This window comes from Oncorhynchus mykiss, chromosome 16 (assembly GCF_057628025.1).
Source record: "Oncorhynchus mykiss isolate SJ-2025 chromosome 16, ASM5762802v1, whole genome shotgun sequence".
Classification (NCBI taxonomy): Eukaryota; Metazoa; Chordata; class Actinopteri; order Salmoniformes; family Salmonidae; genus Oncorhynchus; species Oncorhynchus mykiss.
This window is the reverse complement of record NC_143037.1, coordinates 41,282,099-41,351,518: the sequence shown is the minus strand read 5'-3', so window position 1 is coordinate 41,351,518 and position 69,420 is coordinate 41,282,099. Positions and strand designations below refer to the sequence as shown.

General features: G+C 43.5%; 3 protein-coding genes across 7 annotated transcripts; 1 reads left to right on the top strand and 2 right to left on the bottom strand.

Annotated features, from left to right (window-relative positions):
- Positions 1-11,172: 11,172 nt before the first annotated feature.
- LOC110491922 (ATP-dependent 6-phosphofructokinase, muscle type) lies at positions 11,173-33,157 on the bottom strand. 2 transcript variants are annotated; one of them, XM_036946802.2, is made up of 22 exons: positions 32,983-33,157; positions 31,174-31,247; positions 30,820-30,897; positions 30,094-30,283; positions 28,044-28,209; positions 24,989-25,142; positions 24,721-24,816; positions 19,536-19,628; positions 19,202-19,327; positions 18,934-18,998; positions 18,744-18,807; positions 18,466-18,612; positions 17,935-18,005; positions 17,666-17,753; positions 17,241-17,393; positions 15,269-15,433; positions 14,884-14,945; positions 14,610-14,721; positions 14,370-14,469; positions 13,745-13,850; positions 13,173-13,326; positions 11,173-11,245 (listed from the first exon to the last, which is right to left on the bottom strand). In XM_036946802.2, the coding sequence occupies exons 1-22, from the start codon at positions 33,062-33,064 to the stop codon at positions 11,243-11,245; spliced, it is 2,349 nt and encodes a 782-aa protein (XP_036802697.1). In that variant the 5' UTR covers positions 33,065-33,157; the 3' UTR covers positions 11,173-11,242. The 2 variants fall into 2 exon arrangements, with proteins under 2 accessions (XP_036802697.1, XP_036802696.1); XM_036946801.2 differs by lacking the exon at positions 11,173-11,245 and having other exon boundaries at positions 13,028-13,326.
- A 4,448-nt stretch (positions 33,158-37,605) lies between these two features.
- Positions 37,606-51,380, bottom strand: troap (trophinin associated protein). Of its 4 annotated transcripts, none has more exons than XM_021565771.3 (14): positions 51,136-51,380; positions 50,691-50,800; positions 50,229-50,511; positions 49,302-49,950; positions 49,024-49,145; positions 44,889-44,940; positions 43,451-43,588; positions 43,093-43,241; positions 42,773-42,827; positions 39,401-39,453; positions 39,118-39,213; positions 38,520-38,997; positions 38,110-38,327; positions 37,606-37,851 (listed from the first exon to the last, which is right to left on the bottom strand). In XM_021565771.3, exons 2-14 carry the CDS (start codon positions 50,753-50,755, stop codon positions 37,777-37,779), a joined length of 2,433 nt encoding a protein of 810 aa, XP_021421446.3. In that variant the 5' UTR covers positions 50,756-50,800; positions 51,136-51,380; the 3' UTR covers positions 37,606-37,776. The 4 variants fall into 4 exon arrangements, with proteins under 4 accessions (XP_021421446.3, XP_036802694.2, XP_036802695.2 ...); XM_036946799.2 differs by having other exon boundaries at positions 39,401-39,462; positions 51,136-51,376; XM_036946800.2 differs by having other exon boundaries at positions 39,401-39,462; positions 50,229-50,502; positions 51,136-51,294.
- Positions 51,381-53,382: 2,002 nt separating this feature from the next.
- LOC110491920 (differentially expressed in FDCP 6 homolog) lies at positions 53,383-68,406 on the top strand. The gene is made up of 11 exons (XM_021565773.3): positions 53,383-53,599; positions 61,778-61,918; positions 62,094-62,279; positions 63,566-63,793; positions 63,927-64,073; positions 64,331-64,439; positions 64,669-64,967; positions 65,198-65,364; positions 66,276-66,474; positions 66,944-67,034; positions 67,793-68,406. Exons 1-11 carry the CDS (start codon positions 53,504-53,506, stop codon positions 68,002-68,004), a joined length of 1,875 nt encoding a protein of 624 aa, XP_021421448.1. The 5' UTR covers positions 53,383-53,503; the 3' UTR covers positions 68,005-68,406.
- Positions 68,407-69,420: the final 1,014 nt, after the last annotated feature.

Below are 69,420 nucleotides of genomic sequence, written 5' to 3'. Positions count from 1 at the left end.
AACATCACATCTGCGGGACAGGTACAGGATGGCAACAACAACTGCCTGAGTTAAACCAGGAAAGCACAATCCCTCCATCAGTGCTCAGACTGTGCGCAATTGGCTGAGAGAGGCTGGAATGAGGGCTTGTAGGCCTGTTGTAAGGCAGGTCCCCCCCAGACGTCGCCGGCAACAACGTCACCTATGGGCACAAACCCACCGTTGTTGGACCAGACAGGACAGGCAAAAAGTGCTCTTCACTGATGAGTCGCGGTTTTGTCTCATCAGGGGTGATGGTCAGATTTGCGTTTATCGTCGAAGGAATGAGCTTTACACCAAGGCCTGTACTCTAGAGCGGGATCGAGGTGGAGGGTCCGTCATGGTCTGGGGCAGTGTGTCACAGCATCATTGGACTGAGATTGTCGTCATTACAGGCAATCTAAACTCTGTGCTTTACAGGAAAGACATCCTCCTCCCTCATGTGGCATCCTTCCTGCAGGCTCATCCTGACATGACCCTCCAGCATGACAATGCCACCAGCCATACTGACCTGTTGGATCGGAGGGTGAGGGCTAGGGCCATTCCCCCCAGAAATGTCTGGGAACTTGCAGGTGCCTTGGTGGAAAAGTGGTGTAACATCTCACAGCAAGAACTGGCAAATCTGGTGCAGTCCATGAGGAGGAGATGCACTGCAGTACTTAATGCAGCTGGTGGCCACACCAGATACTGACTGTTAATTTTGCCCCCCCCACCCCCCCCCTTTGTTCAGGGACACATTATTCCATTTATGTTAGTCACATGTCTGTGGAACTTGTTCCGTTTATGTCTCAAGTTGTTGAATCTTGTTATGTTCATACAAATATTTACCCATGTTAAGTTTAATGAAAATAAACGCAGTTGACAGTGAGAGGACGTTTCTTTTTTTGCTGAGTTTAGGTAGGGGTAAAATGACTAATAGCAGTGTATGTAGTGTGTGGCATTAGTATGCATGTGTGTGCATGTTATGTGGGTGTGTGTGTGCTGGGGTGTTAGTGCAGGTATGCATGAGTGTATGGTTATAGTCCAGTATGTGTGTACAGAGTCAGTGCAAGAGAGTTCGTATAAATAAAATAAAGCAAGTTGCAACATTGAAATACATAAATAAACACTTTTCCATAAACAAGGTCTAAATCATGTTTGATGCACTCTGAATGTAATTTGTTTTGCAGTACTGTTTATTTGAGATGATATGAACACTGTGGACAATTTTCTGCAAGTTGCAGCTAGCTAGCTCACAGCTAGCTTGCACTCACCGTGGCACCCAGTACCGAAGCTATCCCTGAGGCCCACCTCCCGGCCTACTCAGCTGTTCACCCGAACCCCAATCATACACGGGTAGAGCCCAATACACCACCGGATCCTTGCTGTAAACTCTGGACCTTGGCACCGGATCACCGCTGCTACCGATTGGCTATAGTGGCTAATGCCACTGCCACGAAGCTAGCACCAGTTAGCCGTGAGCCAGGCGCATCTCCCGGCTAGCAAACTAAATTCTACAATACCTCTTTCGCCATCTGGCTTGGTTTCTCTGTCGACATGGCGCCCCGCCGCACCACCACGACTGGTCTGCCGACGAATACTTCATCCGCTGTGCCTTCAACCGGCCTCCGTCGGAACAGACGCTCCTACTAGCCCCGGGCTACTAACTTTAAACGCTGTGTCGCCCGCGTGCTAGCGTAGTGGCGGCTTCCCTGTTCCATCTACTGCAGCCCCCTGGACACTATGATCACTTGGCTACATAGCTGATGCCTGCTGGACTGTCCATTAATCACGGTACTCCATTCTGTTTATTTATTTTTTATCTGTCGGCCCAGCCGCGAACTCAGGCTCTGTGTGTAGTTAATCCGACCCTCTCTGCCTAGTCTTCACCATTTTACCTGCTGTTGTTGTGTTAGCTGATTAGCTGTTGTTGTCTCACCTGTTGTTTTAGCTAGCTCTTCCAATCAACACCTGCGATTACTTTATGCCTCGCTGTATGTCTCTCTCAAATGTCAATATGCCTTGTATACTGTAATTCAGGTTAGTTATCATTGTTTTAGTTTAATGGAGCCCCTAGTTCCACTCTTCATACCTCTGATAGCTCCTTTGTCCCACCTCCCACACATGCGGGGACCTCACCCATTACAACCAGCATGTCCAGAGATACAACCTCTCTTATCATCACCCAGTGCCTGGGCTTACCTCCACTGTACCCGCACCCCACCATACCCCTGTCTGCGCATTATGCCCGGAATATATTCTACCACGCCCAGAAATCTGCTCCTTTCATTCTTTGTCCCCAACGCTCTAGGCGACCAGTTTTGAAAGCCTTTAGCCGCACCCTCATCCTACTCCTCCTCTGTTCCGCGGGTGATGTAGAGGTAAACCCAGGCCCTGCATGTCCCCAGGCACCCTCATTTGTTGACGTCCGTGATCGAAAAAGCCTTGGTTTCATGCATGTAACATCAGAAGCCTCCTCCCTAAGTTTGTTTTACTCACTGCTTTAGCACACTCTGCCAACCCTGATGTCCTTGCCGTGTCTGAATCCTGGCTTAGGAAGGCCACCAAAAATTCTGAGATTTCCATACCCAACTATAACATTTTCCATCAAGATAGAACTGCCAAAGGGGGAGGAGTTGCAGTCTACTGCAGAGATAGCCGGCAAAGTAATGTCATACTTTCCAGGTCCATACCCAAACAGTTCGAACTTCTAATTTTAAAAATGAATCTCTCCAGAAATAAGTCTCTCACTGTTGCCGCCTGCTACCGACCCCCCTCAGCTCCCAGCTGTGCCCTGGACACCATGTGAATTGATCGCCCCCCCATCTAGCTTCATAGTTTGTTCTGTTAGGTGACCTAAACTGGGATATGCTTAACACCCCGGAAGTCCTACAATCTAAGCTAGATGCCCTCAATCTCACACAAATCATCAAGGAACTCACCAGGTACAACCCTAAATCTGTAAACATGGGCACCCTCATAGACATTATCCTGACCAACTGGCCCTCCAAATACACCTCCGCTGTCTTCAATCAGGATCTCAGTGATCACTGCCTTATTGCCTGTATCCGTGGTCAAACGACCACCTCTCATCACTGTCAAACGCTCCCTGAAACACTTCTGCAAGCAGGCCTTTCTAATCGACCTGGCCCGGGTATCCTGGAAGGATATTGACATCATCCCGTCAGTTGAGGATGCCTGGTCATTCTTTAAAAGTAACTTCCTCACCATCTTAGATAAGCATGCTCCGTTCAAAAAATGCAGAACGAAGAACAGATATAGCCCTTGGTTCACTCCAGACCTGACTGCCCTCGACCAGCACAAAAACATCCTGTGGTGGACCACAATAGCATCGAATAGTCCCCGCGATATGCAACTGTTCAGGGAAGTCAGGAACCAATACACGCAGTCAGTCAAAGCAAAGGCCAGCTTTTTCAAGCAGAAATTTGCATCCTGTAGCCCTAACTCCAAAAAGTTCTGGGACACTGTAAAGTCCATGGAGAACAAGAGCACCTCCTCCCAGCTGCCCACTGCACTGAGGCTAGGTAACACGGTCACCACCGATAAATCCATGATAATCGAAAACTTCAACAAGCATTTCTCAACGGCTGGCCATGCCTTCCTCCTGGCTACTCCAACCTCGGCCAACAGCCCCCCCCGCAGCTACTCGCCCAAGCCTCCCCAGCTTCTCCTTTACCCAAGTCCAGATAGCAGATGTTCTGAAAGAGCTGCAAAACCTGGACCCATACAAATCAGCTGGGCGTGACAATCTGGACCCTCTATTTCTGAAACTATCCGCCGCCATTGTCGCAACCCCTATTACCAGCCTGTTCAACCTCTCTTTCGTATCGTCTGAGATCCCCAAGGATTGGAAAGCTGCCGCAGTCATCCCCCTCTTCAAAGGGGGAGACACCCTGAACCCAAACTGTTACAGACCTATATCCATCCTGCCCTGCCTATCTAAGGTCTTCGAAAGCCAAGCCAGATCACTGACCATCTCGAATCTCACCGTACCTTCTTCGCTGTGCAATTTGGTTTCCGAGCCGGTCACTGGTGCACCTCAGGCACGCTCAAGGTACTAAACGATATCATAACCGCCATCGATAAAAGACAGTACTGTGCAGCTGTCTTCATCGACCTGGCCAAGGCTTTCGACTCTGTCAATCATCATATTCTTATCGGCAGACTCAGTAGCCTCGGCTTTTCTAATGACTGCCTTGCCTGGTTCACCAACTACATTGCAGACAGAGTTCAGTGTGTCAAATCGGAGGGTATGTTGTCCGGTCCTCTGGCAGTCTCTATGGGGGTGCCACAAGGGTTCAATTCTCGGGCCGACTCTTTTCTCTGTATACAGTGCCTTGCGAAAGTATTCGTCCCCCTTGAACTTTGCGACCTTTTGCCACATTTCAGGCTTCAAACATAAAGATATAAAACTGTATTTTTTTGTGAAGAATCAACAACAAGTGGGACACAATCATGAAGTGGAACGACATTTATTGGATATTTCAAACCTTTTTAACAAATCAAAAACTGAAAAATTGGGCGTGCAAAATTATTCAGCCCCTTTACTTTCAGTGCAGCAAACTCTCTCCAGAAGTTCAGTGAGGATCTCTGAATGATCCAATGTTGACCTAAATGACTAATGATGATAAATACAATCCACCTGTGTGTAATCAAGTCTCCGTATAAATGCACCTGCACTGTGATAGTCTCAGAGGTCCGTTAAAAGCGCAGAGAGCATCATGAAGAACAAGGAACACACCAGGCAGGTCCTAGATACTGTTGTGAAGAAGTTTAAAGCCGGATTTGGATACAAAAAGATTTCCCAAGCTTTACACATTCCAAGGAGCACTGTGCAAGCGATAATATTGAAATGGAAGGAGTATCAGACCACTGCAAATCTACCAAGACCTGGCCGTCCCTCTAAACTTTCAGCTCATACAAGGAGAAGACTGATCAGAGATGCAGCCAAGAGGCCCATGATCACTCTGGATGAACTGCAGAGATCTACAGCTGAGGTGGGAGACTCTGTCCATAGGACAACAATCAGTCGTATATTGCACAAATCTGGCCTTTATGGAAGAGTGGCAAGAAGAAAGCCATTTCTTAAAGATATCCATAAAAAGTGTCGTTTAAAGTTTGCCACAAGCCACCTGGGAGACACACCAAACAAGTGGAAGAAGGTGCTCTGGTCAGATGAAACCAAAATTGAACTTTTTGGCAACAATGCAAAACGTTATGTTTGGCGTAAAAGCAACACAGCTCATCACACTGAACACACCATCCCCACTGTCAAACATGGTGGTGGCAGCATCATGGTTTGGGCCTGCTTTTCTTCAGCAGGGACAGGGAAGATGGTTAAAGTTGATGGGAAGATGGATGGAGCCAAATACAGGACCATTCTGGAAGAAAACCTGATGGAGTCTGCAAAAGACCTGAGACTGGGACGGAGATTTGTCTTCCAACAAGACAATGATCCAAAACATAAAGCAAAATCTACAATGGAATGGTTCAAAAATAAACATATCCAGGTGTTAGAATGGCCAAGTCAAAGTTCAGACCTGAATCCAATCGAGAATCTGTAGAAAGAACTGAAAACTGCTGTTCACAAATGCTCTCCATCCAACCTCACTGAGCTCGAGCTGTTTTGCAAGGAGGAATGGGAAAAAATGTCAGTCTCTCGATGTGCAAAACTGATAGAGACATACCCCAAGCGACTTACAGCTGTAATCGCAGCAAAAGGTGGCGCTACAAAGTATTAACTTAGGGGGGCTGAATAATTTTGCACGCCCAATTTTTCCGTTTTTGATTTGTTAAAAAAGTTTGAAATATCCAATAAATGTCGTTCCACTTCATGATTGTGTCCCACTTGATGTTGATTCTTCACAAAAAAATACAGTTTTATATCTTTATGTTTGAAGCCTGAAATGTGGCAAAAGGTCGCAAAGTTCAAGGGGGCCGAATACTTTCGCAAGGCACTGTATATCAATGAATGAGCATTTTCTTGTTGGCTTATGGCCCTATATAGCTTGTTGAGTGTGGTCTTAGTGCCAGCATCGGTTTGTGGTGTTAAATAGACAGCTACGAAAAATATAGATGACAACTATCTTGGTAAATAGTATGGTCTACAACTTATCATGAACCTCCAGACTTCCTTAATATTAGAGATTGTTAACAACAGCTGGTGTGCAGAGACACACTCCCGCCCTTGAGTTTAAGAGACAATGGGGTTCTGTCCTGCTGATGTATAGAAAAAACAGCTTGATTCATATTAAACATGTCCTTTTTCAGTCATGACTCCCTGAAGCATAGGATATTCGTTTTTCAGGTCCTGTTGATAGGATAGTCTGGAATGGAGCTTGTCTAGTTTGTTCTCCAGTGATTGTACATTCGCCAATAGAACAGAGGGTAGAGGTGGTTTATTCACTCTCCGCCATAGTTTCATCAAGATTATCACGAGTCTGTAATAAAACACAGCATGTGTGGGTCAAAATCGAGGAAGAAAACACTGTTCAAGCCATCAACATACTTTTTTGGTTCAGCAAAAGGTTCAGAAAATGTATATTTTTAGACAGGCCTAGACTAGTGCGTATTATAATTCTCGCCTCTCTTTTCTTCGGCTCATATCTTCCCACTGGATATCTTCCTTTTCCTTCAAGAACCTTCTATACTCCCTCTGGTACGACACTTCTACCTTCAGTCGGTAGATTATTATCATGACACCAAGTAAAACGATACCTCCCACTGCAATCACAACATTTATAATCCATGTGTCAATCCCCCCTTTCAGGGATTGAGGAAGATATCAGAAGACCAGAGACAAAAAAATGCAAATCATTACGAAGGAATGTTGGTTAGGATTTCGCTAACCAGGTTTGTCTAACATAATAAACGGAAATTCCCCATAAATTCCAGTAAAACAATATAAAACAGACTTGGATTATCTGTGTAGTCAGTGGCAATCCGTCATTGAGGCCCACATTTTTTCAAAAAAATAATTAACAATTGCCTGTTTAGCATGTTATTTTGGCATTGTTTGATGCAAGAAACCACTTTACAAAATAAAATATATATTCTCATACCATTATTACAGAGAATCAGACAAATTCTATTACGCTCTGACTATTGGCTACTTAGCTTATTTAAGACCGTCTCAAAATACAACACTTGCCCTTTAAGACATAAAAAAAAGCTCTTTAACAGACTAGCTTTTCAAAGATTTATTGGAATTTTGTGCTCTTGTAAGAAGCAACCACCTCCCCATTGTTGACTAGAAAGTAGCTATAACTTGGCTCATAACTCACTAACTAGCAAAGAATAGGAACAAATGTGCACAGGTGGCTCCATGCAGTTCTCGCTTTGATCTCAAAACAAGGACCGCACATACTGTATCCTAAACATGGTCCAGTTCAAAATGAATGGCACAGATCCATATTTGGCAATGGCTATTTGCATATAGACCTACTGCAGCTCTGATTGGTCATGGCGCTGTGTAGAGTATGGGCCTGAGCCTACCTGTCAATGCAATGGCATCCTACTCCAATACACACTGTCTACAAGAAAATCTCTTACACAGTTAATTCTACATACGAAGTCTTGCATAGTTCGTTTTGTTTCAGGTATATTACATTGAAAGTGGCTAATATTGCATTAATTCGATCACATTTCCAACAGTAGAGCAAAACGTTTATAGTGTTAACTGAAGGAGAAAACTCCAGAAAGGTAAGTGAAGTTCAGTCTCCTGCTTCTCTGTGCAGTGGATATTGCTTCTGCATGTCAGTCCGAGGGGAGCTGCGCGCCTGCGCATGTGTGCAGCTTAGAGGGAACATTGGTCACTATGTGAAAGGGTGTGGATAGATCCTTCGAGACGGATTTGAACCAGCGATCTAAGGATTACAGTTCCTTTAGCTCTTCCCCAACAGTCACAGAAAATAAATGATGAAAGATACACAACTGAGTAAGACCCTACAACATCCTTCGCAGACCCACATTCTATACACCGCTTCTTTTAGAAACTCACAACGTGAAGTGTCTTGAAGTGAGATGTTTTTTGGACCTCTCCTTCCCCTGTTGTTGTGAAGGTCATCACACTGGCCCCTGTGTTTGCCCCAGCAGAAGCATCGGAGACACACACAGTTTCCATGGTCGCTGCACAGCTGTGTGCCTGTGTTGTCTGTCTGTGTGGCAAAACACAAGGCCTCTAGTACCAGGCTGATACCCATGTCCTACTCGGTCTCACATTCACATCGCTGGCCTGTGTGACCTGGATCACAACTGCAAAATTAACAAAGATTCAGTAACAATTTACACATTTTTTAAAGGTTAATGAAAAATAAAACCCTAATATACCATGATTGGATAGGTATTCACCCCCCCCCCTCAAGATCTGTCAAGGTGTTGGGGATCAACAAGACTAGACAACAATTTAAGTATTTTGAAGCAGATTGAAGTCAAAACTGTAACTTGGCCACTCATTCACTGTCTTCTTGGTAAGCAACTCCAGTATAGATTTGGCTTTGTGTTGTAGGTTATTGTCCTGCTGAATGGTGAATTCCTCTCCCAGTGTCTAGTGGACAGCAGACTGAAGCAGGTTTTGCCTAGGATTTAACCTCTGCTTAGCTACATCCCGTTTCTTTTCATCCTGAAAAACGTCCCAGTCTTTGCCAATGTCAAGCATACCCATACTCGTCTGGCTCTCTGGGTGCTAGGAAGCCCTGCAGGTCGGTTATAAGACACCTGCTACAACCTCCGACGAGCCATCACAAGCAAAGAGTTAATACAGGACTAAGATCTAATCCTACTACGCCGACTCTGATGCTCGTCGGATTTGGCAGGGTTTGCAAACTATTGTGGGTTACAAAGGGAATCCCAGCCGTGAGCTGCCTTGTGGCGAGAGTCTACCAGAGGAGTGAAATGCCTTCAATCAACACTGAACCATGCGTGAGCACCAGCTGTTCCAGAAGACTGTGATCACACTCTCCGTAGCCAATGTGAGTAAGAGCTTTAAACAGGTTAACATTCACAAGGCCGCAAGGCCAGATGGATTACCAGGACGCTTACGCAGAGCATGCACTGACCAGCTGGCAATTGTCTTCACTACCATTTTCAACCTCTCCCTGACCCCGTCTGTAATAACTACGTTTCAAACAGAACACCATAGTCCCTGTTCCCAAGAACGCTAAGGTGACCTATCTAAATGACTATCGCCCCGTAGCACTCACGTCTGTAGCCATGAAATGCTTTGAAAGTCTGAGCATGGCTCACATCAACACCATAATCCCAGACACCTTGGACCCACTCCAATTCGCATACCACCCCAACAGATCCACAGATGAGGCAATCTATATTGCACTCCACACTGCCCTCTCCCACCTGGGCAAGACGAACACCTACTACAGCTCAGCGTTCAACACCATAGTGTCCTCCAAGCTCATCAATAAGCGAAGGACCCTGGGACTGAAAAACTCCCTCTGCAACTGGATACTGGACTTCCTGTCGGGCCGCCCCCAGGTAGTAAGGGTAGGCAGCAACACATCCGCCACGCTGACCCTCAACACGGGGAAGCCCCTCAGGGGTACGTGTTTAGTCCCCTTCTGTACTACCTGTTCACCTACGACAGCGTGGCCGCACACAACTCCCAACACCATCATTAAGTTTGCTGACGACATGATTGTGGTAGGCCTGATCCCTGACGACGATGAGACAGCCTATATGGAGGAGGTCAGAGACCTGCCAGGACAACTACCTCTCCCTCAACGTCAGCAAGACAAAGGAGCTGATCATGGACTACAGGAAACGGAGGGCTGAGCACGCCCCCATTCACATTGATGGGGCACTATTGGAGCAGGTTGAGAGTTTAAAGTTCCTGGGTGTCCACATAACGAAGGAGCTATCATGGTCCACAACTGCACCATTGATAGGATCTTGACTGGCTGCATCACCGCTTGGTATGGCAACTTCTTGGTATCTGCGCTAAAGAGGGTAGGGCGTACAGCCCAGCACATCACTGGGGCCGAACTCCCTGCCACCCAGGACCTCTATACCAGCCCGTGTCAGAGGAAGGCCCTAAAAATTGTCAGACATCAGCCACACATTTTTTGCAGTTTTGCTTTAGCCTTATTGCAAACAGGATTCATATTTTGGAATATGTTTATTCTGTACATGCTTCCTTCTCATTCTATCATTTAGGGTAGTGTTATGGAGTGACTACAATGTTGTTGATCCATCCTCAGTTCTCCTACCACAGCCATTAAACTTTGTTTTAAAGTCACCATCGGCCTCATGGTAAAATCCATGAGCGGTTTCCTTCCTCTCCAGCAACTGAGTTAGGAAGGACACATGTATCTTTGTAGTTGTATGGTGTATTGATACACCATCCAAAGTGTATTAATAACTTCACCATGCTCAAATGGATATTCAATATCCGTAAAAAAAAAAAAAAGCCATCTACCAATAGGTGTCCATCTTTGCGATGCATTGGAAAACCTTCCTGTTCTTTGTGGTTGAATCGGTGGTTGAAATTCACTGTTCGACTGAGGGGCCTTACAGACAATTGTATGTGTGGAGTACAGAGATGAGGTAGTCATTCAATAATCACGTTTAACAATATTATTGCACACAGAATGAGTCTTTGCAATTTTTACTCCTGAACTTATTTAGGTGAGCCCATTGCTTATTGACATTTACTGTAAAGACGACCAAAACACATTACCTTCTTTGTCCTGGTCTCCTCCTGGGGATCCCAGTATTAGTAGTCTTGAGCATTGAGTCAACATCGTAGGAAAGGTGATGGTTATGAATGTAGCCCTATGGAAGATACCAATGTGACAGTAGTCAGGGGTCATGAAGAAAGTCCAGACGTTTTGTCTGTGTATTGGAGGGAGGTCAAGCTTTGACAAGTTTGCACGAGAAGTGAGAACATTAGCAACTTTGGGTGTCTTTCCAATGCATAACATTACATTTTTCACAACATTTAGCTTACGAATGCCCGAAAGAGTTTCCACTTTCGCGAGGTGACTGCAACTGTACTTCACTTGAGCAAGAAGCATTTAACCATTTTTTTTTTTGAAAGATTAGGTTGATTCTTACATCTTGACATTGCATTTATTTGTATTTTAAAGGAAATACATGACAATTAGTGAGCTGTAAATCATGCACAAAATAAATCACAAGAGCCAAAATCGTAACGTGTTTAATTCTTGAAGCAGTAAAACTGGTTTCCAGATCAGGGCAGCGCACACAGGGTTCACTGATTGAGAAATAAAAAAAAGTGTAAGGAAAAATGTTTGAGAAGATCAAAAAGAAGAGAATATGCAAGTCCAAAAATAAGACAACAGTAAGAAAGAATGTAGCTCGTTTAGTTTAGTCAGATGATTCATTAAACCAGAAACATACATGCAAAACAGACATTCATGTAACATTTTTTAAAAAAAGTACTCTTCCCTTTCATGCACCTCTTCCTTCTCCATATGCCAGGGGTCTCCAACCTTTTCTAGCATGAGAGCTACTCATAATTGCTTTCCTAGCTTTGAAACATGCACTCCTTGTATTTTCCCGAATTCTGTTCTCTCTGTTTTATTTTTTGTGGTTTGGGATTTATTTTTATTTAACTCAGAATTACAATTATTCATAGAGAAACAATGCAATTTTATGTTCTGAATCAATGTCAATGCTTAAATCACACCAGAATACCATCTTTCGGCCTGGAAAAAAACCCAATTCTGATTTGAATGTAATACCACTTTAAATGCACATTTTGCGAGAGAGGAACGTGCTGGTTTAGCGATGTTTTTGCAACTGCATATGTCATACCAGTTTGCAAAACAAAAGCCCACCCCATTGATACAAATAATCATGATATAATTCTGCCAGGTAAGCCTGGTTTTCAGTTGACATTAAAATGATTAGGTTTGGGGTTAAGTCTTTCTGTCTACCGAGAAGACAATTGTTATTTCCGCTAACTGGTATACCGAAGTGAATGATAGGCAAACGCGCACACCACACAGACATACAGGGGCAATATTGCGGGAAATGTATTGACAGATATTGTTACGTTTGGGTTTTAAGCCAGTTGTGACTAACTAGGGGTAATGTCAATGTGGATTTGATAGTAGCCGGGAGCTTGGTGTGTGTGTGTGTGTGTGATACTTGACAGTCTGCAGAGTTCTCATTCTCAGCCCGAATCCAACCGCGATCGGCCCAGTCTTTTAGTCCTACATAATAATAAAACGCTTGATTGTATTTAAAGGCATTAATGACTCGTTTGCTGTCTAATGGCATGAATTATTGATTGATTATATTTTAGTAGGCTAAATTAAGACACAACGTGCGCTCACAGCTTGATGGATTGATTATACAAGGCTACTACGAGGTGGGTCGAGCAAAAATACATTATTTAGGCTATTGCTTGCTAAATGTTTCTGATCAGTGATGGATGAGCTAACAAATAAATGAACCACCACCTCCACTTGCCCAGCCAGAGATCAATTAAGCAATATACAGACATAAATTCAGTGAAACAAAACCATATTGATTTATCAGTCAAGTCGCAGGCATTAGGTCGGGTGTATCACAGGCTACTACCGAGTGAAGAGCAACATACACTTGTTAGGCTACATAACATGCTTGCAAAATGTTCTAATCAGCGAATATGAGCAAACTATAATAAAGATTATCACTAGCACTCACCTCAATTGAATTAACATTTTCCCAGTCTAATTGGGAAAATAAAAATATTTGTATATCCAATCTGACATTGATTTAGCAAGAGGAGTCCCCCCACACTTGTCGCAAAAAGAGCGCAATGGGGCAGTCACAATCAAAACAGTGATGAAATGAACCCACAAGACTGACTTTAAACAATTTGGGAAGTGCATGTATTTTTCATAACTATTTGGTGGGCTGCTCCAATTGGCCTGTTGGAGAACCCGGATATAGACATACATCAGAGGTGGCTGGTGGGAGGAGCTATAGGATTGTAGTGGCTGGAATGGAAAAAAGGGAATGGAGTCAAACATGTGGTTTCCATATATTTGTGTTTGATATTGTTCCATTTATTCCATTCCAGCCATTACAATGAGCCCATCCTCCTATAGCTCCTCCCACCAGCCCTCCACTGACATACATGTAACATAGAACAATTACTCTTCCTCCTCGTGTTTCGTGGGGGGACATGCCTTCTTCATCAGTGGCGCTGGCATCGACACCCTCTTCTTGATAACATGCTCCATGTGGGCATGCTCAGATGTGTCCAGGCTGATGTTGTATTTAGCAAGGATCTTCATGATTGGCCTCAGTTTCAGCCACCACGATGTTTTGGGGATGCGGTGCCTGGACAGGACAGCAGAGGGGGGTAGAGAAGCCTTAATAGGAATGTTAGGGATATTTTGGCCCTGTCCAGGAACAACCACTAGCCCTTACCTCTAGACACTCGTGGAGATCTGAGAGGATTGGATAGCAATATGGTGATAACAGGTGCTAGGGTTAATTTCTGGACAAGGCCAATATAAAAAGTGGTCCTTTGTAGCTCAGTTGGTACGGTATGGCGCTTGTAATGACACAGTAGTGGGTTCAATTCCCAGGACCGCCCATATGTAAAATGGATGCACACATGACTAAGTCATTTAGGATAAAAGTGTCTGCTAAATGGCAAATATTATATTATTATAGAATAATCAGCAACTGCCACTTTCAAGTTAAGCGTCATAGATTTTATTTTTGAAAATATGTATGATTTAAAGGATCTTACACAAAGTCTGTCTGTTCCTTCAGCTCAGCAAGAGGCTGGAAGGTCAGTGCTCTCTTCTTCATGCCCAGCACACAGGCAGAGTCTGGGGTGTTAGCGAAGATACGACCTGGAGAACAGGAGAAGAAGATTAACTGTCACAGAGACAGAGATTTAAAAACAAGTATATGAATTTGTGTGGTATAAGCAGGGGTTATCTCACGTGGACAAACGCACGTAACAGAGGACGGTATCGTAGCGTCTGTCTGTCAGATTTTCTACATCACTGATCATTTAGACAAATTACGATTTCACAGGCTTTCGAATTTTGGAAGAGGGGACATTTGGCCCATAGACTTGCCCGAAATATGCAGCGAGAGGGGGGTGGAGCTACCATCGTGCTTCAGCTCCTCATTCTAGTATATTTTCTAAGACGTCTGCCCCCAGAACTTAATCAAGCATCTGACGCAATTATGCAAGATTTTAGTTCTGGGTTTCTGAGATTAAACCAAGGGATACAACGGACACAAAATGTACTATCAATGGACACATTTATTTTTTACATCCTATCTTCTACGTATGTGTACATTACAATTGCCACTAAGACACATGGGCTAATTGGAGACATCCCACAGCCTGTCTGTCTTACCGTGTCTATAGACCTCCTTGAGTTTCTCTGTTATCCACAAAACAGCCTTGGAACCCATCTTGGTGCCAAAGTTCCGGTCGAAAGGTGTTGGGGTGCCGCCCTGGGGAGAGGAAAGGTTGTATTACTGCATCTGAAGTCGACGTGCTGTATGTTCTGGAAAAGCTATAATATTAGGGACACTCTTCTACTACTTCTAATAGGGTGCCATTTGGGGATGCGGCCTTGTCACTGTTAACAGACCTGTTGCATGTGTCCCAGAACGTTCTTGCGGCAGTCAAAGATGCCCTTGCCCTCCTCAGAGTAGAGGGCGAAGATAAAGTCTGTGGTGTAGTTGGCATTGCAGTTCTCATTCCTGACACACAGAGGAATAATCAAAAGGTGTACAGATGAGATCTAAACATGAATGTAATGTGTATACACACTGTTGAAGTGGCATGGCAGTTTTGGGTTTTGGGAAAGGTACAAGCATGGTAGATAATGAAATTGAATGAAGGAGTGCTTGAATGAACCCCACCTGAGAATCAAACCTCTCTTCACATCTGTCTTCATCTTCTGCACGAGATGCTCTACGTTCATCTGTAAACCAGAGCCCGTCGGTCAGCACACCTTGGTACCATGTAAACTATATAGAGGCCAGTTTGTACCATGTATACTTTTACGTAGAGGAGAAACTTAAGCCTAGTCCTGGACTAGAAAGTATGTTCAATGAAGATTCTCCACGGACAGCGCCTCTCCAGGAATAGTGTTCATGACTAAGCTTAATCTGTGTCCGGGAAACTGGCCCAAAGATTTTCACAAGCTGACAGACTGGTGTAGACTATGTATGTGTCTAAAGCTCTCCATGTCATGATAGAGACAAAGAGAGACTGCAAGAAAGTGTGTATCCTGCTTCAGCTCACCTCCAGGTCTCTAATACCAAATTTGTCCTCATAGATGTATGCAGCATCAGCCCCAGCAGCCAGACCTGCCATGGTAGCCAGGTAACCACAGTACCCTCCTGCGGTCTCAATGATGAACACACGACGCTTGGTGCCTGCTGCTGACTGCTTGATCCTGTCACAGGTCTGAGGGGACAGGGAACAGAGAGGAGACGGGTTAAGAGGGGGAGACTGACAGTTTTACAGCATCAGAGTATGTGAGCTGAGCGGAGCTGGAGCGGAGCGAGGAGCGGAGCGTGCCCAATTTGTCACTGGAGCGTGGAGCCTTCTCGCCCGCTCCAATTTCGCTCCAAGTAGCGCTCACTTCACGAGCTCAGGGTATGCCCGTGCCAGCATTAATTAGTAGTCTACTTGTGTGCTGCTATAGCCCCTTGCTTTATCTACTGTCATGGAGTTCGCTAAATATTTTCATAAAGAAACCGATAAAACACAGGTGCTAAATCAAGGTGACTTACAAAGATGAGGACCAAGAGCAAGAGAGGGAGTGTGGTGATGTAGAGTCCACAACTAAAGAATCATAGTGGAATCTGAAAAGACATGTATACTGAAAACACGATGGTGTACTTACTACGTGCACATGCTAAAAGAAAGGAACGAGGCCGATAGGGGCGGCAGGGTAGCCTAGTGGTTAGACTAGTAACCGGACCGTTGGACTAGTAACCGGAAGGTTGCGAGTTCAAATCCCCGAGCTGACAAGGTACAAATCTGTCGTTCTGCCCCTGAACAGGCCGTCATTGAAAATAAGAATTTGTTCTTAACTGACTTGCCTGGTTAAATAAAGGTTAAAAAAAAAAATAGAGGTGGTCATTGTAGCAAAGTATTTCTAAACGAAAAATCAGATCTCTTAAACGTTTCGTTCATTTTTGTTCTATTTTCTGTACAATAGGCCATAATAGATTTTGTCCCAATAGGCCTGGCATATTCCCACGTTCAATGAGCTTTCCGTTTTGATCAATTTATTTTGCCTAAAAGCTTTTAGGCCTACCTATAGAAAAATAAAAAATTAACTCTGCATCTCTGCCTAGTCTGGCAAGAGTGACCAAGAGGGTGTTTATCATCCCCAGTGTTGAGAGGATACTCTCCAGGCATCATCGCACGTGCCTGAAGTCACAGACTGGCCAAACTTGTGCTTCTAAAAATGAATTCAAAAGTCATTGTCCCTACCAGCCTACAGTTGCACTCGCAAATGCTTCACAATGTTTTTCTTTGTAGGCTAGAGCCTTGAAATATATGAAATACTATAGCCTAAATAATTCATTTTCGTTCCTTCTTAGGCTCCCTGTCTGGCTCCTGACCTATTTAGACTGTTTATATGCGGTTAATATGACATGTAGCCTATTTGAAATGGAGCGCAGGAGTTGATGAGCGGGATTTCCAACCACTCAATGCTCACATTCAGAATATGGAGGTTATGGTTTAGAGTAGACCATGTGCCCTAACTGTTATTGAGCTGGGCCATTAACATCTTGTTTTTATGGGACAATTTCAGGTACAGCAGCACCTCCCTGTTCCAGTTTAAAATGTTTTCACCCTACTGAACATGACCCAGGTGTTGGTGTTACTTATGGTGATGGTGTGTTCATGTATTACGGTACTGGCCATGGTTATGGTGTTGATATGTTACATTTCTGATCGCGGTGATGATGTATTATGGTACCGACCGAGGCGGTGGTGTTGATGTATTACGGTACTGACCGAGGCGATGGTGTTGATGTATTACAGTACCGACCGAGGCGATGGTGTTGATGTATTACGGTACTGACCGAGGCGATGGTGTTGATGTATTACGGTACTGACCGAGGCGATGGTGTTGATGTATTACGGTACTGACCGAGGCGATGGTGTTGATGTATTACGGTACCGACCGAGGCGATGGTGTTGATGTATTACGGTACCGACCGAGGCGATGGTGTTGATGTATTACAGTACTGACCGAGGTGATGGTGTTGAGGGCTGTGTCAGCTCCGATGCTGAAGTCTGAGCCGGGGACGTTGTTGGAGACAGTGGCGGGGATGACCACCATGGGAATGCACAGCTCTTCATACTTATCTCTGCCCTGCACCAGCTCCAGACCACCCATATACGCCTGGGAGAGGGGACAGGAGGAGAGAGGAGAGGAAAAAGGGGAGGGAAGGAGATGCGAGAAGAGCAGCAGGGGTTACACTACTGAGGTACTGGGCTTGTGTGTCTTTTGTAGTTACATGTGAGATCCCACATAGACATTACATTTACATTTTAGTCATTCAAATTCTCTTATCCATGATGACTTACCTACTTTTAGAACATTGACTTGTGATTGTAAGACAGCCACACATTAAAGAAGACATGCATGTGATGAGACAATCTTCTGACTCTTACCTCGAACCCTCCAATAATCACCAGAGAGTGGATATTGAACTTAGCGATAGTCAAGCTGATTTCCTCAATGTACTCAGAAGGAAGGACTCTTCAAATAAAGGACAATTTAGTTAGTAGTGTGAAATATCAGCGATTTACCGTATCACTGCCCCAAAAATGATTTTACATGTCAAAATGAGTTTTGTGTGCCCCTCAGTTCCACTCCTGCTGACAACCCAAACTATTACACTGTATTCATCCTGCATCCTAATAATCATTCTGAGTAGTACCTCTTGGTGCCCAACTCAGAGCCCCCCTTTCCAGTCCAGCCTGACACCCCAGTCCAGGTGATAGGCTCAATCTGTGGAAGACAACAAAGTCAAGGGGTCAAGGGAGTGAGGTTTCCAGATTCACTGGACAAGAGTTATTGTACCAGGCAGAGGAGGCTGCTGGGAGGAGATATAGGAGGACGGGCTCATTGTAATGACTAGAATGGAATACATGGAACGGAGTCAAACATGTGGTTTCCATATGTTTGATACTGTCCTCCTATAGCTCCTCCTACCAGCCTCTTCTGGTACCAGGCCACACTTATTCTATATTTAGATTATAGATGACCTGGATCTGTACACACAAAGCATCCAAGAGTGTTGATCTAGGATCAGTTGAGCCTTTTAGATGTTGCATGGACAAAAGGGACCTGATCCTAGATCAGCACTCCTACTCTGAGACGCTTTATGAATATGGGGCCTGATAAAAAGAGGAGTTTTGACTGAGAGGAATGGGCTCTACGCAATGTGTAGTGCGTAGGGTGTACATACCTTTCCTTGAGCGAGACCCTCGAACCCGTCATGAACGGCCAACATGTTGTGTCCCTGAATGATGCCGATCCTCACTGCAGAACGCACAGCAGCATTCATACCAGCACATGGAGCACCAATGTTTACTATAGCCACGTTAATGTTGCTCTGCAGAGGAGGAGAGGAGAGGTAGAGAGGAGAGGTGACAAGAAGAGAATGGTGACACATTTCTGTCAGTGCTAGAGTCGTAACTAATTTAACTAAACTCAGGTGTTCATTATGTAGCTGTTGTTCCCCACCTTGGTATCTGGAGGGTTGATGTGGGCCAGCATCTTGTATGTGTTCCAGTTGTTTTCAAAGCTCCTGGACACGGCCAACAAAACAGTGATGTGTTAGTAGGCTGTGATAAAGTTCATATGTGACATCCAAGTGAGTTTCAGCAATAGTGAAGCCATTGTAAGAGTGGTAAAAGTAGGCTAGTGTTCTTACTTTCCTCTGAGCTTGATAGCATCCTCCCATCTCTTCTCAGCCATGGCAGTAGTCACATCCTTAGTCTGGGGGTGGGGGGGGAGGGGGAAGATCATTAATGCATATTTACATAGAAGTTGAATCATCTGCCATCTCAGTCCATGTCATTGTTTTTCTCTGCCATATAATAATCAAAACCCTTTAGTAGTCAATTAAATTCTTGACTATGATGAACCCATTTGAATGGCACACATACAACAGTTGATGTGGGTTAGTGACTGATACTGACCACTTGGACACACTCCATGAGGGGCAGCCTGACGGCCTGGTTACCGGACAGACTGACCACACAGGCCGGGGTCTCTGGAGTGGCCTCCAACAGGGCCATCACAGCCTCCACACCCATCCTGCTGCCCTAGGGGAGAACACACACCAGGGTTAGACACACACATCACGATCAAACACAATCACGACACACCATAGCTAGATACACACAAAGACACACCAACAGAGCCAGAACCACCTCCACACCCATCCTGCTGCAGTGGGGAGGAGGGAGAACAGATAAACATCACACATTTAGACATGCTCATACGCACAGAGACGGAGAGAGAGAGACCTACCAGGATTCTGTCGAAGGCTGAGGGAGTGCCGCCTCTCTGCACGTGTCCCAGGACAGTGGTACGGGTGTCAAAGCCCAAATTCTTCTCCACCAGCTACAAATGTAAGAAGCACACACAAAGAGCTGTTAACAACCGTCAGTTCAACCGTATTCAAACATGACAATGCAGTAGAATCTTAGCACTTTAACTCTGAGGTATTATTTGGGAAATCGGCCCTATTGTGGGCTAAAATATGCTGACACATTGTTCTGTCAGTTTTATAGTCTTTTAAGTAATTTTTCATGTGTTAATTGTGTAGCCATTGTCCCCCCTTGGTATCTGGAGGGTTGTTGTGGGCTAGCATCTTGTGTGTCTTCCAGTTGTTTTCAAAGCCATCTTTTTGTGTGTTGCCTTCTTTATGCTGGAGTGTTTACGGACATATTCAACCTCTCCCTATCCCAGGCTTTTGTCCCCACTTGCTTCAAGATATCCACCAGGGTAATTGAACTAAATAACTATCGCCCTGTAGCACTCACTTCTGTCATCATGAAGTGCTTTAAAAGGCTAGTCAAGGATCATATCACCTCCACCTTACCCAACACCCTAGACCCACTACAATTTGCATACCGCCCCAACAGATCCTCGGACGACGCAATCGCCGTTGCACAGCACACTGCCCTATCCCACTGCCCTATCCCACCTGGACAAAAGGGATACCTATGTGAGAATGCTGTTCATCGACTACAGCGCTGCCTTCAACACCATAGTGCCCTCCAAGCTCATCACTATGCTCAGGGCCCTCGGTCTGAACTCCGCCCTGTGCAACAGGGTCCTAGACTTCCTGACGTACCGACCCCAGGTGGTGAGGTTAGGCAACAACACCTATGCCACGCTGATCCTCAACACAGGGGCCCAACAGAGGTGTGTGCTCAGACCCCTCCTATACTCCCTGTTCACCCATGACTGCATGGCTTCGCACGACTCTAACTCAATCATCAAATTTGCTGACGACATTAGTGGTAGGCCTGATTACCAATGACAATGAGACAGCCTACAGGGGAGGAGGTTGGAGCCCTGGCGGAGTGGTACCAGGAAAAGCCATCCACATCGACAGGGAGCAGTGGAGAGGGCTAAAAGCTTCAAGTTCCTTGGCATGCACATCACTGAGGACCTGAACACTTTTAGTTGTTGCAGAAATTGACCCACTACGCTGTTTATTTTCTGCATCTATGTAAAAATGTTAATAAAAAAATATTGTTTTACGGTTAGGAATGTTTCTTAACGTTAAAGGCTCCCAATTTCAATCAAACGTTTTAACAGTCACACACCTAGCCCTTCACAAACTTTGACAGATGCACCATTGACAGCATTCTGCCGGGCTGCAACACCGCCCTGTTACGGCAACTGCACCACCTTCAACCGCATGGCTCTCTAGAGGGTGGTGCGGTCAGCCAAATACATCACTGGGGGCACGCTGCCTGCCCAAGAAGATCATTAAGGACCTCAGCCACTCAAGCCATGGTATGTTCACTCTGCTACCACCTAGCAGACAGAGACGGTACAGGTGCAGCAGAGCCGGGACGAGAGACCAAGAAACTGCTTCTATACCAGGCCATCAGACTGTTGAACAGCCATCACTAACTGGCTACCTGCCAGACACTCAGCCCTGCACCGTGAGACTAATGCCTCATGTATAGAGTATACAGTGAACGCTGCTCACCTCATATTCAGTTTATATACTGTTGTTTACTCACTGTGTATGTACAGTGCATTCGGAAAGTATTCAAACCCCTTAACTTTTTCCACATTTTGTTACGTTACAGCCTTACTCTAAAATGGATGCAATAAAATAAAAATCCTAATCAATCTACACACAACACTCCCCAAACATGAAAACAGATTTGACATTTTAGCTAAATGTATTAAAAATAAAAAACAGAAATACCTTATTTAGATTCGAAATTTAGATCAGGTGCATCCAGTTTCCATTGATCATCCTTGAGATGTTTCTACTTGATTGGAGTCCACGTGTGGTAAATTCAGTTGATTGGACATGATTTGGAAAGGCACACCTGTTTATAAAAGGTCCCATAGTTGACAGAACATGTCAGAGCAAAAACCAAGCCACGAGGTCAAATTAATTGCCTGTAGAGCTCCGAGACAGGGTTGTGTCGTGGCACAGATCTGAGGAAGGGTACCAAAAACATTTCTGCAGCATTGAAAGGTCCCAAGAACACAGTGGCCTCCATCATTCTTAAATGGAAGAGGTTTGGAATCCCCAAGACTGGTCGCCTGGCCAAACTGAGCAATCGAGGGAGAAGAGCATTGGTCAGGGAGGTAACCAAGAACTCGGTCACTATGTCAGAGCTCCAGAGTTCCTCTGTGTAGATGGGAGAACCTTCCAGAAGGTCAACCATCTCTGCAGCACTCCACCAGTCAGGCCTTTATGGTACAGTGGACAGACGGAAGCCACTCCTCAGTAAAAGGCACATGACAGCCCGCTTGGAGTTTGCCAAAATGCACCTAAAGGACTATCAGACCATGATAAACAAGATTCTCTGGTCTAATGAAACCAAGATTGAACTCTTTGGCCTGAATGCCAAGCGTCACATCTGGAGGAAACCTGGCACCATCCTTACGGTGAAGCATGGTGGTGGCAGCTTTATGCTGTGGGGATCCAGACTTGAACCTGATCGAACATCTCTGGAGTGTCATGACTCTCCTGGTCGAGGATCCAAGGCCTCAGATCAGCTTGGCAAATGAACAACAGAGAGACGGGGGGGGGCTTGGCCAGTTTTATGACACTTTCACACCCTGTAGTGAATCAAGTTACAGTTATAGTTCTGGCTTTCTAGTAGCAAGATTGGAATTACTTTGTTAGAGAAAAGATTTTGTAACATAACAAAATGTGGAAAAAGTGAAGGGGTCTGAATACTTTCCAAAGGCAAATCAAATCAAATGTATTTATAAAGCCCTTCTTACATCAACTGATATCTCAAAGTGCTGTACAGAAACCCAGCCTAAAACCCCAAACAGCAAGCAATGCAGGTGTAGAAGCACGGTGGTTAGGAAAAACTCCCTAGAAAGGCCAGAACCTAGGAAGAAACCTAGAGAGGAACCAGGCTATGAATGGTGGCCAGTCTTCTTCTGGCTGTGCCGGGTGGTCAGTTGGCTTTTCATAGCCGATCATTCAGAGTATCTCTACCGCTCCTTCTGTCTCTAGAGAGTTGAGAACAGCAGGTCTGGGACAGGTAGCACGTCCGGTGAACTGGTCAGGGTTCCATAGCCGCAGGCAGAACAGTTGAAACTGGAGCAGGAGCAACTGTTCTCATCCTAATACTATTACTGTACGTACCATTTCCTTTTCCAAATTATATACTGTCTATACACATCACGTATTTATATTCAGGATTCTCACACATGCTCACTCTAATATATCTCTGTGGATTGTTACAGTGGGGCAAAAAAGTATTTAGGCAGCCACCAATTGTGTAAGTTCTCCCACTTAAAAAGATGAGGCCTTTCATCATAGGTACACTTCAGACAAAATGAGGGAAAAAAATCAAGAAAATCACATTGTAGGATTTTTAATTAATTAATTTGCAAATTATGGTGGAAAATAAGTATTTGGTCACCTACAAACAAGCACGATTTCTGTCTCTCACAGACCTGTAACTTCTTCTTTAAGAGGCTCCTCTGTCCTCCACTCGTTACCTGTATTAATGGCACCTGTTTGAACTTGTTATCAGTATAAAAGACACCTGTCCACAACCTCAAACAGTCACACTCCAATCTCCACTATGGCCAAGACCAAAGAGCTGTCAAAGGACACCAGAAACAAAATTGTAGACCTGCACCAGGCTGGGAAGACTGAATCTGCAATAGGTAAGCAGCTTGGTTTGAAGAAATCAACTGTGGGAGCAATTATTAGGAAATGGAAGACACACAAGACCACCGATAATCTCCCTTGATCTGGGGCTCCACGCAAGATCTCACCCCGTGGGGTCAAAATGATCACAAGAACGGTGAGCAAAAATCCCAGAACCATACGGGGGGACCTAGTGAACGACCTGCAGAGAGCTGGGACCAAAGTAACAAAGCCTACCATCAGTAACACACTACGCCGCCAGGGACTCAAATCCTGCAGTGCCAGACGTGTCCCCCTGCTTAAGCCAGTACATGTCCAGGCCCGTCTGAAGTTTGCTAGAGAGCATTTGGATGATCCAGAAGAAGATTGGGAGAATGTCATATGGTCAGATGAAACCAAAATATAACTTTTTGGTAAAAACTCAACTCGTTGTGTTTGGAGGACAAAGAATGCTGAGTTGCATCCAAAGAACACCATACCTACTGTGAAGCATGGGGGTGGAAACATCATGCTTTGGGGCTGTTTTTCTGCAAAGGGACCAGGACGACTGATCCGTGTAAAGGAAAGAATGAATGGGGCCATGTATCGTGAGATTTTGAGTGAAAACCACCTTCCATCAGCAAGGGCATTGAAGATGAAACGTGGCTGGGTCTTTCAGCATGACAATGATCCCAAACACACCGCCCGGGCAACGAAGGAGTGGCTTCGTAAGAAACATTTCAAGGTCCTGGAGTGGCCTAGCCAGTCTCCAGATCTCAACCCCATAGAAAATCTTTGGAGGGAGTTGAAAGTCCGTGTTGCCCAGCAACAGCCCCAAAACATCACTGCTCTAGAGGAGATCTGCATGGAGGAATGGGCCAAAATACCAGCAACAGTGTGTGAAAACCTTGTGAAGACTTACAGAAAACGTTTGACCTATGTCATTGCCAACAAAGGGTATATTGAGTATATTGAGATAAAAGTATTGAGATAAACTTTTGTTATTGACCAAATACTTATTTTCCACCATAATTTGCAAATGAATTCATTAAAAATCCTACAATGTGATTTTCTGGATTTTTTTTCTCATTTTGTCTGTCATAGTTGAAGTGTACCTATGATGAAAATTACAGGCCTCTCTCATATTTTTAAGTGGGAGAACTTGCACAATTGGTGGCTGACTAAATACTTTTTTGCGGGAATTGTATTGTATTTGCGAGACATTCTACTGCACTTTTGGAGCTAGTAACATAAGCATTTCTCTGCAGCTGTTAAAAGCAACGCTAAAAGAGGTCCTAAAATAACAAGCAAACAAACTCATTTCAACTGCGAGATACAGTAATATGAGGTAGAGCTTGCCTTCTTGATGTCTTCAGAGCTAATGGGGTTTCCAGCTCTGTCCATAGCTCCCTCAGCCACAATAATCACATTCAGACGAGATCCTCTGGCTCGTTGCTGTCAGAGACCAAAGACACAAGATGTCAGCCTGATGATTAGGTACCAACGATGGAAACCGATGAGTGGGATTAAAAATTCTGTTGTAATGTGGTGTGTTTAAAAAGTCATTCAATATGGATAAAGGAATCTTTCAGGTCAGAAGTCAGTCTGTCTGTGCATGTAAACCTACATCAGCCAGTCTTCTGCACAGATGTCCCTCCCATCCATCATCTGGGGGCATCTCTGGGATGAACACCCAGTCAGCACCGCAGGCCAGAGCAGTCACCAGGGCCAGGTAGCCACAGTGTCTACCCATCACCTCCAGGATGAAGGTCCTCTGGTGACTGAGGAGAACAACAGAATAACCATCTTTGTTATAAACCAGGTTCAGAGGAGAAAACTGAAACAGGGTGTGTGAGCGACATAGTGCTGAGTGATTAACCAAAATGTATTTATTTTTTTGTTATTAAGACATAAAAATAAAAGTTTTTGAACACCTACTCATTCAAAAGATTTTTCTTTATTTTTTACTATTTTCTACATTGGAGAATAATATTGAAGACATCAAAACTATGAAATAATACATATTGAATCATGTAGTAATTTAAAAAGTGTTAAACAAATAAAAATATATTTTATATTTGAGATTCTTCAAATAGCCACCCTTTTCCTTGCTGACAGCTTTACACACTAGGCATTCTCTCAACCAGCTTCATGAGGTAGTCACCTAGAATGCATTTCAATTAACAGATGTGCCTGGTTAAACGTTAATTTGTGGAATTTCTTTCCTTAATGCGTTTGAGCCAATCAGTTGTGTTGTTACAAGGTAGGGAGGGGGCTTGTACAGAAGATAGCCCTATGTGATAAAAGACCAAGTCCATATTATGGCAATAACAGCTCAAATAAGCAAAGACAAATGACAGTCCATCATAACTTTAAGACATGAAGGTCAGTCAATACGGAAAACTTCAAGAACTTTGAACGTTTTTTCAATTGCAGTCGCATAAACCATCAAGAGCTATGATGAAACTGTCTCTCAAGAGGACCACCACAGGAATGGAAGACCCAGAGTTAGCTCTGCTGCAGAGAATAAATTCATTACAGTTGCAAGCCTCAGAAATTGCAGCCCAAATAAATGTTTCACAGAGTTCAAGTAACAGACACACATCTCCACATCAACTGTTCAGAGGTGACTGTGTGGAACAGGCCTTCATGGTCAAATTCCTGCAAAGAAACCACTACTAAAGGACACTGATAAGAAGAAGAGACTTGCTTGGGCCAATAAACACGAGCAATGGACATTTGTCATTTATTTAGAATTCAAGGCACACTTAACCAGCATGGCTACCACTGCATTCTGCAGCGATATGCCATCCCATCTGATTTGCGCTTAGTGGGACTATGATTTGTTTTTCAACAGGACAATGACCCAACACACACCTCCAGGCTGTGTAAGGGCTATTTGACCAAGGAGAGTGATGGAGTGCTGCATCAGATGATCTGGTCTCCACAATCACCAGACCTCAAACTAATTGAGATGGTTTGGGATGAGTTGGACCGCAGAGTGAAGGAAAAGCAGCCAACAAGTGCTCAGCATATGTGGGAGCTCCTTCAAGACAGGTGAAGCTGGTTGATAGAATGCCAAGAGTGTGCAAAGCTGTCATCAAGGCAAATGGTGGCTATTTGAAGAACATCAAATATAAAATATGCTTTGTTTAACACTTTTTTGGTTACTGTGTTATTTCATAGTTTTGATGTCTTCACTATTATTCTACAATTTAGAAAATAAAGAAAAACCCTAGTAGTTGTTCTAAAACTTTGACCTGTAGTGTAAGTTCAAGTATTTTAAATTCCGTTTAGTTCTGGGTTTTTTTGTGAGCCCAACGGTGTCATTTGCTCTAGAGAGAAATCAAATAATTCACGAAGGAAATCAATTCAAGAACTATGTGAGATGCTGGGCTGAAAGGAGTTGTAGATTTCCTTAAGCAAATATTCAACCTAGTTCAGTGCAGAAACATGGTAATTAACTACCATGACCATAATCCATTGCCCCTGTTCTTTCCGGCTGGAACAGAGACGGATACACTCTTATGCCTGCTAAATTAGGTTAGATACACACAGACCGCATGAGAGAGGAATGTACACAACAGAACAATGAGAGGGATAGAGGCAGTTCGTGAAAGTATGCCTTGGCTTATCTAGTTTGAATAACAGGTCAAACGATTTAGTCAGACAGCTCTGCAGCATAAATAGGATGACTAACAGTACAGAGATAACGTTAGATGGATGTCTGGCTGGCTCGTTGCTACTGCCTTAGCAGAGATGAGATGATGACTAACAGTACAGAGATAACGTTAGATGGATGTCTGGCTGGCTGGCTGCTACTGCCTTAGCAGAGATGAGATGATGACTAACAGTACAGAGATAACGTTAGAAGGATGTCTGGCTGGCTGGCTGCTACTGCCTTAGCAGAGATGAGATGATGACTAACAGTACAGAGATAACATTAGATGGATGTCTGGCTGGCTGGCTGCTACTGCCTTAGCAGAGATGAGATGATGACTAACAGTACAGAGATAACGTTAGATGGATGTCTGGCTGGCTGGCTGCTACTGCCTTAGCAGAGATGAGATGATGACTAACAGTACAGAGATAACGTTAGATGGATGTCTGGCTGGCTGGCTGCTACTGCCTTAGCAGAGATGAGATGATGACTAACAGTACAGAGATAACGTTAGATGGATGTCTGGCTGGCTGGCTGCTACTGCCTTAGCAGAGATGAGATGATGTCTATAAGGAATACAAAAAATGAAGTCATCAAATAAAAAAAGTAATATACACAACTGAAATATTTCATTATTTCATAGTAATTTCCACTTTTTCTATTGATTTATACCCAATGCACCTGACAGAGACAATGGAATATTTTCTATGTTTTAGCAATTGAAAAAGATCTCAAATAATTTTGTCATTATTTCATAATGCATTTAGTGTTTGAAAAAATGATTGCAACGGAAATTGAAAACCATGATTATTTTTTAAATAATCCAACTGAAACCGAACCAACCTTTAAAAAGCACGAATCGCTCAGCACTAGATTGTGCATGCGTGTGTGTCAGGCTGCCGTTTATGGAGTGTGTCCAAGTTGTTACTTACAGTAATTAAGCCCATCAACTGTGTGTGTGTCTGCTTGTGTTGTGTGCGCACAGTTGCAAATTTGAGTGACAGTGATGACCTCTCCTCACCTCTGTGCGGTAGTGGTGATGGCATCCACCACCTCTATGATGCGGTGCAGAGCAGAGTCAGTCCCGATGGTCATGTCTGTCCCACAGAAGTCATTGTCGATAGAACCCACCATGCCTACGATGTTCAGGTGGCACGATTTCCGGGCCTCGTCATCTGTAATTTTACCTGGAGAGCAAGCATGGTAACAAAGTAGTCAGTCATACACTGTCAGTCAAACACAGCAGCCGTTTCACCAATGTAACCAGGCCTGGGCTTAAATAGTATACAGTTGAAGTCAGAAGTTTACATACACCACACCAAATACATTTAAACTCAGTTTTTCACAATTCCTGACATTTAATCCAAGTAAAAATTCCCTGTCTAATTCCCTGTTAGGATCCCCACCTTATTTTGAGAATGTGAAATGTCAGAATAATAGTAGAGAGAATTATTTATTTCAGCTTTTATGTCTTTCATCACATTCCCAGTGGGTCAGAAGTTTACATGCACTCAATTAGTATTTGGTAGCATTGCCTTTCTATTGTTTAAATTGGGTCAAATGTTTCAGGTAGCCTTCCACAAGCTTCCCACAATAAGTTGGGTGAATTTTGGCCTTTCCTCCTGACAGAGCTGGTGCAACTGAGTCAGGTTTATAGGCCTCCTTGTTCGCACACGCTTTTTCAGTTCTGCCACACATTTTCTACAGGTTTGAGGTCAGGGCTTTGTGATGGCCACTCCAATACCTTGACTTTGTTGTCCTTAAAGCCATTTTGCCACAACTTTGGAAGTATGCTTGACTGATGTCTTGAGATGTTGCTTCAATATATCCACATCATTTTCCTACCTCATGATGCCATCTATTTTGTGAAGTGCACCAGTCCCTCCTGCAGCAAAGCACCCCCACAACATGATGCTGCCACCCCCGTGCCTCACGGTTGGGATGGTGTTTTTTGGCTTGCAAGCCTCCCCCTTTTTCCTCCAAACATAACAATGGTCATTATGGCCAAACAGTTCTATTTTTGTTTCATCAGACCAGAGGACATTTCTCCAAAAAGTACGATCTTTGTCCCCATGTGCAGTTGCAAACCGTAGTCTGGATTTTTTATGGCGGTTTTAGAGCGGCCTTTCAGGTTATGACAATATAGGACTGGTTTTACTGTGGATATAGATACTTTTGTATCTGTTTCCTCCAGCATCTTCACAAGGTCTTTTGCTGTTGTTCTGGGATTGATTTTAACTTTTCGCACCAAAGTACGTTCATCTCTAGGAGACAGAATGCGTCTCCTTCCTGAGCGGTATGACGGCTGCGTGGTCCCATGGTGTTCATACTTGTGTACTATTGTTCGTACATATGAACGTGGTACCTTCAGGTGTTTGGAAATTGCTCCCAAGGATGAACCAGGCTTATGGAGGTCTACAATTTATTTTCTGAGGTCTTGGCTGATTTCTTTTGATTTTCCCATGATGTCAAGCAAAGAGGCCCTGAGTTTGAAGGTAGACCTTGAAATACATCCACAGGTACACCTTCAATTGACTCAAATTATGTCAATTAGCCTATCAGAAGCTTCTAAAGCCATGACATAATTTTCTGGAATTCTCCAAACTGTTTAAAGGCACAGTCAACTTAGTGTATGTAAACTTTTGACCCACTGAAATTGTGATACAGTGAATTATAAATTAAATAATCTGTCTGTAAACAATTGTTGGAAAAATTACTTGTGTCATGCACAAAGTAGATGTCCTAACCGACCTGCCAAAACTATAGTTTGTTCACAAATTGAGAGTGGTTGAAAAACGAGTTTTAATGACTCCAACCTAAGTGTATGTAAACTTCCGACTTCAACTCTATGTTTTCTTTCAAATACTTTCATTGTGCTTGATTGAGTTTTCCTGGCACCATGGAACCAATGGAATAGCCTAAAAAGTGCAAACTTGCCAATTTGGCACTCCAGGCAGACTCAATGAAATGCTCAAAGAATTTTGGAAGAAAACAAATACTATTTGAACCCATGTCTGGAATACACTCAAAGTTCTTAGGGCTTTCCTATGGTTCCCGGGGTTCAGTCTTACCGGCTTTGACCAGGTCGACCAGCAGAGTGGCCCACTCCTTCCTGAACTGGTTAGCTCCAGTCAAGCTACCGTCACCCCCAATCACACACAGGTTGGTGATGCCCAGCTTGACCAGGTTCAGGGCAGCCTTCATGCGGCCCTCCCTGGCTCTGAAGTCCATGCAGCGGGCACTGCCGATGACTGTGCCACCCTGGTAGAGAGAGACTCATAGAATTAGAAGAAATAATGGACAAAGTTGTGGACTGCAATTTGGTGGAGCCTGTTAAAAATCATTGAAGACCAAGATGGCCGAAACAACAGTGTTTTTTAACTTTTCTAAACGTGATCTTTAATGATGCATATGAATCTCAACTCTAGGTCAGTTTAAGCACTGAGAATATGTCAGGCTATCATGAAAGAGAGGCAGCTCTGTAATCACACCCTGCTGGGATCTTTCCATCCAGTTTGGCCACATCCAAACTCAACTTAAACACCCTGTGTACGTGGAGGTCAGCTTGTATTACTGGAGCTGACCCCTGCTCTCCCTTAGTTACAGTAGGCATTGTCTATCCATCTATGAACACATTTGGTTGTGTGTTTGTATCCGTCTCTAATATTAAAATAAACCAGTACTCTTGGTTTCTTGTCATTCATTCACTGTAATACCCTCTCTAGACAATGACAGCTTATGACAGTTGTGTACTGTATTGGCATCAGTGCTTGTGAGTGTGTGATAACAGGACTCACCAGTTGCAGCATCATGGACACACTCTCCCAGGTGGCCAGTTTGATGTTGTCTCCTCCATCCACCAGACCCTGGTAACCCTGCACACATCATCAACACAAATACAAACTCCATTATCTTCTGAAATGGGAGACAACACCATGCTACCGCAGCCACACAACTTCTCTCTTAATGTGGGTTGTGATAGAATCCATTTTTGGGGGGTATTTCTTAAAACTTCAGTCAGATAAATCAAAATGGTAATCAGGATCAAATGGATAGTAGAGGCCTCTGTGGGTGATCAGCAATGATAGGCAACACATTATCGAGTGAATAAACTTGGATAACAGAACTGTGATTCTACTGTATGACTTTACCTCATGAACAAAGTAGACCTTGGCTCCGGTGTAGATACCAACTCTGACTGTGGCCCTCACGGCCGCGTTCATACCTGATAGTCACAGATAGACAGACAAACATGGGTTTACAGGATTGACTGAAGGCTTATACATGCTTATAACAAGTTATAAAGTGCAATGCACAATAACGAGCAGCTTGTCAAAGCCAAACTGTGACATACACAGGGCCACATCTCACAGTGGTTATGGCGTAAAACAACCCGTTTAACAAATGCTAACATTAAGACTAAATCAAGTTTACATTTGGATTTCAGCATCGTCATCATCAAACACATTAATATGACTTTTATAGCCCCTAAGTGGCTTGATACCCATATATCGATGCTTTATACACATATTTAATGTGTATCAAGCATTGACATATGGGTATCAAGTCCCTTGACATTTGTGTTTTGTGCTCAAGAGTATTTTGGCTACAACATCCGGCTGACACATCCAAAATGGCTCATAAACTTATTTTCAGAATTGGAATAGAGAGGTGTCATGTCTGTAAACAGATCTGTAGACTGTACTCTATCTTCTCTCCATGTTCAGAACACTAAAGGCCAAGATGTGTGGGTGCGTGTTGTGATTGGTTGGTTGGTAGACAAGCATGGTACGGAACCGTCTCTTGTTACAGTAGAGCAGCTGAGAGAAGAGCGTGGCCATATCCTCCATACCGTGACGTTCCACAAAAAAAGGTCAGAGGGTCTAAAATTAACACCAAATTAGAGGGGGAGACGGGCGGGGAATAGGCGGGAGATAAGTGGCTTAGAGAAAAGGTTATGGGACACATTTGGAATCATATATCTAGCAATGGTTTTCATTTTATATTTTTTATTTAACTAGGCAAGTCAGTTAAAGAACAAATTCTTATTTACAATGATGAAACAGCTAGACAAACATCAGTTATAATAATAATGTTTAATAGCCACTACACCCTATACCTAGCCACACTGGCAATGTCTCTTGCAACAACTTAGTAGAGATCTGTCCAAATAAATATAATGTATTGGTATTTACTGGTGGGCCAGCTAAGGTATTATGTGAATTTAAAGTATAAACACAGTCAGCACTACTGAAATGTAGTTATATGACATTGCCAGTAAACTACAGTCTCATTTTACTCTACTTTTATTTGTCTCTCAACAATCATGGAGTAGTACACAAATTTGAAGCATAAGTTATGCAACTTGAAGATAAGGAGTGTACTCTGCTAGGGAAAGATGCAGGTCAACAATGTTTGTGTAGATATTGCCAATTTGAGATCCTGGTCAAGTTGGGAAGTTAAGTTATCTGTATCGGGTGTCAGCCTAAAAAGTCCCGTGGCTCTAAGGGTACAGGAAAGCTATCACGCTGTACTCATCACGTTGTCCTCACTGCCCTGCCAACCACAGTAAAGATAAACCTAAAAGCTAAAGACATTCATCAACTCCTGACACCTGGCCTCTGGGACTAAGTGATCATGAAGACACATAATTCCAGAATCTAACTGGCATAACTGATCGCTCAGTTGCCCAAATCTTCTTTGGCTGCTTTTAGCTTGCTTTGGATGTTCTTCAGAGATAACTCCAGCCCTAACTCAATAATTCAACTCGGGGTGTTGAGTTAATATAAACTGTGATGATTTGATTTCACCTACAGAGCTGGAGGTCCTCACAGTCAAACCCAGACTATTGCAGTACTAACACTGGCACACACAAAAAAACACACACACAGTTACAGGCACACAAAACAGTTACAGGCACACACACACACTGCCTCTCTGACGTCACAAATACTTCTTACCTTGGGCATCACCACCAGACGTCAGCACGGCTATAGACCGGCCGATGCCCATCTTGGTTGGATCCATGCTTGTATGTGACATGGTGTCCACAGGGCTCCACACCAACTAGGTGGCGGCACTAAGGAAGGAAAGGAAAAGGATAGATTAGCTGCTATGGCTGCTACCCTGTTTCTCAAGAGAGAATGGTAAGGTCACTGGCTTTATAAGGACACTGCCCCATAGCCCTGCCCCCGAATCTCTCTCAAACACGCACACACACACACACACAGCCTTGTTTAACTGACCACACAATTCAGTCCCATTCAAAATCTTACTTTCCCTCACACCTAACCTATTCCTAACCCTAGCTCCTATAACCCTAACTTTTACCCTCTATAAATAACATTTGACCTTGCGAGGACTGAAAAATGTCTCTAGTTGGTCAATTTTTGTTTGTTTACTATTCTGGTCCCCACAAGTATAGTTAAACACATCCACACACACACACCTCATGACTGAACTAAATATACATCACAGTGACTGTCACCTCCTAGAGGGCACAGTAACAGAACATATGATAGAATGTAGGCTACATTTAAACATGCTTGAGGGATTAAAATGTGAACATTTAAAACTAATAAATTATAATACATTCATCTCTGAGACCAGAGACCTTGAAGGGTCCCTGTGTTCAAAAAGAAATAACAAATGTGACTCTACCCACATCAGGATACTGCTAGTAGACTGCATGTCTGTTATGTTTTGGTACACCCAGCACAGATGATATGAGAAAACCATGATAACATAGAAACTGTAAGTCACCATTAAGTCAAAATTGACATCGGGACCAGGCTTATGCATATCAAAGTGACGACAATGGCCGTTGCCTAGGAGTTGGCAAGACACACAAACAGATCTGGGACCGGGATAGACAAGCCCACCTACATAAATGTGGCAATCAAAAGACACGGGCCACAGACAGTGTGCTGGGTCATCTCTACCCCCTGTCTACGTGTCCTTTAATTAACCTGCTGCTTCAGAAACAGACAGGGTACATTTCAGATAACCAGCAGTAGAGAATTGCTTACGTGATCATCATGTGTTCCTCATCCAGTATGTGTTACATATACTATAGTCTTGCTGGTCTCCACCACCCCCAGTGTCAGAGATACAGTGGCTGTGGTAAGAGATGACTTGCTTCCTGAAAACACTGTCTTTAAAGTAACTGTCCAGTGTTTCCAGATTTATGTTAAATATGACCTATAATTAATTACAATATGCATTAAATTGTTTTCCTTCCAAAAATGTTTTAATTAAGTATGTTCAAAAGCAGCCTTTATGTGTTGGAATGGTGTGGGCATACCCCAACGACATAATGTGTGGGCGGTATACCAGCCATTACAAATAATTCTGCGAGTAGACCTCTAACAATGAACGTAGCCTTAAGATGCTTTTGGGAAACGGGGCCCAGTTTGACATACAAGTTTTTAAAAAATTGTTTGAACCCTTTTTCTCTCCAATTTATGCTTTGGCCACAAATACAAGTATAAGTGTCAGGTGCGTGAATGAGGACCCAAAAGCGAATTAACAAACAGAGTTTCTTTAATGATGAACACACGTGGGCTCAGATGGACAGGTAGATTCCGACAGGACAGGACAAGGTTGCAGCAAACACGATGATAGTCTGGTTCAGGCATGAGACACACAAACAAGAATCCGACAAAGACAGGAGCAGAAACAGAGAGAGATATAGGGACCTAATCAGAGGGAAAAAGGGAACAGGTGGGAAAAGGGGTGAATGAGGTAGTCAGAGAAGACAAGGAACAGCTGGGGGAAAGAGGGACAGAAACGGTAACCTAGTACGACCAGCAGAGGGAGACAGGGTGAAAGGAAAGGACAGAAAGACACAACATGACAATACATGACATAAGACGAGGCAACGACATTATGAGGATGTTATTATTATTATCATTATGAGGATCTAACCACTATTAAAAGTGAGATTTTCACTAGACAGATACTTTCATTTTAGTATGGCCCAGTATAAATTCAGGGAATGTTAAAGTTATTTGTCAATCACCCGTAGACACACATTATAAATTGTAATATGTTATGAGGTTGTGGAGCAGAAAAGTTCAGATGAAGACACACGAAATATTTTAACATGCCAAGCGGAACAGTTGCCAAAGCCAATGGTATGCGCTACAGGTCGCGTTCTACATTGCAGTTGCACACTAATCTCCCAAATACTTATGTTGTGCTTTACATGCTACTAACTGAATCAATATATGACTGCAATGTAGACTGCAATGTAGATGACGTAACATTAAATAATTGGTAAATGTGTGTCGCGTGACTACTTTACAGGTGTCTGGTGTGTGATGTCTGGAACGCGACCCTAGTCTTGCTCTTCTTCAGAAGTGATAGCACAGGCCAGGGTATTCATCTGTTATGCGGTATAGCCCAGTTAAAGGGAATGTCATACTGCTAAAGGCTTCAGATTCCAGATGGCAATTTCATACACAGCGCTAGAGGCCGTTGACACATAGGGCTGGATTCAATTCAGGTTATAGCTCGATTGAAATGTAAAGGCAATGATCCCGCCTTCGTGGACTGCATTCACGGTAAAAGCAGCGTCGGCTCAATCTGAAATTACCTTTACATTTTAACGTGGCTCTTCTTGGTCGTCATTGTAAATAAGACTGGTTTAAAAAATGAAGAGACACAAGTCTGGCTCTGCGAGATTGCTGTAGTTGATTGACACTGTGCATCAGAACCTAAAAAGCAGTCTGGCTCTGCGATATTGCTGTAGTTGACACTGTGCATCAGAACCTAAAAAAACTATATTTCAGTAAGTATAGGTTCCAACGGGCTTCACGACCATGTCATAATAAAACTCACAAAACATGCATAGTACGAGTTTTACACGTCCTGAAATCTACACAATCTGATTTCGGCCTCATTTCTTTAGTGTTTAACACGAAACAATGCTGACATCGATATTGACCCAGTTTTATGAAAAATTACAATCAAAATTCGAATCAAATCGACATATTCCCCTCATCATTTCCGGAAGATCTTTTAATTTAAATATTTGTAACATTGATCAAGCCACAAACTCCAAATAGTGTCCGAATGGGTTCAGTAGTCTAGAAAATATCAACATTGATTTGACAATTCATTTTCTTTGTTTGATTCGAATGAAACACTTCTAATGTCACATTCTTGGATACTGTAAATACGGGCAAAAATAAAAGGATTTATTTAACTTTGACAGCAATTACAGCCTTGAGTCTTCTTGGGTATAACACTACAAGGTTGGCACACATGTATTTGGGGGGTTTCTCCCATTATCTGCAGATCCTCTCAAACTCTGTCAGGTTGGATGGGGAGCATTGCTGCACAGCTATTTTCAGGTCTCTCCAGAAATGTTTTTTTATTTTACCTTTATTTAACTAGGCAAGTCAGTTAAGAACAAATTCTTATTTTCAATGACGGCCTAGGAACAGTGGGTTAACTGCCTGTTCAGGGGCAGAACCACAGATTTGTACCTTGTCAGTTCGGGGATTTGAACTTGCAACCATTCGGTTACTAGTCCAACACTCTAACCACTAGGCTACCCCGGGTTCAAGTCCGGGCTCTAGCTGGGCCATTCAAGGATATTCAGAGACTTGTCCCGAAGCCACTCCTGTGTTGTCTGGGCTGTGTGCTTAGGGGCGTATTCCTGTTGGAAGGTGAACCTCAGAGGCTGCAGAGAATGGTTGTCCTTCTGGAAGGTTCTCCCATCTCCACAGAGGAACTGTCAGAGTAACCACCGGGTTCTTGGTCACCTACCTGACTGCTCAATTTGGCCGGGCAGCCAGCTCTTGGTGGTTCCAAACTTCTTCCATTTAAGAATGATGGCACCCACTGTGTTCTTGGGGACCTTCAATGCTGCATAACTTTTTTAGTACCCTTCCTCAGACCTCTGCCTGGACACAATGCTGTCTCTGAGCTCTAAGGACAATTCCTTAGAGTTGTGTGTGCCAATTCCTGTGTGCCTTTCCAAATCATGTCCAATCAATTGAATTTACCCCAGGTGGACTCTAATCAAGTTGTAGAACATCTCATGGATGATTAATGGAAACAGGATGCACTTGAGCTTCATTTCAAGTCTCATAGCAAAGGGGCTGAATACTTATGTAAATAAAGGTGTTTTTTTTATTTGTAATACATTTTTCCAAAAAACAGTTTTTGCTTTGTCATTATGGGGTATTGTGTGTAGATTGATGAGAAAAAAATGATTTAATACATTTTAGAATAAGGCTGTAACATAACAAAATGTGGGAGAAGTCAAGGGGTCTGAATACACATTAAAAATTCTGGGCAGATCATTTTGGCTACCATGGCTATGCCCCCCCATAGGATGATAATGCCCCCATCCAGAGCATGAATGGTCACTGAAAGGTTTGTGGAACCTGTAAACCATACGCCATCTCAGTCATCAGATCTCAGCACAATTGAAAACTTCTAGGAGCTTCTGGAGTGGCATCTGAGACTGCGTTTTCCACCAGCATCAAAAACAAAATACTAAATGATAGAACTTCTCGTGGAAGAATGGTGTTGCAATCTTCTAACAGAGTTCCAGACACTTGTAGAATCTATAGTATGCCAATGTACACATTATGTTGGTGTTTCCTTTATTTTAGCAGTTACCTGTACATACATACACTCCTTCAAGTCTTTGCTTAACAATCCGTCATTTTGACAGTGTTTTATCAGTAAACAAGACCATACAAAAAAAAAAAAGATTAACATTCTCAGTGCAAAAGCCATCATCTCTCCTGTAGAGGAGAGGAGCAGGGGGAGGAAAGAGCAGACGAAGGGTCCAAGATGATTGACCGAAAACTCTGAAGGGGAGAAAGGAAGGGAGGAACAGGAAAAGAGTTTCAATTTACTTTGAACTATCACAAAATGATCAATGATGCTCTTCTGATTATTGGACAATGAACATGAATCCTCATCAATAGGTAGGAAAGTCTGAAGACGCCACCCTTCCAAGTCTTGTTCATCACTCGGCTACTGGAGGAATCTTAGAAACCGATGCTATAGATGGGCTAAATGCCTGTAGGACTAATATGTAAATTAAACAATGCTACCAAACTCACAGTGTAGTCCTGCAGATACAGGGCTGCTGCCACAGGGTTTCCACAGCGGGTCTGCATGGGCCCGGAGGAGGTGGCAATGGAGGAGCAGGGAGGGGCTGGGGAGGTGGTGTAGGTAGCCACCTCCTCATCCAGACGTAGCTCCTGCAGAGGGGGGAGGCGCCGGCGGAGCAAGGCTGCAGCAGAACTCAGAGCGCCGCTCTTTGGGATGATGATACTACCTGCAACGACACAGGCTACTGGTTAGACATTCAGAGGACCGAGGTCAGTCAATCAAATTTATTTATTAAGCACTTTTTGCATCAATGGGATAAGAACCATCAAATGTTTATCTATCAATGGATTCTGCCCACTCTACTGAGTCAGCCCAGCTACAAGGAGTATCAAAAGGTAAATTGTCTCAGCAGTCCTACCTCTGGGATGACTCAGGGGGACAAAGGCTGAGGGGTTGGCTAGCCTGGTCAAACCTGATGCTACGGCTGCAGTAGCAACCGTGGATAGAGCTTCTGGCCCAGACGAGGGTCTGACTGGATGGAGCAGGAGCTCGAGGACAGTCCCCTGTGCTGAAGCTCTGGCCCCAGGCCAACACTTCTCCAGTAGCCCACTTCGCTCCAGGGGCCCACCTCGCTCCAGAAATCTAGCCACAGGGCTTTCCTGTTCTTGTGCTGGAGCTGCTCTGAGCAGCTTCTTCCCCGTTGAGAAGAAAATAACAGATTCCCTGTGTGGGGCTTGAAAGAAGGTCTGGAGTCCTCTTCCCGTGTTATTTTGCGCTTCCTCCTCCTCCTCTTGGTCCTTGTCAGCTCGGGTCTCAGCAGGGTCTTCGTCCAGCTCCCCGTTGTCTATCCTATCCTCCTCTTGGTCCGTCTCCTTGAATAATCTCTGAACAACCTCCTGCCACAAACACACACTCAATTCCTTAACTGATTCAACATTATGAAATAGACGTTAGCAACCTAATTCAGTCATGTGGTGTAGGATATATATATTCCATTAGTAAGCCTTTGTCCTCACCTCCTTCTGTGTCTCCAGATCTCGGTTGTGGCCCTGGAGGCCCCAGAGTCTAGGAGAGCATGCATAGGGGGTCCGGTGGGCAGACAGGTGCCTCCCCTGAAAAAAAGATGGCTCAGTGAGTTAGAGCATCTATGGTGCTGGCAATATCAGGATTGTCAGTTTGATTCCACCATGGGCAACATTTGCTGAGAAGGTGCCACTTTAGTGTTGACAGTTCAAAATCAAAAATACTCTACATACAGACCATGGACATACGAGTGAAAGTGCACTGTAACATACTTACCATGGGCTGATGCCTGGTATCAGGGACCCGCTGGGGTGTCCACTTCTGGCCGACTGGCATCACTGACGAGAGGGACAGACAGATAGATCATATTGACAGACGGACAGCGACAGTCTACTTCATAACACAGAGACAGAGCAGAGGGGTATCCTACGAAGCAGGTTTGAGGAGTTAGCAACTGTGGTCAACTCAAGAGTTCAAATCAGGATTAAATAAATAAATACAATTTAAAAGAAAAACGGTCATGCGGAAGTGGCTCACGTTTCAGCCAGGTACATGTCTATGGAAACTAATCCTTCAGAGCGAACCTGCTCTGGGGCTGGCTAACTAACTCTACTTACCCTGAATGCAATGACAAACGCAAGTTGAAGACCAATCAGATTCACTCCCTGTTGCAAAGATTGCGTCATCATCCCCTTCATTTGAGGAAGATTAATTATTCAATATTTTATTACTCAAATGTTTTTCCGGTGCAAAAAAAAAGTTGTTAAAATATATCACATTACACATTTAGTAATGACAGAATCCATTTTAAACTTCACGCGATGTAATACAAATATCGATAGAAGTGGGGGGGGGGGGGAAGGTGCTTGTGCATTGATAAGCACACCAAAGACGGCATTAACGATAAGTAATACAATGAAGATGGCACAATAACAATCCTACTTCAACAAGCAGTATTCCCCGTCGTATTAAGGAGGAAGCCTGAGCTGGAATGTGAAACTAACTGACGCTGGTTAGCTTTAGAAAACCCTCAGGAGATCCAGCTTGCTTCATAGGATACTCCTCAGAGGACCGCTAACTCTAGCAGGCTTGTAACTGTCATATAAAAGTTTTACTGTGCGTGCATTCTGTCATTACTAAATGTGATAGGAATTTTAACATTTAACACAAAAAAAAAAGAGAATACTCAATCAGTTGTGTTCCATAAATGAAGGGGATAATGAAGCAATCTTTGCAATAGTGAGGGAATAGGATTTCATTGGTCCTCAACTCACAGCTCACACTTCATTCAGGATAAATGTAGTTAGCCTGCCCTGGAGCAAGTTAGTCCTTAAGGATTCGTTGACATAGAAATGTACCTGGCTAAAAGGTGAGCCACATTGATGGTACCGGTTGACCAAAGATACCTCGCTAACTCCTCAAACCAGGTATGTAGTATTGTGCTCAGATCAAGTTATAAAGACAGACATAACACTTTAACATTTACATTTGTGTCATTTAGCAGACGTTCTTATCCAGAGCGACTTACAATTTGGTGCATTCCTCTTAAGATAGCTGGGTAAGACAACCACATATTAGTCGTAGCAAATACATTTTTCCCTCAAGGCCCCTGAGTAACACAGACCCAAGAGGAGAGGGACAAACCGGTGAATATCTGGCGATAGAAACGGTAGCATATACAGTGCATTCAGGAATTATTCAGACCTTCACTTTTTCCAGGTTTTATTACTTTACAGCCTTATTCTAAAATTGATTTTTTTTAAATCCTTATCTACACACAATTCCCCATAAATGACAAAGCGAAACAAGTTTGTAGAAAGCAAAGTATTTAGACCATTTACTCAGTGCTTTGTTGAAGCACCTTTGCCAGCGATTAGTCTTCTTGTGTATGCCGCTACAGGCTTGGCACACCTGTATTTGGGGAGTTAGGTTGTATGGGGAGCAATGCTGCACAGCTATTTTAAGTCTCCAGAAATGTTTGATCGGGTTCATGTCCGGGCTCTGTGCGGGCCACTCTATAACATTCAGAGACTTGTCCTGAAGCCACTCCTGCGTTATCTTGGCTGTGTGCTTAGGGTTGTTGTCCTGTTGGAAGGTGAACCTTCGCCCCAGTCTGAAGTCTTGAGCAGGTTTTCATCAAGGATTTCTCTACTTTTCTCTGTTCATCTTTCCCTCAATCCTGACTAGTCTCCCAGTTCCTGCCACTCCACTGAAAAACATTCCCACAGCATGATGCTGCCACCACCATGCTTCACCGTGGGGATGGGGACAGGTTTCCTCCAAACATAACGCTTGGCATCCAGACCAAAGATATTTTTTCTCATGGTCAGAGTCATTTAGGAGCCTTTTGTTAAACTCCAAGCGTGCTGTCATGTGCCTTTTACTGAGGAGTGGCTTCCATCTGGCCACTCTACCATAAAGGCCTGATTGGTAGAGTGTTGCTGAGATGGTTGTCCTTCTGGAAGGTTCTCCCATCTCCACAGAGGAAATCGGGAGCTCTGTCAGAGTGACCATAAATGTTTCCATTTAAGAATGATGGAGGACAATGTGTTCTTGGGGACCTTCTTCAATGCTACAGAAAATGTTTTGGTACCCTTCCCAGATCTGTGCCTCGACAACAATTCGTTCTCGGAGCTTACGGACAATTCCTTCGACCTCATGGCTTTGGTTTTTGCTCTGACATGCACTGTCGACTGTGGGACCTTATATAGACAGGTGTGTGCTTTTCCAAATAATTTCCAGTCATTTGAATTTACCTCAGGTGGACTCCAATCAAGTTGTAGAAACATCTCAAGGATGATCAATGGAAACAGGATGAACCTGTGCTCAATTTAAAGTCTCAAGAGGAAAGGGTCTGAATACTTATGTAAATAAGGCATCTGTTTTTATATTTTAATACATTTGCAAAAATGTCTAAATCGTTTTTGCTTTGTCATTGCGGGATATTGTGTGTAGATTGATGAGGAAAAGGCTGTAACGTAACAAAATGTGGAAAAAGTCTGAATACTTTCCCAATGCACTGTAACTATACTGAACAAAAATATAAAACGCAACAGGTAGTGTTGGTCCCATTTTTCATGAGCGGAAATAAAAGATCCCAGAAATGTTCCATATCCACAAAAAGCATCTTTCTCTCAAATTTTGTGCACAAAATTGTTTACATCCCTGTTAGTGAGCAATTCTCATTTGCCAAGATAATCCATCCAGCTGACAGGTGTGGCATATCAAGAAGCTGATTAAACAGAAAGATCATTACACAGGTGAACCTTGTCCTGGGGACAATAAAAGGCCACTCTAAAATGTGCAGTTTTGTCACACAAGACAATGCCACAGATGTCTCTAGTTGAGGGAGCATGCAATTGGCATGCTGACTTCAGGAATGTCCAACAGAGCTGTTGCCAGAGAACTTTACCAAAAGCCACCTCCAACGTCATTTGTAAGAATTTGGCAGTACATCCAACCAAGTGGGTGGGCCTATGCCCTGCCAGGCCCACCCATGGCTGCACCCAGACCCAGTCATGTGAAATCTATAGATTAGGGCCTACTGAATTTTACTAAATTGACTGATTTCCGTCTATGAACTGTAACTGAGTAAAATCTTTGAAATTGTTAAATGTTGCGTTTATATTTTTGTTCAGTATAACTTACCCAGAGGTCCTCCAGATGCTTCAGTGCAACTCTTTGTGACAGGTACTCTCTGAGCCTGGAAAGGTAAAGCACCACAGTGAATATTCTGTTTATATTCCTAAAGCCTCTCTATTATCATCAGTAAACTGTGGCTGACTGTTTCATGCAGCACTAAGGAGACATGACGTGAGAAATAAGGACATGAGGCAGTACTATGGCAATGACTTTTAAATCTTAATTGAAATGCATATAAAGTTGTTGTCACCCTAACTGGAGCGGCTTTATATGCATTATCAAATCATACATTTTAAATACATTTATCGATCAAAATATTAACTCACAGTGTAGATGGAGGTTCCCCTGCCAGAGGGGCAGACAGAGGTGCGTTGTGGTGTGGCCCCCAGCATTCCCCCAGCTGTCACCCCTTCATTCTGCAGGATGCTCCTCAGGGCCGTGTGGTCTGGGGTGAACGGGACACTCCGTCCTGGACCTGGAACACAAGCACATACAAGGTTAGAGACATGTTAGTTTAACTTATTTTCTTTCTTTTAGCACTGGTTGAAGCTAGAAAGCTTCTTTACAATGAATATTTTTGCATCACGATAATGAAGCAGTAGTAAGCTATTGCAGGCCTTTCTACACTTTGTTCTTCAAAACGTGTTCAAAGATGGAACATGTCCAAGTAGTACTACCACTGACCTGCCGAGGCTGCAATCTTCTGGTGACTCTTCATGACAGACACTCTCTGGGGCTGCAGAGGGTAGGTGACCCCTTCATTCTGAAGGATGCTGTTGAGGGCTGAAGGCTCAGGGGAGAACTGAATAGATCTTACTGGACCTATAAACAACAACAAGCACATTCAAGTGTACAGACTTGCTAGCCTATCCTAGGCCCTTAGATTGAGCTGGAGTAGGAGTTTGAATAGGCTGGCTAATTAAACAGATCAGCGCAAATTGTGTTTTTAAAGGGGTGCAACATGCAACATTTCCACACGGAAATAGCCTTCAATGTCAATGCTAAACTCAGCAAAAAAAGAAACATCCTCACTGTCAACTGTGTTTATTTTCAGCAAACTTAACATGTGTAAATATTTGTAAGAACATAAGATTCTACAATTGAGACAAACTGAACAAGTTCCACAGACATGTGACTAACAGAAATGGAATATTGTGTCCCTGAAAAAAAAAGGGGGGGGGGGGGGTCAAAATCCAATGATGCTGTGACACACCGCCCCAGACCATGACGGACCCTCCACCTCCAAATCGATCCCGCTCCAGAGTACAGGCCTCGGTGTAACGCTCATTCTTTTGACGATAAACGCTCCTGGTAAGACAAAACCGCGACTCGTCAGTGAAGAGACATTTTTGTCAGTCCTGTCTGGTCTAGCAACGATGGGTTTGTGCCCATAGGCAACGTTGTTGAGGTTGATGTCTGGTGAGGACCTGCATTTACAACAGGCTTACAAGCCTTCAACCCAGCCTCTCTCAGCCTACTGCGGACAGTCTGGGTACTGATGGAAGGATTATTCGTTCCTGGTGTAACTTGGGCAGCTGTTGTTGTCATCCTTTACCTGTCCCGCAGGTGTGATGTTCGGGTGTACCGATCCTGTGCAGGTGTTGTTACACGTGGTCTGCCACTGTGAGGACGATCAGCTGTCCATCCTGTCTCCCTGTAGCGCTGTCTTAGGCGTCTCACAGTACGGACATTGCAATTTATTGCCCTGGCCACATTTGCAGTCCTCATGCCTCCTTGCAGCATGCCTAAGGCACGTTCACGCAGATGAGCAGGAACCCTGGTCATGTTTCTTTTGGTGTTTTTCAGAGTCAGTAGACTGGCCTCTTTAGTGTCCTAAGTTTTCATAACTGTGACCTTAATTGCCCACCGTAAGCTGTTAGTGTCTTAACGACTGTACCACAGGTGCATGTTAATTAATTGTTTATGTTTCATTGAACAAGAATGGGAAACAGTGTTTAAACCCTTTACAATGAAGATCTGTGAAGTTATTTGGATTTTTACGAATTATCTTTTGAAAGACAGGGTCCTGAAAAAGGGACATTTATTTTTTTGCTGAGTTTATATCAGCAGTACATAAACCGTTATATGCAGCTTGGAAATGTCCAGTACTACTACCACTGACCTGCAGAGGGTACAGTCTTCTGTTGACTCTTCATGATGGACACTCTCTGGGGCTGCAGAGGAAAGATCACTTCAAGTTAGTTCACAGACTGATTTTGGACACACAAACTCAGAAAGATCATCAGTCAGTAAGTACCCTGCAGATCTGGGTTCACTTCAATTGGTATTTGTTTTCTTTCAAATACGTTGAGTGTTTGATTACTGACTATTCTATTGGTTCCATTGCGCCAGGCAACCTCAATCTAATAGAACAAAAATAAGTTGATGCTGGATAGTAAACAATGGCGGAACAGCCTTTGTGCAAACAAAATCAAGTAACTCATGTAGTGGAAAAACAAAAAAGCCTAATGTATGGTAAGAATAAAACCCACCGATGCCTTGCAGCCTCCATCAGGGTGACAAAGAATAGTGGTGGACAAACTGTTGTATAACCCAACTCTCACAGGAAGTGACTCAATTCATTAACATATGTAGTTGATAAAGCAAAAAAAGACTTGAGGATAAAAAACATTCAAGATACAAAGACAAACATGGCATAATGAGAATAGAACACCACAAAAGAAATGCAATATCATAAAAGGAAAAAAAAACTGTACACAAGCTCTTGCTACTAAACTTAAGATTGGATAACAAAAAAATGTATAAACCACATATCTCTTTACAGGAAGGGAGAATAATAGTGGCTTTCGAAAGTATTCACCCCCTTGGCATTTTTCCTATTTTGCTGCCTTACAACCTGGAATCAAAATTGATTTTTTGGGACTTTGTATCATTTGATTTACACAACATGCCTACCGCTTTGAAGATGCAAAATATAATTATCTTGTGAAACCAACAAGACAACAAAAAAAAAACAGAACTTGAGCATGCATAACTATTCACCCCCCAAGTCAATACTTTGTAGAGCCACCCTTTGCAGCAATTACAACTGCATGTCTCTTGGGGAATGTCTCCATAAGCTTGGCACATCTAAACACTGAGATTTTGCCCATTCTTTAAGGCAAAACTGCTTCAGCTCCTTCAAGTTGGATGGCTTCTGCTGGTACACAGCAATCTTTAAGTCACACCACAGATTCTCAATTGGATTGAGGTCTAGGCCATTCCAAGACATTTATATGTTTCCCCTTAAACCACCCGAGTGTTGCTTTAGCAGTATGTTTAGAGTCATTGTCCTGCTGGAAGGTGAACCTTTGTCCCAGTCTCAAATCTCAAAGACTGAAACAGGTTTCCCTCAAGAATTTCCCTGTATTTAGCACCATCCATCAATCCTGACCAGTTTCCCAGTCTCTGCCAATGAAAAACATCTCCTCAGCATGATGCTGCCACCACCATGATGCTGCCACCACCATGCTTCACTGTGGGGATGGTATTCTCGGGGTGATGAGAGGTGTTGGGTTTGTGCCAGACATAGCGCTTTCCTTGATGAGCAAAAAGCTATATTTTAGTCTCATCTGACAGATACTCCAATCTCCACTGTGAAGCTTTGCTTCTCCTTCAAGGTTATCTTTGGTCTCTTTGTTGACTCTCTGATTAATGCCCTCCATGCCTGGTCTGAGTTTGTGTGCGGCCCGCTCTTGGCAGGTTTGTTGTGGTGCCATATTCTTTCCATTTTTTTTTAAATAATGGATTGAATGGTCCTCTGTGGGATGTTCAAAGTTTCTGCTATTTTTTTATAACCCAACCCTGATCTGTACTTCTCCACAACTTTGTCCCTGACCTTTTTGGGGAACTCATTGGTCTTTATGGTGTTGCTTGCTTGGTGGTGCCCCTTGCTTAGTGGTGTTGCAGACTCGGGGGCCTTCCAGAACAAGCGTATATATACTGAGATCATGTGACAGATCATGTGACACTTAAAAAAGGTCCACCTGTGTGTAATCTAACTAATTATGTGACTTCTGAAGTTAATTGGTTGCACCAGATCCTATTTAGGGGCTTCATAGCAAAGGGGGTGAATACATAAAGAAACACAAGTGGTTTGTGCATTTTTTTTGAAACAAGTACATTTTTTCATTTCACTTCAGCAATTTGAACAATTTTGTGTATGTCCATTACATGAAATCCAAATAAAAATCAATTTAAATTACAGGTTGTAATGCAACAAAATAGGAAAAACGCCAAGGGGGTGAATACTTTTGCAAAGCACTGTACATTTCCTCATTTAAACCTGGCAATACAGTGGCCCTTAGTTTAAAGATCCTGAAATTTCATATTTGAGACAATTCATTGACTACAGCTCAGCGTTCAACACCACCTCAAAGCTCATCACTAAGCTAAGGACCCTGGGACCAAACACCTCCCTCTGCAACTGGATCCTGGACTTCCTGACGGCTTCGCCCAGGTGTTAAAGTTAGTTAACAACATATTCGCCACGCTGATCATCAACACGGGGGCCTATCAGGGATGCATGCTCAGTCCCCTCCTGTACTCCCTGTTCACTCATGACTGCACGGCCAGGCACGACTCCAACACCATCATTAAGTTTGCAGATGACACAACAGTGGTAGGCCTGATCACCGACAACCATGATAAAGCCTGAGGTCAGAGACCTAACCGTGTGGTACAAGGAAAACAACCTCTCCCTCAACATGATCAAGACAAAGGAGTTGATTGTGGACTACATGAAAAGGAGGAGGACCGAGCACACCCACATTCTCATCGACGGGGCTGTGTGGAGCAGGTTGAGAGCTTCAAGTTCCTTGGTGTCCAAATCACCAACAAACTAACATGGTCCAAGCACACCAAGACAGTCGTAAAGAGGGCACGACAAAATATTTGGCATGGGTCCTCAGATCCTTTAACAGCTGCACCTTCGAGAGCATCCTGACGGGTTGCAACAATGCCCGATATGGCACCTGCTCGACCTCGGACCGCAAGGCACTAGAGGGTAGTGCGTACAGCCCAGAACATCACCGGGGCCAAGCTTCCTGCCATCCAGGACCTCTATACCAGGCAGTGTCAGAGGAAGGTCCTAAAAATGGTCAAATCCTCCAGCCATCCTAGTCATGGACTGTTCTCTCTGCTGCCGCACAGCAAGCGGTACCGGAGCGCCAAGTCCAAAAGGCTTCTAAACAGCTTCTACCCCAAAGCCATAAGACTCCTGAACATCTAATCAAATGCCTACCCAGACCATTTACATTTCACCAGGGTCAGGTCTCTCACCCTTCTACGCTGCTGCTACTAGAGTTCGACCGATTAATCGGAATGGCCGATTAATTAGGGCCGATTTCAAGTTTTCATAACAATCGGAAATCTGTATTTTTGGGCGCAGATTTTTTTTTTACACCTTTATTTAATCTTTATTTAACTAGGCAAGTCAGTTAAGAACACATTGTTACTTTCAATGACGACCTAGGAACGCTGCCTCGTTCAGGGGCAGAAAGACAGATTTTCACCTTGTCAGCTCGGGGATTCAATCTTGCAACCTTCCAGTTAACTAGTCCAACGCAATAACGACCTGCCTCTCTCTCGTTGCACTCCACAAGGAGACTGCCTGTTACGCAAATGCAGTAAGCCAAGGTAAGTTGCTAGCTAGCATTAAACTTATCTTATAAAAAACAATCAATCATAATCACTGGTTAACTACACATGGTTGATTCAGGGACACGTGTGGACCTGGAACCTATAAAGTTCAATCATTTGTTAACTGCAACACTACATATGTGGTGTACAAGCTGAAGTGGCCACGTGGGTGCTTTTACATAGGACGTACTAAGAGAAGGCTCAAGGACAGGGTGTCTGAACATGCCTATGCTATAAGGACTGCTAACGATAAGTATCCTAATGCTAAACATTACAGACAGGTAATGGTAGCCCAAACTCTCCCTTTTAGAGTTGCCTTTTATTGTCCCCCAGCACAAGGTGCACCTGTGTAATAATCGTGCTGTTTAATCAGCTTCTTGAAATGCCAGTTGGATGGACTATCATGGCAAGGGAGAAATGTTCACTAACAGGGATGTAAACACATTTGTGCACAAAATTTGAGATAAGGGTTTTGTGCATATGGAACATTTATATATACATTTTTTGATAGTTTATATTTTTGTTCAGTATATAACCAAAGATGCACTCCTCTCCTGTGTCTCTCAATCTAATAGAGTACCAGGTCTGCTGTGTAAAGGAACCCTAGGACAACTCACCATGTTGTTATAGGCTTTTGTAGAGGGACGGCTAGACATAGAAGCCCCAGCAGCATTGACTCCGATATTCTGCAGGATACTACGTAGGGCAAAGGGGTCAGAAGAGAAGGCCTCCACACGCCCTGGAACACACACACACACACACAAGGGACAATGAAACACAATTTCAAAAACTAAATATAAATCTAAAGATGACAAAAACATAGAAAATCTAGGGACAAGGGAGAGAGAAAACAAACACCATGACACTGCAGCTATATGATGAGCTCTGAACTCACCAGCGGTGCTACTTAATAACTGGCCAGGCTCGGAAAGATCTTTGATGCTGAGCGTGTCCAATTGGCCCCTGCAGGCTTCCGTACTGAGGGCAGTGGGCTTGGCTGAGGTAGTGGAGGAGTCACTGCTAAATGAGAAAGCAATGGACGAAAGACCTGAGCCAGGACCAAATGAACTGGGAGGTCTGGAAAGACCAAGCTGTCCCGATCCAGATCCGTGAAATGGATTGTCTGAAGAAGACTGTGCCTTTGGTTTCAGATGTTGAGACAAAGGCATGGAGGTGGCAGCACTGGTAGCCTGGGACCAATGAGTCTTCCATTCTTCTCCATCGTGATGTGACAAGATGCCTGCTAGCCCTGGACCTTCTTTTCTGGCCGCCAAGTGTTGTGCGAGTGTAGGGAGTCGAGCAGCGAGATCTACTGTTGACTTTGTTCGGGCCTTGTTATGAGTTTGTGGGACGGAACTGGGTAGTTTAGCTGTCGTTGTGAGTCTTGTTTTATGGCTGGCAGCAGTGCTAAAAGTATTTTCAGGATGGGTGGTTTGAGCAACCAGCGGCCTCCTCTGGTTCGTTGCCCCCATTCGGTTGTCTCTAGGATGGGTGAAGTTGAAAGGTACAGGCTTGGTGTTTGGCTTCTTCCTCTTTGCTTTACCCTTTAGGAAAACAGATAAGGACAAAAATATAAATGACATCCCTTAGCACTGGCAGTAATGCTAGTAAGATACACATTCAGGGCCAGTTTCTCAACAAAGTTAGGGCTATTCCTGGTTAAGAAACACTTTCAATCTAGACTCCCCATCGCACATACTTTTTAATGCAGAAATGTGGATTAATATCAGACCAGAATCAGTGATATATTTCATTTGAAGCAATGGGTTTACCATATAAATATAATTGGGTTATGCATTTAGAATCTATCTATAGTTCTTACCGCTAGAGAGTTCTCCTCCCATCTCTTGTGTGACTGGGTGAAGTCAGAGGGCGTCTGAAGGGGCAGGGATTTAGCAAGCACTGGCAGCCTGCTGATGCCCAGTGGTCTTACAGGGGGCTTAGGGTCTTTGTCTGAGGTTGCTGCTGGGACCTTGTTCTCAGTCCCTCGTTTGGAATGGTGTCGTTGGGGTACAGAGGGGTGTTTGCAAGGGTGGGGTACAGACGGGTGTTTAGAACCTGGTTTGGGGTCTGCTGTCATTCTGTTGATCTTCATTCTGTTTGGACTGGAGTTTGACAGTCAATGTAGACAGACATATATACTTTCCAGGCAGTGTATACAGTGTTTTTAATTCAGGTTAGCTTATCAACAGTACTTGATAAACAGTGGCCATGCATCATTAGGGAGCGGCGACTGCCAACATAAAGCACAATTGAATCGTTAGTTGTTACCGTTAGTTGTTACCTTGAATGGTTTTTCAGGATTTTGTTCTGACTATGCTGACGCAGAATCGGAGAGGAATCCATCATTGGCTCAGTCAGAGAGGTTCAACAGAATTCTGTAAATAACAAACCCTGAACCAAATGTTAGTTAACATAATTCAGCATGCTAGCTAACACAGTTGACAAGAGCATATACTTTTTAGAGACAAAAACAGCAACCACATTGTCACATTGCTTAATTGCTTTGCTATAAGTTAGCTAGTTGAATTGTTTAATGACTCGCTTAATAGCTGTCGTATAAAGCAAATAACCCACTGAAATATTCGAATCCCTTAGAAAACACCACAAAACTTTTAACAATTTAAACGGTACTGTTGCTGCTAGCTTCAAGCGAGCTACTGAGAGAAGGGGCAGCTTGCTCTCTGGGTATCTGACCGTGACAAGAGAGAAAATCTGACTGTACTCACATGCACACTTCAAAATAGAGAATTGTTTACTTGCTTCACAAAATGTTTTCGAAAAAAATAATTAATATATCCCAGACTTTCCTCTGTTTTCAACACAAAAGAGGCATGAGAAGAAGACAAGCTCAAAACTTCCTGAACATGCTCCAGTTTGTAAAAAGCAAGTATTTTCATTGGTTAAAACAGAAAAGCTAGAAGCCAATCGTTGCGCTAGTTGTTTTCAAGAGCCGTATTTCCTTTGACCAATCAGCATCAAGCGTGCAAAAACAACTCCATGGAAACGACGCATGATGCTCCACCATGTGATCCAATGAGTCCCTCCCCACACACCCTCTGAAATGTCTTTGTCCCTGTGCCCCCTTCTGAGCTTCAAGTAGCACCCTTGGTTACATATAAATATTAGTAATCTGTATATTAGTATTCTTCTTTTCAATCTGTCATTTGTATTTGTATGTATTATGCCTTGGCAGCAGCTACTCTTCCTGTTATTCAGCAAAAATTAAGGCATTACATTTTTTTTTATATACATTATAATTAATACATTTGATACATTATAATAAACATTTGAAACATTCAAATACATTTTACAACAGATTTCACAATACATTAAGTGTGTGCCCTCCGGTCACAACTGTGTACGTGTGTGTATAGTGTGCATGTTATGTATGTTTGTATGTGTGTATTTGTGCATGTGTGTGTGACTCTTCACAGTCCTTTCTGTTCCATAAGGTATATTGTTATAAGATTTTTAAATCTGATTTTATTACTTGCGTTTAAATCTGATTTTATTACTTTACTTGATGTGGAATAGAGCTCCATGTAGCCATGGCTCAACGTAGTACGGTGCGCCTCCCATAGTCTGTTCTGGACTTGGGGACTGTGAAGGGACCTCTGGTGGCATGTCGTGTGGGGTATGAGTGTACAAGCTGTGTGCTAGTAGTTTAAACAGACAGCTCGGTGCATTCAACATGTCAATACTTCTTACAAAAACAAGTAGTGATGAAGTCAGTCTCTCCTCTACTTTGAGCCATGAGAGATTGACATGCATATTATTAATGTTAGCTCTACGTGTACATTAAAGGGCCAGCCATGCTGCCCTGTTTTGGGCCAGTTGTAATTATCCCAAGTCGCTCTTTTTGGCACCTGACCACACGACTGGACAGTAGTTCAGGTGCGACAAAACTAGGGCCTGTAGGACCTGCCTTGTTGATATTGTTGTTCAGAAGGCAAAGTGGCGCTTTATTACGGACAGACCTCTCCCCATCTTAGCTACTGTTGCACCAATATGTTTTGACCATAACAGTTAGTCTTGTTGTTGATCCCGCCTCAGTTTTATCCCATCACAGCCATTGAACTCTGTAGCTGTTTTAAAATTACCAATGGCCTCATGGTAACATCCCTGAGCAGTTGCATTCCTATCCTGCAGCTAAGATCAGAAGGACAACTATATTTTTTATGTGTCTGGGTGGTTTAATACATAATCCACAGCATAATTATTAACGTGAACATGCTTAAAGAGATGTTCAATGTCTGATTTGTTATTGTTAACCAATCTACCCTTCTTTATGAGGCTTTTGAAAAGGCTTTTTGTAGTTGAATCTGTGCTTGAAATGCAATACTTGACTGAGGAACCTTACAGATGCTGTATGTATGGGGACAGAGGAAGGGTTAGTCATTCAAAAATCATGTCAACCCCTATTATTTCACACAGAGTGAGGCCATGTATCTTATTATGTGATTTATTGAGCCACATTTTACAGATGAACTAATTTAAGCTTGCCTAAACAGAGGGGCTGAATACTTAAGCAACGATTATAGTTTGGTTATTCTTTATTTATCTTAAAAATAAAAATAAATCTTCCACTTTGACACTCCAGAGTATTTTGATGACAAAAAATGTACAATGACTTGTTTTTAATCCAACTTTGTAACACAATACAATGTGAAGAAATTCAAGGAGTCTGAATACTTTTTGCAAAGCATAATAATGGCGCAGGCTGCCGTTTTACAGGCTCATAAGCAACTGTGCGCTTAACTCTATTTCTTGAACTGCATTGTTGGTTAAGGGCTTGTAAGTAAGCATTTCACGGTAAGGTCTTTAGCTGTTGTATTCGGCGCATGTGACAAATACAATTTCATTTGATATGATTGTGGACCCCTACCTGCAGTGTTCTGCCCCACCAGCAGGTGGGGTAGCTGAGACTGATTGGATTGTAGTGCTGTCAGCACAGGTCCTCACGAGCCACAGTACAGGGTGTGTGTGGGTGACTGTTGGCTGTCATACATAGGGCCACGTATCAAGAGGAGGGGAGAGGAGAGAAAAAAAAGCTGTGAAAGAAGGAGAAAAACCGAACGTTATGCTGCTGTAGACATGGACCTACGCTCAGAGCTCCTCAAGTCCATTTGGTATGGTTTCACAGCCTTGGATCTAGAGAAGAGTGGGAAAGTGTCAAAGTCTCAACTTAAGGTAAGTACCTGGTTACATTAGGTAAAGGTAGATTTTATGAGGTTTTTTTGGACTAATGCTTTGGGGCTCTTTCTTCTATCCAGGCACGCTTGCTGTCTAATGTCCGACCTCAGGAACATCATATTAATCTTCTCTTCTTAAGGTAGCTGGAGTCAGCCAACAATATATAAAGTGAACTGGATCCACAAAAATATACATTTGTTGACATTGGATGATGAGCAGAACAGGTCCTGACCCAGCAAGCACATAACGTTCTGGGAACCATATGTTTACCTTCCCACAACTTTCTGGGAATGGTGCAGGATAGTTGCTTGGCTTTAGAACATTCTTAACACATTTAAGGAACTTGACAAAAAAGCGTTATTTTCTTGTTATTTCATTAATTTAACAGAACGTTTCCTAAAATGGTCACATTTAATTTAAATTTAGTTGATGTTCACGGAACATTCTCCAACTGGTTTGACATTGGAAATATTCTCAAATAGTTCAGAGAGTGTTAGGAAACATTGTTCTTCTGTGCGAATTTCAGTGCTTCAGCATAGCGTTTCCTACATCTTTCCTCATGGTTCTATTTAAAGTCATGTTCTCACATTGTTATATACTATATTTAGTGCCTTCAGAAAGTATTCAGAAATATTGACTTTTTCTACATTTTGTTATATTACAGCCTTATTCTAAAATATCTATTTTTTTACCTCATCAATCTACACATAATACGCCATAATGACAAAGCAAGTATTTTTTGCTAATGTGGATATATAACCCCCCCCCCCCTGGAAATGTCATATTTACACAAGTATTCAGACCCTTTATGCAGTACTTTGTTGATGCACCTTTGGCAGCGATTACAACATTGAATCTTCTTGGGTATGACAGCTAGAAGCTTGGCACACCTGTATTTGGGGAGTTTCTTCTATTCTTCTCTGCAGATCCTCTCAAGCTCTGTCAGGTTGGAGGGGAGGGGGAGTGTCGCTGCACAGCTATTTTCAGATCTCTCCAGAGATGTTCGATCGGGTTAAAGTCCGGGCTCTGGCTGGGTCACTCAAGGACATTCAGATAGTAGTCCGGAAGCCTGTGTTGTCTTGGCTCTGTGCTTAGGGTTGTTGTCCTGTTGGAAAGTGAACCTTCACCCCAGTCTGAGGTCCTGAGCACTCTGGAGCAGGTTTTCATCAAGGATCTCTCTGTACTTTGCTCCATTCATCTTTCCCTCGATCCTGACTAGTCACCCAATCCCTGCAGCTGAAAAACATCCCCACAGCATGATGCTGTCACCACCATGCTTCACTGTAGGGAAGGTGCCAGGTTTCCTCCAGACGTGACACTTGGCATTCAGGCCAAAAAGGTCAATCTTAATTTATCAGACCAGAGAATCTTGTTTCTCATGGTCTGAGAGTCCTTTAGGTGCCTTTTGGCTAACTCCAAGCGGGCTGTCACGTGCCTTCTACTGGGGAGTGGCTTTCTTCTGGCCACTACCATAAAGGCCTGATTGGTGGAGATGGTTGTCCTTCTGGCAGGTTCTCCAATCTCCACAGAGGAACTCTAGAGCTCTGTCAAAGTGACCATAAGTTCTTGGTCACCTCCCTGACCAAGGCCCTTCTACCTCGATTGATCAGTTTGGCTGGGCGGACAGCTCTAGGAAGAGTCTTGGTGGCTCCAAACTTCTTCCATTTAAGAATGATGGAGGCCACTGTGTTCTTGGGGACCTTCAATGCTGCAGAAATGTTTTGGTACCCTTCTCCAGATCTGTGCCTCGACATAATCCTGTCTCGGAGCTCTACAGACAATTCCTTCGACCTCATGGCTTGGTTTTTGCTCTTACATGCACTGTCAACTGTAGGACCTTATATAGACAGGTGTGTGCCTTTCTAAATCATATCCAGTCAATTGAATTTACCACAGGCGGACTCATATCAATGTGTAGAAACATCTCAAGGATGATCAATGGAAACCAGGAAACCTACATTTTGAGTCTCACAGCAAAGGGTCTGAATACTTATGTAAATAAGGTATTTCTGTTTTTATTTGTAATTCTTTATATCTAAAAACCCGTTTTCGTTTTGTCATTATGGGGTATTGTGTGTAGATTGATGATAGAAAAAAAACATTTAATCAACTTAAGAATAAGGCTGTAACGTAACAAATGTGGAAAAGGTCAAGGGGTCTGAATAATTTCCGAAGGCACTGTATATGAAAGTATGTGAACACCCATTAAAATAGGTTGATTCTGCTGTTTCAGCCACAACCATTTTTGACAGGTGTATAAAATTGAGAACACAGGCAGTAGAATGGCCTTACTGAAGAGCTCAGTTACTTTCAAAATGGCACCGTCATAGGATGCAACCTTTCCAACAAGTCAGTTCATCAAATTCCTGCCGTGGTCAACTGTATGTGCTGTTATTGTGAATTGGAAACATCTAGGCTCAACCACGAAGTGGTAGGCTACACAAGCTCACAGAACGGGACTGTCGAGTGCTGAAGTGGGTAAAAATCGTCAGTCCTCAGTTGCAACACTCACTACCGAGTTCCAAAGTGCCTCTGGAAGCAATGTCAACACAAGAACTGTTCGTCAGGAGCATCATGAAATGGGTTCCCATGGCCGAGTAGCCTCACACAACTAAAATCACTATGAGCAATGCCAAGCGTCAGCTGGTGTGATGTAAAGCTCAGCGCCATTTGAGCAGTGGAAATGCGTTCTCTGGAGTGATGAATCACGCTTCACCATCTGGTAGTCCTATGGACGAATTTGGGTTTGGCGGATGCCAGAAAAACACTACCCGTCTGAATGCATAGTGCCAACTGTAAAGTTTGGTGGAGGAGTAATAATTGTCTTTTTCATGGTTCGGGCTAGGCCACTTAGTTCCAGTGAAGGAAAATCTTAACGCTACAGCATACAATGACATTCTAGACGATAATGTGCTTCCAACTTTGTGGCACCAGCTTGGAGAAGGCCCTTTCCTGTTTCAGCATGACAATGCCCCTGTGCAGTGGCAGTTCTAGCTTGTATGACTCCAAGGGCGAACCCCCCCAACAACAAAAAAAGCACAATTCTGCATTAACTGTAATTTATATTAAGATTTGGAACAACACAAATAATTCATCAGAACATTTAAAACCATATAAAAATATATGCAAAAATAAGTAACAAAAATAAGTAACAAAGACAAATGGAAACAAATTTGTGTTGATTTGGCACTCGAGCATCAATACATTACCCATCCCCCAACACTGTCAACCAAAAGTCAAGACTAAACCAATTCACCCTGCTGGTGCGCATACTGGTTTTATATTATTCTTAATGATTTCACACAAACCAGAAAAAAATGCAACAATATGTCTGTGAAACTATATGTTCACAGTATTATAAATTAATTGTGGTTTATTTGGTAGCATTTCGTAGTGTGACTGATTTTACTAATTGCATTAGTACTGTATAAAGTTAGAGGTGTGCTATTTGATAGATTCCCACGCTCCCTCTACCTCGGACTTCCAGTGGGGAGACCTGAGGTCAACCTACCCCCGCCCCCCGCCCCGTCTCGTACTTCTGAGTGGATGACCTTCCCAGGCCTGCCTAGCTCACAAACTAGAATCAGGGTGCTCACTCCGACAAGGTTATTGACCAACAGTCCCACACGGTGACAAGATATCATTGACGTGACATGCAAATGAGCGATAGAAAACCGATCACGCAAATTCATATTTTTTTTGTTTGTGAAGCCCCAGGCAAGATGCCGTCCCGGGCGGCTGCCCATGTCGCCTATACCTAAATCCGCCACTGCCCCCATGCACAAAGCGAGGTCCATGTAGAAATGGTTTGTCGAGATCGGAGTGGAAGAACTTGACTGGCCTTTATCGAGTACTGTCCTCAACCCCATCAAACACCTTTTGAGATGAATTGGAACGCCAACTGCGAGCCAGGTCTAATCGCCCAACATCCGTGCCCGACCTCACAAATGCTCTTGTGGCTGAATGGAAGCAAGTCCCCGCAGAAATGTTCCAACATCTAGTGGAAAGCCTTCCCTGAAGAGTGGAGGCTGTTATAGCAGTAAAGAGGTGGTTTGAGATGTTCGACAAGCAGGTGTCCACATACTTTTGGTAATGTACTGTAGATGGCTGACTCAGTGATGAAGATGTTTCCTATGGGGAGCAAAACAGTAATGATAGTGAGAGTGAACAATGTGTGCTTGTGTTTTAGAGGCAATGCGAGTGTGGAGCTGACAAGTAACAGTTTGCTCTCAGTGTTTCTATGAATAAGAGCCCTTATCACCAAGTTGTACCCAGACTGGTCCATGATGTCACCACATACAGTGCAATTGGTACTGTGGCACTGAACATGACCAAAGAGGTGGTGAATGGAATAGAATGTGTCACACATTGTCTTCAATACTATGGTCATGTACATCTTCAGTGCTTATTGTTATTGACAAAGTAGTGCTGTAGAAAGTTGGATATATAATCATTACATTACCCTCCATCTATCCTCCATCTATCCATTCGGCCCTACGTTCAGCCAAGTGCTACTGTCTTTAACTACTAGAACCTCGTGACAAAGCCTATCCCGTCATACTGGTGGTGGGGCAGGCTCTAGTCTATAGTATTGTCCAGACCAGAACCATGCAGTTAGGTTTATCGAGGCTAAGTACTCTGGTCTGGAGTATGGCCCAGTCAGTCCAGAGACCAGGGAGTCATATACCCTTTTAAAAATCGACTTAGCCAAACTGAGCTGAGCTGTATCATGTTGGCTACAGTACACCGACCATCCACCATAGGTGATGGAACCGTGCTGGAAAAATGAAAAAAAAAAGAGCCAGCCAGCACAGTATGGTTCAGGTTGGAATGATATTGTGAAAGAATAATAGAGGCTTAGAAGACAGCAGGCCGCAAAGGTCACATACTCTTGGTTTCGTAGTGAAAAGAGGAGGGAGGGAGAAGGAGAGGAAGACAGGATGTGATGTTTCAAAAGATGTGGGCTGGATGCACTGACTCTAACCCTCCTTCCCTCTCAAAAAAAAGGATTGTCTCAAATTCTATTTCAATAATCCTCCAGTTATTTATTGATGCTCTCTTGAAAAACTATAAACTTCACAGGAATAGCATTGTATTTTCTCTGAGGTCTAAATGGCAGTTGAAACATTGTTGCGCGTGTGAGAACCACTCTTGAATGACATTTTTATGGGTAAATCATAGATATTGTAGCAACCCTAACCCAACACTTAGCGATCTTGTCAAAGGGTTCAGATCTCGTTGTAACGGCTAAGGTGTTGGCTTGCCAGTCGCGGGACCAGGGTTTGAGTTCTGGTCGGGGCTACCCCCCAAATTCCCTAGAATATGTAAACTAACTTTTTTAGAAGACTAAAATACTTTCATGATTCAGCTTTGATGTTTCAGTTCCTTCATAAACCGGCAAAGTATTTCTCTTTTTACTGTACGCCACATCTGTCTGACAGAGACAAGTCACAGTTTTTAAAAGGATCTACCAAAGATTTAAACTTGATATGTAACTTATTTTCAATATACATTTGGCTGTATCTCATCTACAGTGCCGTGAAACTCTTTTTGATACTGAATGTTATCAGATCTTCAACCAAAACCTAATATTAGATAAAGGGAACCTGAGTTTACAAATAACAAAAAAAAGGATACTTATTTAATTATCAAAGTTACGCAACACCCAATTTCCCAGTGTTTAAAAGTAATTGCCCCCTGACACTCAATAACGGGTTGTGCCACCTTTAGCTGCAATGACTGCAACCAAATGCTTCCTGTACAGTGAGGGAGAAAACTATTTGATCCCCTGCTGATTTTGTACATTTGCCCACTGACAAAGAAATGATCAGTCTATAATTTTAATGGTAGGTTTATTTGAACAGTGAGAGACAGAATAACAACAAAAAAAATCCAGAAAAACACATCAAAACTGTTATAAAATTATTTGCATTTTAATAAGGGAAATAAGTATTTGACCCCTCTGCAAAACATGACTTAGTGCTTGGTGGCAAAACCCAGACGTTTCTTGTAGTTGGCCACCAGGTTTGCACACATCTCAGAAGGGATGTTTGTCCCACTCCTCTTTGCAGATCTTCTCCCAAGTCATTAAGGTTTCGAGGCTGACGTTTGGCAACTCGAACCTTCAGCTCCCTCCACAGATTTTCTATGGGTTTAAGGTCTGGAGACTGGCTAGGCCACTCCAGGACCTTAATGTGCTTCTTCTTGAGTCACTCCTTTGTTGCCTTGGCCGTGTGTTTTGGGTCATTGTCATGCTGGAATACCCATCCACGACCCATTATCAATGCCCTGGCTAAGGGAACGAGGTTCTCACCCAAGATTTGACGGTACATGGCCCCGTCCATCGTCCCTTTGATGCGGTGAAGTTGTCCTGTCCCCGTAGCAGAAAAACACCCCCAAAGCATAATGTTTCCACCTCCATGTTTGACTGTGGGGACGCTGTTCCTCCTCCTCCTCCAAGCATTCCTCCTCCTCCAAACACGGCGAGTTGAGATGATGCCAAAGAGCTCAATTTTGGTCTCATCTGACCACAACACTTTCACCCAGTTGTCCTCTGAATCATTCAGATGTTCATTGGCAAACTTCAGACGGGCATGTTTATGTGCTTTCGTGAGTAGGGAGACCTTGCGGGCGCTGCAGGATTTCAGTCTTTCACGGCGTAGTGTGTTACTAATTGTTTTCTTAGTGACTATGGTCCCAGCTGTCTTGAAATCATTGACAAGATCCTCCCGTGTAGTTCTGGGCTGATTCCTCACCGTTCTCATTATCATTGCAACTCCATGAGGTAAGATCTTGTATGGAGCCCCAGGCCGTGTGAGATTGACAGTTATTTTGTGTTTCTTCCATTTGCGAATAATCGCACCAACTGTTGTCACCTTCTCACCAAGCTGCTTGGCGATGGTCTTGTAGCCCATTCCAGCCTTCTGTAGGTCTACAATCTTGTCCCTGACATCCCTGGAGAGCTCTTTGGTCTTGGCCATGGTGGAGAGTTTGGAATCTGATTGATTGATTGCTTCTGTGGCCAGGTGTCTTTTATACAGGTAACAAACTGAGATTAGGAGCACTCCCTTTGCGTGTGCTCCTAATCTCAGCTCGTTACCTATATAAAAGACACTTGTGAGCCAGAAATCTTTCTGATTGAGAGGGGGTCAAATACTTATTTCCATCATTAAAATGCAAATTAATTTAACATTTTTGATATGCGTTTTTCGGATTTTTTGTTGTTTTATTCTGTCTCTCACTTTTCAAATAAACCTACCATTAAAATTATAGACTGATAATTTCTTTGTCAGTGGGCAAACGTACAAGATCAGTAGGGGATCAAATACTTTTTTCCCTCACTGTAGTTGATCAGTTTCTCACATCGCTGTGGAGGAATTGTTGCCCACTCTTGTATGCAGAACTGCTTTAACTCAGCAACATCTGTGGGTTTTCAAGCGAGAACTGCTCGTTTCAAGACCTGCCACAATATCTCAATCGTGATTAGGTCTGGACTTTGACTATGCCATTCTAAAACGTCACATTTTTTGATTTTTAACCATTTTCATGTAGACTTGATTGTGTGTTTTGGATCATTGTCTTGCTGTATGACCCAGCTGTGCTTCCACTTCAGCTCACAGACGGATGGCCTGACATTCCCCAAACCATCACACTACAGTACCACCGCCATGCTTGACGATTGGTATGAAGTTCTTACTGTGGAATGCAGTGTTTGGTTTTTGCCAGACATAGTGGGACCCATCTCATCCAAAAGGTTGACCAAAAAGCACCTGGATGATCATCAAGACTCTTGATCAGATCAGTCAAAAGTGTAACTTTTATGCCTGCCGAAAACCAAACACTGCATTCCACAATGAGAACCTTTAACCGACAGTCAAGCATGGTGGTGGTAGTACAATGGTGATGCTTTGCTGCCTCAGGACCTGGACAACTTGCCTTAATAGAAGGAACCATGAATGTGTGTGTGTGTGTGTGTGTGTGTGTGTGTGTGTGTGTGTGCTAAGGTGCGGAGAATCAGTGCAAGTGGTCAGTCCAGTCCAATTATTTAGCAGTCTGATGGCTTGTAGATACCCACAGGCACAGAGACAGTTTCTATCAGACCTCATGCTCCGATACTGTTTGCCCGACGACAAGGGAGTGAACGGCCCTCACAACCCTATTGTTTGTGTGTTCTAGGTCCTATCACATAACTTGTGTACGGTTCTGTCCATCCCTCACGACCCGGTGGCTCTGGAAGAACATTTCAGAGATGATGACGATGGACCGGTCTCCAGCCAGGGGTACATGCCTTACCTCAACAAATACATACTGGACAAGGTAAAGTCATGTACACAAACACACCCAAGTCACCTTACATTTTCTGCCTCAGTCGTTCCTTTTATTTTGTTTGTGTGCCCAGATGCCACCACTAGGTTTATCCAGAAGGAAAAGAGCGCAAAAAAAATGCTAGGTACATTTTCCTTACTCAGTGCTGTTTTATTATGCCTCACAGGTTGAAGAGGGCTGTTTTGTGAAAGAACAGGTTGATGAACTGTGCTGGACTCTCACTGCTAAGAAGAACTACAAACCGGCGAAGGACAATAAGAACGTGTTGCCAGGGAAAGATGCCTTTCATCTCTGGAGTCTGTTTAACTTTCTGTCAGAGGATAAATACCCTCTCGTTATGGTTCCTGATGAGGTGAGTTATGTATACAAAGCAAGCTGGGTTCTGTAGCGTAATTATACAACAAATTCACCTAGAATACAGTGGATGGATGCTAATACATTTAGTCACTTAAAAAGGGAAAAGGTCCATCACTAACTTTCAAAACCGCTGTAACCAAATCCAAACACTCATTCTAATTGTAGTATTTAATTGTAGGGGCAGCAGGTAGCCTAGCGGTTAAGCTCGTTGGACCAATAACCGGAAGGTCTCTGGTTCAAATCGCAGACTAACGTTCGGGGGAAAAATCTGTCTGTGCCCTTGAGCAAGGCACTTAACCATAATTTATCCTGTAAGTCACTCTGGATAAGAGCGTCTGCTAAATTCCTTAAATGTAAAAATGTAGTATTTATCTGCCAAACCTCTATACAGCCTGCTCTCATAGACTAGACGTAACATAGTAAATGTAAATCAGTATGATATGTTACATTTGGTAAGGTTACTTAAGGCAAAAACAAAAGTAGGGAGGTTGGGCGTGCGTGTAACGCGAACATCTAGCAACCCAAAGTTTGAATTCGTATCTCATTATGGACAACTTTAGCAACTTTTCAACTACTTATTACTTTTGAGCTACTTTGCAACTACTTAGCATGTTAGCTAACCCTTCCCCTAACCTTAACCCTTTTAGCTAACCCTTCCTCCAACCCTTTAACCTAACTCCTAAACTTAACCCCTAACCCCTAGTCTCGCTAATGTTAGCCAGATTACTAATGTTAGCCACCTAGCCATCCAGCTAGAATTTGTAACATATTATATGTTTTGGAAATTCGTAACATATAATACGAATTGCAATTTGTAACAATTTACGTAATGGGTGATGGATATCGACAAATGAATACATAACATACAAAACGTAACATACAGTATCATACTAAATAGTGTCAGAATTACATATAGAATAATACAAAATGCTCTGAGAGAGGGTTGCTAAATATAGCAAACCCGTGAGGAATGTTTTTCTTGCTACTGATTGCTGTGTGTCTTTCAATACCTAAATATGGGCTTGTATGTCACTTGTAGCATGGCTTTTGGTTTCAGCCTGTTTTTCACAACCGGTGTTGGCAGTATGATTGTGATAAGCCACAGATTTCAGAGCAGGGCACTACAGTGCCTCAGAGTAACAACCAGCAGTCGGGGTGGTTTCACTGAAAACAAAAGCATAGGTTACATTATCATCCAAATATTATCTTGAGTTGTGACGGACTATTAAGATAAACAAGATCGAGATTGAGACTTCTTTGTGTTTTGTTTGAATTATTCAGGTGGAATACCTCCTGAAGAAGATTTGCATGGCCATGAGTGTTGAGCTCAACTGTGTGGAGCTGGAAGACTTCATCTCCCAGGATGCAGTGCGACAGAATGGTTTCACTGTCTGGTCCTTCCTGGAGATGATGAACACTGGGAAGATAACCAGAGGCATGGGCCAGGAAATCACCAGCATGGCCATAGAGGAGGTCTACAGGGAGATAGTTGCTGATGTCCTCAAAGAGGTAGGGTACTTAAAAACAACAGAACAACAATACAGCATCTCTATACTGCCTACCTGCCTGTGACCTCCAATTCTGTTTCAGTGACGTGTGTTGATTGTGTCAGTTCTGTGTGGGTTGACTCTGTTGCCTACAGGGGTACCTGTGGAAAAAGAGTCAGCTGAGGAGGAACTGGAAGGAGCGCTGGTTCACCCTGAGGCCGATTACCCTGGATTACTACACCAGTGAGGACCGCAAGGAGCGCCAGGGAAGCATTGCTCTGGATGGGAACTGCTGTGTGGAGGTAGGCTGGGTTTGAGGTGGGGTGGGACCTGGGGTGGGGCAGTGGGGACAGGCACAGCAGAGATGGGCCTGCTCTTTTTTGAGAATGGGTGACAGATAGGAATAACTTATTCAATCAGAGCTACAGGGTAAACACATCCCTCACTCATATGCTTAATTTGAAATAGCTACAAATATAAATTAATTTACGATGAATGTACAACAAATATATATACATTGTGCTAATGTGTCACAATGAGTACTTCTCCTGTTGATCAGGTGCTGCCAGACCGGGATGGGAAGAGGTGTATGTTCTGTCTGAAAACTCTGTCCAAGACCTACGAGATGAGTGCCTCGGACACCAAGCAGAGACAGGAATGGACTGCAGGTACCACGATCAATAATTTGTTAATTGAGCATTTACATGTTGTTGACACAATTATTTAGGGATATGATGAATTACCAAGCTTATAACATCTATCATACTTATGACAAAAGTAGTGAAGGCAACGATTCCCCCTGCCCTATATGTTGGGTTGATTACTGGGTTGATTATTCAAAGTCAAGCAGTAAGCATATACTGAGTACTGACATCCTGTCCCTCCCTTCACCCCCAGCCATTCAGACAGCCATCCGTCTACACACTGAAGGGAAAACCTCTCTCCACAAGGACCTGAAGCTGAAGAGGAGGGAGCAGAGGGAGCAGCGGGAGAAGAGGCGGCTGGCCAAGGAGGAGGAGCAGCAACGTTTTCAGGCTCTGCAGGAGGAGAAGGAGCGTAAGCTGGCCGAGCTGGAGCTCCTAAAGGAGGCGCAGAGGCAGGCCCAAGTCCTCCTGGAGCAGGACGAGATGAGACGGCGCCAGCATCATGAGGAGATGCAACAGGCCCTGGAGGTGCAGCTCCGCGAGGCAAAGGAGGTGAAGACTGGGAGGGGCAGGGGTGTAGGAAGTGTACGGGGGAGGAGAGGGTGGAGGGAAGAGAGGAGTGTGGTTGCTTGGAGGAGAAAGGTGGAGGAGTGCTGATGAATGGAGAAGAGTGACGACTGCACAATGTTTACCTGTGTCGCGCAGGAGAAGGGTGGAGGTTGATTCAGACTGGAGGAGTGGGTGTTTAGATGTTCCATGCTGATGTGGGTCTCCTCTTCCAGTCGCGGGCCACCATGCAGGCAGAGATGGTTCTGAAGGAGGAGGAGGCGGAGCGGCAGAGGAAGAGGATCAAGGAGCTGGAGGAGATGCAGACAAGTCTGGAGGAGGCTCTACAGCAGGAGATCAAAGCTCGGCAGGACGAAGAGGTCTTTCGATACGCACAGACTGGGTAAAGGGATACACACACACACACACACACACACACACACACACACGCAGGTAGGCAGTTACCCACGCACGCACGCAACACACTCTCGCATACACACACACACAGGCTGAGGGCAGGGTGCTGGACACACTCAGACATTGTTTCGCTCACACTGACTCACAAACCTAGTACCCTCACTACTTTGCTTACAAGACACAGGCTCATTTTAGGGCTTGCTGTCATCGTGTGAGAAGGCACCAAGTTGGCACGTAAAAGCTGCATGTCTTTTTACAGAGCACAGTACACAGCAGAGAGACAGATGGTGTTAAGAGAAGCCGATTGCTGTTGAAGAGAGGCTGTTGCATTAGTTAGGTTCCTGAGGAAGTTGAGTTTAACAGAGGAAGTTGTCTAGCTACGATCTGTGGGATCTGTTGACACTGATAGGGTGTTCATGGTGTGTCTGTCACAATCTTACATGTAAGAATAAGCAGTGTGCTTTGATGCATTTATTCACCGACTGCTCGATGGGAAACATACAGATCCTAACCTGTTCTATTTAACTTTGTGACTGGAAATACCAAGCGCCAAGCTCTCTGCTTGTCTCAAAGATCCAAAACACTCACAGACAAGGCAACTATAGCATACAAATATGAAGTAATACGACATTAAAGGCTCATATATGCTTTTTAAAAAAAGTACATAACATTGTACAGTATATAATGAAAAGTAATGGAGATAAGCAACAGCGTTAGGGGGCGCCTGTGTTTTACTGGACACTTTTTGAGAGATGATTGCGAGGTCAAGAGTTTGCATGTGTCACGTTTCTAAAAACATTAAATGTGTCTCCTCCAACTTCTTACCACACAATGCCATATCTACTGTATGTCTTCCAGTTAAAGATTTTCTATTTGTCCTATACGTTTATTGTACAGTTTGCTGTCTGAGGAGGAGGACAAGATGAAGGCCCTGATGGCGCTGCAAGAGGAGCAGGAGGAGTACATCCTGAAGACCCAGAGGGAGAAGCAGGAGCTAAGGCAAGAGATGGAGAACAAGTCCCGCGCTCTTGAGGAGGCCCAAAGGCAGCTGGAAGAGGTTAGGGCCAACCGCTACAGGGTCGACCAGGACGTTGTGGTAAGTGCAGAGATACACTATATAATATAAATACCTGTGCATAATGTTATAGTTATATAGCGATGAGTCAACACACCGTTAATGGTACTTCAAAACAGCCCTGGCTATTTGGGTATCACATCCCAATGGGCACAGACGTCAGTTCAACGTCTAGTTTCGATTTACATTTGGTTGAGTTGTCAACTATGGTGAATTTAACATGAAATTAAAAATATTCACCATGTCATTGGCTTTAGGTTAAAAATTGTGAGAAAAAAATACGAAATGCCCTGGTCGATCCAATTAGTTTTCCACATTGATTCAACGTGGTCACAGATTTTCTGGGTTAAAATTAGGTGGAAACAACGTTGATTCAAGTTTTTGCCAAGTGGGATGTGAGCAGGGATGGGATTGCGGGAGATAGTGAGAGAATTAAGTAAGTTTTACTGTGTTTGCGGGGGTGTTTTTAATCTGTCTTGTGTTCTTATAGGCTGCCCAGAGGAAGCTTCGCCAGGCCAGCACCAATGTCAAACACTGGAATGTTCAGATGAACCGACTGATGCGTCCTATTGGACCAGGAGGTAGGCTATGTCACACCACACCAGTGTCTTCATTGACTGTAAAAAACATACACAGAAAGCTTAGGTTTGATATATTATCATGTTTGAGGCGCAGAAAAAGCAAGGAGGAGTAGTCACGATCTGCAACATAAACACTGGTCGTGTCCCAAATTTTGACCGGTCAAAAATACTGCACTATAAATGGAATCGGGTGCCATTTGGGACCTGCCAAGTGCCTGCTGCTAAGTGCTCAGCCATGATTTATGCAATCAGGTCACTAGAATAAGCCTACGTTTCCTTGTGGTTTGGGTGGCTTTTAACTATGCACAAAGAGCATGTAGTGGATAAGACCTACAGTAGTAGGTGTATAGTATGCTAAAGGTCCCTCTTTCTCACGGTGGTAGCAGCTGGGGTTTGTCAAGATCATTTTAGAAGACGTCTTCCTCAAACATAGTGTAGACAAGACGCGTTCGTGCAGTTCTATTTAATTGATCTTAATCATATTTTGAACTGAAACCCTCTGGCTCTACTCATTCCACCCTTACCAGGTGACATGCCACCACTCCCCCTGCATGGCAGACACAGAATCACATGGATCTGTCTCCTATCTTTGCCAAAGTTAGACAGCTTCAAGTTAGACCAATTACATTTCAGGGGGTGACTGATATTTTAGCTGCAGACAACCCTGGTTTTCTTTGATGACATTGTTCCTTCAGTGCCATATATGTTAAAATAAATGTTTGTTGTTCTGTCTCCTGATCTCCCTCCCATGGTTCTAGAGAAGAGACCATCAGGAGGGGGCTCTTTCTCCAGCTTCCAGATCCCATCCCAGAGAGATCCAGGTCTGCGTCTGAGACAGAGATCTGAGGAGCCAGACGAGGAAAGCAAGGAAAACGTGGACAACAGCAGCAGTGCAGGGTCGGGGTGTGAAGGAGAGAGAGTAGAGAGGCGTCTCTCTCAGGCCTCTAACGGAGACATGGACATTCCCTGAGGATCATATGGTGCTTCTCGTCAAAGCCTAACTCATCAACTGTTTATTTTGTTTGTGTTTTTTCTAATGGAAAAGCAAGGTGGAGAACCTTTTAGTATGAAATCATATTTGTAGGTTAACTTCCTGTCAATTGCTGGGTAGGATAAAGGGAAAGTAAACACACTGTTCAAATGTTCTCCCACAAACATTTTTGTAATTGTATTAACTTTTTAGTAGTTTGTATTATTCTCTCACCTTATCTCACAGTATGTTATAACAGATCTCCATGTTTTAATGAAGAATGAAAGAACCATAATGCACCACTATGTATTTTGTAGATATATATTTACTAAGTAGTTTGTAACCTCGTCCCCAGGCTCAATTGAGCTGGCTGGCGGACCAGATTAAATGGTTTGGAATCTAGTTTTTGCTCGCCTCTTTGTGTGTCTCCATTAAAGGTATTATCAAACGATAACGGGTTGGGCTCGATATGCAAACAGAGAGGACTGATTTGTAGAGGGAAACTAATGCAAACTGCTTCTGTGGTCTCTATTTCCTGTTTCCGTTGTAAGTCAACAGAGATCAAGGCTCTTTCTGGGGTGCCTGCCTTACCTACATATTATGCAACGTTGACGTGGCAGTTTCTCAATGTTTGTGTCTAATTCTTGCTTTTTATTTGAGTGCATCCATTGCATTATTTACACTGAGTGTAGAAATATTAGGAACACCTTCCTAATATTCAGTTGCACTCCCTTTTGCCCTCAACAGCCTCAATTCGTCGGGGCATGGACTCTACAAGGTGTCGAAAGTGTTCCACAGGGATGCTGCCCCATGTTGACTCCAATGCTTTCCACAGTTATGTCAAGTTGACTGGATGTCCTTCGGGTGGTGGACAATTCTTGATACACACAGGAAACTGTTGAGCATGAAAGACCCAGCAGCTTTGCAGTTCTTGACACAAACCGGCGTGCCTGGCTCCTAGTACCATACCCGGTTTAAAAGGCACTTAAATATTTTGTCTTGCCCATTCACCCTCTGAATGACAGATATACGCAATCCATGTCTCAACTATCTCAAGGCTTAAAAATCCTTCTTAGTGAGCGTTTCTCCTTTGCCAATTTTATCCATCCACCTGACCGGTGTGGCATATCAAGAAGCTGATTAAACAGCATGATCATTACACTGGTGCACCTTGTGCTGGGTACAATAAAAGGACACTTTAAAATGTGCAGGTTTTGAGGGAGCATGCAATTGGCATGCTGACTGTTGGAATGTCCACCAGAGCTGTTGCCAGAGAATTTAATGTTAATTTCTCTACCATTAGCTGCCTTCAATGTTATTTTAGAGAATTTGGCAGGAAGTCCAACCCGCCTCAAAACTGCAGACCATGTGTAACAAAAGCAAGCCTATGCCCACCCATGGCTGCACCACTGCCCA

Excerpts from the sequence above, each read along its gene's own strand:
- LOC110491922 (XM_036946801.2), bottom strand. The coding sequence starts at position 33,064 with ATGTCACATACAAGCATGGATCCAACCAAGATGGGCATCGGCCGGTCT. Across the intron at positions 18,613-18,743 it reads TCAACCCTCCAGATACCAAG|AGCAACATTAACGTGGCTAT; the intron begins GTGGGGAACAAC and ends CCTCCTCTGCAG. Across the intron at positions 17,754-17,934 it reads TCTGAGTTGGGCACCAAGAG|AGTCCTTCCTTCTGAGTACA; the intron begins GTACTACTCAGA and ends CTTTATTTGAAG.
- troap (XM_036946799.2), bottom strand. The coding sequence starts at position 50,755 with ATGATGGATTCCTCTCCGATTCTGCGTCAGCATAGTCAGAACAAAATC. Across the intron at positions 49,146-49,301 it reads GTTATTAAGTAGCACCGCTG|GGCGTGTGGAGGCCTTCTCT; the intron begins GTGAGTTCAGAG and ends TGTGTGTTCCAG. Across the intron at positions 38,998-39,117 it reads ATCTGGAGACACAGAAGGAG|GAGGTTGTTCAGAGATTATT; the intron begins GTGAGGACAAAG and ends TGTTTGTGGCAG.
- LOC110491920 (XM_021565773.3), top strand. The coding sequence starts at position 53,504 with ATGGACCTACGCTCAGAGCTCCTCAAGTCCATTTGGTATGGTTTCACA. Across the intron at positions 53,600-61,777 it reads TGTCAAAGTCTCAACTTAAG|GTCCTATCACATAACTTGTG; the intron begins GTAAGTACCTGG and ends TGTGTGTTCTAG. Across the intron at positions 61,919-62,093 it reads ACAAATACATACTGGACAAG|GTTGAAGAGGGCTGTTTTGT; the intron begins GTAAAGTCATGT and ends TATGCCTCACAG.